This window comes from Salmo trutta, chromosome 21 (genome assembly GCF_901001165.1).
Source record: "Salmo trutta chromosome 21, fSalTru1.1, whole genome shotgun sequence".
Classification (NCBI taxonomy): domain Eukaryota; kingdom Metazoa; phylum Chordata; class Actinopteri; order Salmoniformes; family Salmonidae; genus Salmo; species Salmo trutta.
The window spans coordinates 25,456,206-25,528,294 of record NC_042977.1 but is presented as its reverse complement, the minus strand read 5'-3'; the positions used below and the strand labels follow the sequence as shown (position 1 = coordinate 25,528,294).

The following is a 72,089-nucleotide window of genomic DNA, read 5'->3' as shown; positions in this document are numbered from 1 at the left end:
GTGGTCGACACCTAAATAGCCCAAAAGTTCCTAAAGTAATTGACTGATAATAATCAATGAAAGACATGTGCTACCACTCAACAGTAATAGTGATATCATGAGGGTTAAAAGGACCATCTGGGTACATGAGAACTTTGACCACTGGCCTCCTTCTGATATACTCTGTATCGTTCTTTCCACTTAGATATGTAACCTTCGTCTTACAAAGAATTATCCTCTTTATTCAACTACAAAACATTTTATTTCTCAGCATCAGACACTCAGAGGGTTCTAAATAGTGAATTTGCTCCGACACTTTTTCAAACATATTTCTTGTAAATGGACATGGGAACATAGTCACTGGCCTCCTTCTATGTATTCCTATTACTCGTCCCCTTCGATGTGTAACCTTCCTCTTACAAATAATTCTCCTCTTTCTCTGGCTATTAAATGTCTTCTCTCTCAGTATCAGAGACTTACAGAGGTTTGTGTACTCCAGACAATTTCTCCCTGACCTTCTTTGTAATATATAGATATAGAAGAAATAGTCATTTTAGTCCTACACCTTTGAATTTTCTCATATATTTCATAGTTCTGTATGAAATGATGACTTGATGTAAAAAATTAAATGAACAAATTAAATGTCCTATTACTGCTATCCAAATCTGCATTTTGTAATACTATTATCTCAAAGCCATTACTTTACGGCACCCCTGATAAATGAATTGAAGACTATTCTAAGTAGAGAGGCTGTAAAAAGTGTATTCTTTGTGCTACTGTATGAGCATACCAAAGACTACAACGGAGAGAAATACAGATTTCAGTTCATTGTTTATGGATGTCAATTTATATTAGATGTCTGATTCAACAAATCTCATCCACATCTGAAGCTATTATTCATGCATCAGGGATTCAATATGAATATGTCTACATTGGTCAGGGGAATACAGCTGCCTTGGATTGATATCAAGATGGTTACTTTCAGTTGTTGTTATACTACCATATTAATCATGCACCTAAATACATATGTTAGCTAAGTCTGATAAATCGACATGTGGTTGGTCTAAAAATGAAACTTATTTTACCTTCTTTACAATCCAATTTGATGTTAAAAATGTATTCATATATATATATTTATAATCCTAATAACCATCTGATTTAGATACCTGTTTGCTTTGAAATCCACAGCTCTCTGCTCTAATGAAATACATCGAAAGCAATATCATCCATGATCAGTCATTTAAAATAGTTAGTCATATGTGTTATCATGAGTGAGTACATTTTATTTGGAAAATTCCTAGACCATAGAGTAATTGTAATCAGACAACGGCACTGCAGGGACAGAGACAGGGAAATAGAAAGCAAGAAGCTGAAATTGATCAACATGCCCTTCTGTGAATGTTGAAGCAGGTCTGCTGTACAGCAGCACAAACAGTCTAGGGTTGTTTTTGATTAACATTTTATAAAAAAGTATGGATTTCAGCAAACAAAGAAAGGCACGCAACAACAGAGGAAAAACATAGGTACACCGTGAGTTGTTTAAGTATTTTCATTTTTTAAGTATCAATTGCATAGCGACTCAAAGGAGTAGGAAGTTCACTTAAAAAAAACTCTAGTTTGCGCTCAACTCCTTGGATGAAATCATCGTGGAGTTGAGATACTTGGCAAACATGTACCGTAACATCCATCATCTGTACTACTTTTACTTCTGCTAGGTGAACCATCTGTCTAGTCCAGCTGTGCATTCAGGTCAGGACATTTGTAAAAGTTTTGAATGTATATCTCAAGGATAACTACTTTATTTCCAATTTGACAAACGAGTTAGGAAAACTCATCCCAAGAGTCAGGTCATAATGTTTTACGAAAAAAAAAGTGAAACATAATAAATCTTTCACATACACATACGCTACATGATCAAAAGTATGTGGACACCTGCTCGTCGAACATCTCATTCCAAAATCATGGGCATTAATATGGAGTTGGTCCCCCCTTTGCTGCTATAACAACATACACTCTTTTGGGAAGCCTTTCTACTAGATGTTGGAACATTTCTGTGGGGATTTGCTTCCATTCAGCCACAAGAGCATTAGTGAGGTCAGGCACTGATGTTGGGTGATTAGGCCTGGCTCGCAGTCGGCGGCATTCCAATTCATCCCATAGGTGTTCGATGGAGTTGTGGTCAGGACACTGTGCAGGACAGTCAAGTTCTTCCACACCGATCTAGACAAACCATTTCTGCATAGACCTCACTTTGTACACAGGGGAATTGTCATGTTGAAACAGGAAAGGGCTTTCCCCAAACTGTTGCCACAAAGTTGGAAGCACGGAATCATCAATAATGTCATTGTATGCTGTAGCGTTAAGATTTCCCTTAACTGGAACTAGCCCAAACCATGAAAAACAGCCCCAGACCATTATTCCTCCTCCACCAAACTTTACAGTTGGCACTATGCATTGGGGTAGGTAGAATTCTCCTGGCATCTGCCAAAACCAGATTCATCCGTTGGACTCCCAGATAGTGGAGCTTTATTCCACTCTCTAGAGAATGCGTTTCCACTGCTCCAGAGTCCAATTGCGGCGAGCTTTAAACCACTCCAGCCGACTTTTGGCATTACGCATGGTGATCTTAGGCTTGTGAAGCTCCCAATGAAAAAGTTATTGTGCTGACGTTGCTTCCAGAAGCAGTTTGGAACTCAATAGTGAGTGTTGCAACCCCAGAACAGACCATTTTTACAAGCTACTTGGCGGTCCTGTTCTGTGAGCTTATGTGGCCTACCACTTCGCGGCTGAGCCGTTGTTACTCCTAGATGTTTCCAGGGCAGAAATTTGACGAACTGACTCATTGGAAATGTTGCATCCTATGACAGTGCCACATTGAAAGTCACTGAGCTCTTCAGTAAGGCCATTCTACTGCCAATGTTTCTCTATGGAGATTGCAAGCTGTGTGCTCGATTTTATATACCTGTCAGCAATGGGTGTGGCTGAAATTATCAGGTATGAAGGTGAGACCCAGATGCAGACAACGTCAAATTAATAATGGTTTAATAATCCAACAGGGCCAGGCAAAAGACAGGTCAAGGCAGGCAGGGGTAAGTAAGCCAGAGGTTGTGCAACGATACCGGACAGCAGGCAGGCTCAGGGTCAGGTTAGGCAGAGGTCAATAATCCAGAGGTGGGGCAAAGGTACAGGTCAGCAGGCAGGCTCAGGGGCAGGCAGAGTGGCCAGGCAGGAGGGCTCAGAGTCAGGACAGGCAAGGGTCAAAACCAGGAGGGCGAGAAAAAGAGAGACTGGGAAAAGCAGGAGCTGAGACACAAAAATGTTGGTTGGCTTGACAAACAAGATAAACTGGCAACAGAGAACAGAGGTATAAATACACAGTGGATAATAGGGAAGATGGGTGACACCTGGAGGGGGGTGGAGACAATCACAAAGAGGTGAAACAGATCAGGGTGTGACAGAAATAGCAGAAAACACTATTTTGAAGGGGTGTCCACATACTTTTGTATATATAGTATTTTTTTTTGCATACAGTTGTGACAAAATGTATCATGGCATCAATGATTTATCAATATTACAGCCATTGTATTGACTATTGAGTCACAGGAGTCCCCTAATGTGACTGACCAGACTGACTGTCTTGGAGTGTGTCTTAGAGAACACTAGCATGTCTCCCCCTCTAGCCCCCAGCTTTATCCAGCCTGCTAACCAGTTGTTAAGGCCCAGTCAGGGGGATGACAGGGTGCTGGGTAATAGGCCCTTCACCCTCCTCTCCTCTCAAAGGACCCCAGGAAGTTATGGTATTAACTTTTGTGTGTTGTCTTCTAAGTCCTACGGTAGTGATTCTCTCCACCTCTCTTTAGTCAGACCAGGCCTCCCCGGAGACCTGGAGGCAGGGTTCTGTCACACCTCTTGGAACATTCTCTGTCTATGTGCTTAGAGGAGAGATGGCCTCCTCTCTATAAGCTACTACTGTCTATGAGTTATTCATTGGGTAATTATATATCTTTCTGACCTCGTTATTTAATTATATCAGTTGTTTTTTGCATTCTTGAAATTCGAAAAAACATCCTCACAAACAAAGACTTTCTAAGACAAGATGCCTGATAATAGCTGACTGGGTCCTGGACTCATAAATTATATTAATTGTAAATGGGGGAGATAAGCTTCAGCAGCTTCAAAACAAATAACATGTCTCTGGTCATCTCAAATTTGGGGTGATAATAAAGAGTACCCACTACTGTTACGCTTGTTGATCGAAGGATTGGACCAAGGTGCAGCGTGGTAGGCGTACATCATAAATGTATTAAATGAACACCAAAAACAAGAAAGATAAACTACACGTAAAGTTTTGTAGCGCTAACACAGCAACTATACAAAATCAAGATCCTACAAACTAAAGGTGGAAAAAAGGCTGCCTAAGTATGATCCCCAATCAGAGACAACGATAGACAGCTGCCTCTGATTGGGAACCATACCCGGCCAACAAAGAAATAGAAAAACTAGAATGCCCACCCAAATCACACCCTGACCTAACCAATTAGAGAAATAAAAAGGCTCTCTAAGTTCAGGGCGTGACAACTACCCTATCCCATCCAGACCTTTCAAGTCCCTTAACAGTTTCACAGCAACGATCTCCTTATCATGGTGACTAAAATCAGAAAGAGGTCAAGGCTATTACACTGCTAATATAATATTATCCTCCTTGAAAACATTAGCAGATTTAAGCTCTAGGCTTTGTACTTTAAACCAGTCCACAAATCAACTGAACAAAAACGCAAAATATTTTTGGTGTGAAACTGAATTCCCTATGCGTTTCTCTGGTAATGTATTGTCCCCCACCCTGGACAATTCTTGAAGAATAAATTGAATAATGACTTATGACATAGTTAATCATAGGGGAATGGTATGAGGAATGTTGCTATATAATCTCCTGAGGAATGTAAGGGTGTTGATTGGTTGGATAGATGGTTGATGCAGAGACATGAACAAGTGTGGAGATGTGTAGCAGCAATTGGTCTTGGGAGGGAGTGTAGCCTCTCTCTCCCCCTTAGAGCATGGTCCTGCAGACAGGCAGCTAGCCATCTGTCAGGCCTGCTGTTAGTTAGTTCATGAAGGTGTGTGGTGGAGAATGCTTATCAGATACCTGTCTGAAGGATAGGGAAGCCTAATTAAAGGATATGGGTGTGTAGATACAATCACACCTATTCCATAAATGCATGAAGGCTCCTCAGAATGTCAGCCCACTTTCTGTTTGTTTGTTGCAGCAGCAACAAATATTTGTGTTAAACGCAAAGAGAGGAGCAGTACATATTTTCGTGAATGTGTTTGTATTGTTGTCGTGTTGTTGCTACTGCACTTTCAAACTCTTAGAGGTAATCTACTGTTGCAAAGTTGTAGTGATTTCCGAAAGCCACCTCTAAGGTAACGGCCTTGAAGATGTCAACCCTTAGAAAAACACTGTTGCCGTGACTTATTGAACAGCACAGGAAGATAATGTGCAGAGTGTAGGCAGGTAGACTATGACAAAAGCAACACAACACACGTATGTAGCGGAGTAGCATCACACATAATAACCTGAATCCCGTTGGTGACCAGACAGGGTTAGCTTCTTCTTCCGTGCATGGGAAATTCCTATTGAATCCCTGAATCCCTAAACCTGAATGCACCTCCTCACACAAACAGCTTATTTTCCCCTGAATGAGCTGCATTTTACGCAGCAATTTGAGGGCATTTGTGGCTGTCACAGGAAGTGGAGCTTTGGAGGGAAGAGAAACAGTGCAGTGCTGAGCTGGTCACTGCTGAGTGAGGAGCGGCGGGCAGGCGTCATGCTGGTCACCGGTGGTAGCCCACGGTACTTCCGTCCCACTGTGACGGTAATGAGACGAAACGACCTGCCGCTGGGAGAGGCTGTAATTACAGAGGCACTGGTCTTCACTCCACCAGCCCCCATTTCCGTCTCTTTTTATTTCATTCTCTCTTTTCCTCTCTTTCGGCAAGCCTTTTCTGTCATTCTCTCGCACACTCACTGTTTCTCTCTCCTATCCCCATCTCTCTCCCTCTATTTCTCTATTTCCGTCCCTCTATCTCCCCCTCTTCTCTCTCCTCTCTCTCTCTCTCCCCCCTCTCTCTCCTCTCCCTCCCTTGATCTCGCCCTCTCTTTTTCTCCCTTCCCCTCCTGAATCCAGCTGACAGTTCTTCAATCTCTATGCATTCACACATGATCAAGTCTTTGGGTTGGTATTTGAGATTTTCAACACCAGTCCTCACAGAAAGGAGCATAGCTTTGTTGTGTGAAAGTTGTCAAAGGGTTTACTTTAACTGCCAGTCAATTAATCTTAATCCAGAATTACAGTAATATAATTATGAATATCATCCTCCTATCACTATCCAATGTTATCGTCATGTTATTTCATAATTGAATTGACAGTAATTAACATGCTATTGGTTTAGTGAGGATATTTCAAGGTATTGTTACTTAATATACCTCCTCTCTAATAGATGCTAGTTTCATAGCTATGGTCTATAGCTGCAAATTCCAATAAGAAGTCAACACTGTTTATGACCATTCTTTCATTTCCTTTTCACACTGTTGATGAGATTCACAGCATCAGATATTTCAAATGCGTATGCATGGAACTTCCACTCACATATCCACATAATATTTTCATAGGAAAAGAAGTTGCTCACAAGGATTATGAAAATATTACTATTGTAAAGTGGGTTTTAGAATTGCTGTGAAAGGCAGATTTGCATTATTGCAGTTACTATTGGCTCTGTGAGGTCTTGAATAGATATGATCCATAACTGAAGAAGCAGAAACATAATCGTTATTCACTTGGCAGGGTTATTCAAAGGGCATTTAATTTTGGGCAACATTTCATGGTCATCTGAATGTACTCTGTAATCATTATTTTTTTGCCACTGCAGACCTTTTGTAATATATTATGACTATTTTACTCTGGGAGAGAAAACCTGGCACTGGCCAGGCAAGCAAAGTAGGCTGCCTCTCTAAGCAGGTTGACCTTCAAATGGACGCCATGGTAACCTAACCTTCACATGGAGCTGCTTCTCTGTTTAGATTTAGAGAGAGAACAGAATGAAATGTTAAACTTTCAACTGTTTTTGAATGTTCAGTTTCCTAATCGATGGGTATTGAAACGTTGTATTTTTGCTTTTTGATCACAGTGGTAGTAAGCGTGAACTTTTCACGATCTGAAAAAGTCATCCAAATGTTCCTCCTCTTAGGGCTCTATTCAATCTGTATATCTGAAGTGTTACAGATTGCGCGATAGAAATGTAAAGGTAATTTCCCATTGAGCCAACATATGCAGTGTTTACCATGAATGCAGTCTACGCTAATGCGGAAACATTGCCTTTAAATTTCAATCATGCTGTAACGCTGAACTTCCGCGATATGGATTGAATAGAGCCTCTATACTCCAGTATCCCTGTGATGGTAAGCTACAAAACACAGATTCTGTCATTCCAAGCCCAAAATGTTTTTGTTTGTGTTTATTCTGCAAAAAAAATAGGCTATTAGATGTGAATTCCCCATTCAACCATTGGCAAAATCCCCACACAATGATCTCAAACTGTTTCTAATACAGAATGAAATTAAAAACAGACTACCCCTTGCTAATCAGGAAACTATTGGGTATGTTGTGGTGTACTATCATTACAATTGTTTGACGGGAACCTGGTAAAATTTGTTTTGTAATGTAGCTAGCCCCTGAATGGCTCTGAATTCACTGTCAGCGTGCAGTCAAAGCTATAACCGCTTTTGGAGCTAACTAGCTCTCAAATCATATCCTGATGTCGACAGCAGATTAGAGTTGTATTCATAACATTGCCAACTCAATTAGCTAACATACACCTTGAGAAAATATGTTATATTTGCTAAGTGGCTAGCTAACTAGCTAGAGTTAGCAGAGTTTTGCCATGAATGAGACTAAGAGCTGAGGCTAAATCAATGGAGGCCAGATAAATTAAAGTGGTGAAAAATCTGGAAAATTGTATTGCCTTTGCAAGAATTAATGCTACTGACTACCTGACAGGCTCACTTTGCCGTTGAACTTGTAAATTTTCTTCTCAAATCTGCAGGACTTAAAACAATATAGAGGGAAGATGCGTATCGAATTTGAGACTTGACAGTATTTTCATATTTTAGAATACACTTTTCATATTGATTTGAAATTCCTTCTCTTTTTCAAAGATTTCTCACAAAAACAAGCGTATTGAAATGTCGACGTAGCACTGAGCGTACGTACCAAATTTTTTATTTTCAAAGCCTTTTCCATTGAATTCCGTTCGTGTCATGCTTTGAAACAACTTTGAAGACGACGACCACAAAATGTAAACTCTTCAAAAGTTTCTCGTAACTCAAAAGTGTCAACAGAGCTTGGTGCTTATTATCGGATGTATTAGGTTATCAAATCCGACTTTTTGGATATAATGTTAAGGATATGTTATAGGAAGACCCCCTTGAATAATTCAGATCATGAGTAAATATATTTGTCTTGTTAAAATGTTTTTATTTACTTAAGGAAGTGAAATGTCATCACCAAAGCACGTATTCACCCGCTCTGGACAGAGTGGGTGGACACCCTACAAAGTAGCAGGTGCTCCGGCTGCACTGTTCAATTATTTAGCAGATTTAATTAAACATTTATTTTTTGAAGAAAAACACTGTTTTTACCCTCACTGGCTTTCATGCTATTTAAATACAAGCTTTTCTGAGGTGTCAGACTCATCGTTGCTATCCATTGGAGCGCTGCGATTGGTTGTCCAAAATTCTGGGTCGGGGCTTAGCAAAGGGTCAATTAGCCACTATGCTGAGGACAACCAGCTATATAAATTGACAATATATATTGAATGATGCTTCTTTGACATTGCAAATTCCACATTGTTGCTTACCTTTTCAAACAGATTCCCTTTCAAACAGACAAGGCTGAAGAAAGACATAGCTCTTTATTAAATCATAAATCATACTTAATCTTCATTTTCAAGGTGTTGACTGCACTTCCCTTCTCAACACACAAAAAATGTAATTCTACATTTCAAAGGGGAAAAAAATATATCCTGTGGGGGATTCGAACCTACGCCACAAGTTGCAGCACTTGTCAGGCACCCAGCACCATACACTTAGCGATTTGTGCAGTCACTTTACCACTTGTGATTTACTTAATTTGCTTATCAAAACGTGCCAGTGGACTTCTGGTAAGGACGCTTTTGTGAAAAAGTGTTGGATCACATTCAACTACGCCAATGATTTGAACTGTCTGATATGGAATATGTTACCATATATAAATGTAGTCGTCCTTAGCATAGTATGGCCCCTTTCTGTTTAGGAAATTCTCTTCGCCATGTTGTGTTGTTTTTCCTGGTTTTGTGCTGCAATAATGTCTAATCTGAGATGCAGGAAATTACCACTCCCATGATAAATCTAGCATCACATACCAGATGTTTCCTGCAGAGAATCGTAGCTGATGCTTCTTTCCAAACTTGCTCAACTTTTCAAACGTTTCTACAGCAGCATATTATCAGAATAATGTCTACTTACACATAAGAAAAAACACGAGCCAACAACATGCAATTTTATTATTAATGCCAATGTAAATGTCATCTGGATTCTATCACACAGTTTACGGAACCAGGTTTTCCCTTTCCACAGTCTAGATAACACAATCATCAAAAACTGTAACAATATTAAAGCACGCACACACACACACGCACACGCACACGCACCCTCACACACACGCACACGCACCCTCACACACATATACACACAAACACACGCACACGCACACGCACGCACACACACACACACACATACACATACACATACACACACACACACACACACACACACACACACACACAAACAATGTCATAGGCATTCAGTGACTACAAACAACTCTTCACTCCATAATCAAGTGTGAAATTGAACTGTCCCTACACAGTGATTGTGCTGTTTTATCCTTGCCAGGAGAAGCAGCTCACATGAAGCGTGATAAACCTCTAGATACACAATACTCCTAACTGACATATTATTATACTGCACCAAATGCCAGTCAGGTCTCAGCCCTCCCATATGCTTGACACATTTACAACATTTACAACCATTTGCTTTTACATAATACTGAAAATGGGATCCAAATATGTAGTTAGGTCACAATGGTCTGTGTGGCAGTATCTTTTGGTTATCCGGGGGTGTCCACTGAAAAGGAGGGAGCACAATAGTGATTGAGAGAATCTTAAGAGAAGCCAATGTGAGCATTGAGAGGTAGTCTGGGCCTGACCTAGTTAAGAAGAGAGCGAAAGAGGTAGGTAGGTGCTGTCATATCTGACAGGGACGGTGGCGTGGTGTGTGGGGCACATTACGCTCTTTGATCCATTGTCCCCTGTGAAATGCATTTTAAGGTGTCATCTGTTATCTGTTTCTTGTGCCACCGTTCTTATTTCATGGGTGAAGTCACCCAGTTTGTCACTGGCTTGTGAATATACCATTGGGCCAAGAGAGAGATGAGGAACATGGATAAATGTCATGGCTGACACAAAACACCATTCAAAAGAGGGTCAAATTCATGCTCTGACAAACACCTTGTTTTGATAATGTTTCATAAATTATCATTATGACGATAGATGATTTAGACAACGTTGATCAGCCTTGCATCATATGTTGCTAACCATGATATAATAACTTGTGTTCTTAGACAGGTAAATGAATCTATCTCTTGTCAGTTTTGTCATGGCGGTAGTTAGAGACAACGAGGGGAAAGACACATGATTATATAATCTCCTGCTAAGCCACCAGGGTGAATGGCACTCTGTGTCTCACTGTAGCTCCAATTTAATTGTGACATTTAAAAGTTCAAGGTAAATAAGATGCTTGCATTAATGAGCCATGGTAGTTCCAACAGTTCCAAGTCGCATCATAACTCTCACTGGAATGCTAGTTACTTGGCTTGCCACTGTGCTCCAGGAAGTATTAGAGGGTGGAGAGCGCTGGCTCTTATAACACTTTTATCACTGTTATAGTTTATATCGTTTTTGAATATAGGTTTTGCTTGTCTGATCTGATGTTCTTTCCCTTGATGCATTTTCAATAAAAGGTATAATGACATTACCAATTAGTTCAATGTTTTTAACATTGTGTCCCTTGATCATTATGATGCCCATAGTCCAGAGCTGTGAACTTTTAAAACAATTCATTATGAGATTAATGTAAAATGTATCAACTATCAAATTAACATCAATCAAGGTTCTCGTCTGACAAACAGTGTTTTAGGACAGATGGGTAAGTAATTACAGTGAATTCTCTTTTGAATTTATTTTGGAAGTCGCATGAAGGTCCACGGTTCATTCCATATGTTTTCAGAGATGGGCCAGTTCAGCAGATCTTGATAAATCAGTAAATCTAGCCAAAACATCCCTGCTATTATTCATGGTGTTCCAGTCATTATGGCTGACACTTCAGACATGCACTACCTACCTGCTCACTTGCTCTGTCGAAAGACTGAATAAAGAATGAAGAGAAGGGTTTTGTGACAAATGGCACCCTATTCCCTATATAGTACATTACCTTTGACCAGGGCTCATATGATACCCTATGTAGGGAATAGGTTGCCATTTGGGATGCAGAAAAGAAAAAGGGTTATCACAAAGTCTTGGCTGAGTCACAGAACACTAAATCAAGATAGCTCATTAGGACCACAGAAATAGAAAATAGGAACCTCTAAGAAACAATGTTGGATTCTGAACCAACTCCAGTGATAATTCACTGATGCATCATGAATAAGTGGCTGAAAACCAAACTTAGGAGCTCTCTCACACTCTTCAGAGCATCATTAGGCATCGATGTTCCTGTTTGAAGAGTGATTGTGCAACCTCAATTATAGTGAGTTACATATTAACCAGAGTCAATTTGCAGATAGATGCAGAGCAGTTAGATGCAGATCCTTTTATATTTACTCTCTGATTGTGTTGAATGAAACCAACTTTATGACGCTGTTTGTTTTTGAAAGGCTGGGCTCTCATTGTTCTGTCATTGAGGTGACAAGATAAGAGGAACAATGCTAATCAGTGGCGGGTCACTAAAAAGTACAAGGTCGATCGGTGGACCTCTGCTGATAATGTCACACACTTCAGACTGGGTGTTTTCACCAGGCTTCTCTTTCCCATAACCCCTACAGTATCTTCTCCTCTGCCCCTGAATGACAGACCAGGGATAACCTATTTTGGCAATGCAGAGCCTGGAGATACTAGTCTGTTTCTGTAATAGTGATGATTAAGAGGAAGGAGAGATGTTCAAGGCAGTTCTATTGATTGTGTACTGTATACATATTCTGTTGGATCTTATTCAGTTAAGTAATTATTTAAAGTGATTGATTAATTAATTAATTAATTAATTAATTAATTAAAGAAATTATCAAATTATTTGATTGGCTCTGTCCCGCAGCACATTGGACTACAATGGGTTGAGCTTGCCTCTGACATGTTCCCATGGAAATATTATAATTTATATTTTGGATACAGGCAATTGAAGTTGAGAGGGTGTCTTTCTTTCAAAGAATACTAGACTGTCACAAAAACCAGTAGAGGGTGTAATGTCTGCCAATGTCTTTGGTTACTCTTGTAAACATTGCCTTAGAAAGCTGCTGGAACGGAATGGGGTTATGATATAGTAGTACTCAAAGTTGTCAATAACCCATCTTTGTTTTGGCTGGGAAAGGTAGAGGATTCCCGGAAGGATGAATGGCAGGCTTGAGTCAGACAGGAAGAGAAGAGAGAGACAGGAAGAAGTAATGGCCTAGTGTCAGACCAAGGAGCAGTGAGTTAGCGTTGAGTCAGTTGTAGAGTGGAGGATGGTATTGTATAGGTAGTCTACAGATGTTTTGTCTGATATTGCTTCAACACTGGGTGAATGCTATCACTGTAATTACATTCTGTGGAGATATGAATTTATCTTACATTCCAAACGTTCACATATTTAAACTTTTGGTGTTATAAACTATTTTTTTGTCTAGTTTATAGTATTCATGTTATCTTTGCACGGTACCATGCATTCTGTCAAGCCGAGCTCAATCATTATAAAAAAAAGTTGTATTCAAGTTAATAAATCTTGAGCTCGCCGCTTGTCAGTACGTTCTAGATACTACAGAGTATGCCTTTATACGCGCCCTTCTACTCATACGTATTTTTATTTAAAAGATAGTTGTTGGCTTTACATCCCCCTAACCTTAGACCATCAATTGAACTCATAATGTTGTATTTAGAGGCTTTCTCCCAGTCCTTGTCCCTCTCATGGTTGTAAACCTCTGTGGTCCTTTGCCATGCCTCATATTGTAGCCTATTATTGCCTGCTTAGTGAGGGGGCCGTTGGGGTGGTCTGTTAAGGGATTAAATGCCATGGATTAGCTTTTACACCCCACCAACACCTTAAGGGACCTAAAAACACTAGTTCTAAAAGGAGGATGTGCCCCAAAAAAAGACATCCTATTTAATAGGGTTTTCCCTCTTGCTATTTTCATTTGACAAGATGTACTGTCTTATTCCATTTTTTGGATGTGTTGACGTGTTGATTTTATATCAGGTCATGGTTTTTACTTCCCGTACGTCATCAAATCCCCAAACCACAGCATTGTGAAAGGGGATTTTCTGACGGGGGCGGGTCGTGAAATATTCTTGTTTTCTCTAAGGAAAATTCATCATCAACTTATTTATGAAATACTTGGCAACTGTGCAGTAAGGCCTATGTGTTAAGTGACAGAACTGTTTGGCTTTTAATAGACTCGTGGCTTAGGAGGAGAATTACATTTTTCGTTCCTCTTGAAATTGTCACTCAATAATCCCGTTGGCAAAGAGTATTGCAGCTAGATTAATGGCAAAACCCCAGATTTCAGAATTATCATCAGAGGGCAAAGTCAAAGACCCTACTAATGTGGTATACAGTGCTGGATGTGCCACAGGCCCACAGCTACAGTACACCCCCTCTTGATTGTGTGTGGGTTCCATTGTAAGGTCTAGTGTGAGTTCTCACAGACAGAGGCTTGGAGACTTGTTGATGACTAGTACAGAAAGACATTGTGAGGATTTAATAACAGTCGGCTGGCATGGCAAAGTCCATCTGTGGCAGCGGAGGGGGGTCTATTAATCCCTGTCTGTTCAGTATGAGGAGAGAAAAGAATGGAGTTTCATAATGCACTAATGGTTTGTTTGATGGCTACAAGAGTATGTTTTAGTCACTCCTGGACAGCCTCTGTCTCTAAAAAACATGAACATGTCACAATTTTGGGCAAGTGGAATGAGCATCTACTTTAAAAGAAAATAAACTGTCTTGAATTTCTCATCAAATGAATATTACCTTGGTTCAAAACAGACTCACTGCTAGGATGGCTGGTCCCAAAATGTCCTGGCACATCCTAAAACAAGGTTTACTTAACCTTGTTCTTCCTTTGTAGAAGGTCTTTCCTTTTACCCTGTTTTACCCGTACATTCTCTTAGTGAATGCAACATGACAAAGTGAATTGAGATGCATGTCTAATACATTTCTCCCCCTGCTGTAGTGATGTTGCCCCGGGTCGCTGCTGGCCATTGCTCTCTTGCTGAGAATGGAAATCCGTTTCTATCTGAGGACCCGGCTGCCGGGTCAGTTCCAGCAATTATCCACGCTCAGCAAGTCCCCCTTGTCACTGAATCCCCCTCGTCACTGAGTCCCCCTTGTCACTGCCTCTTTTTCCTCCATGTCGACTAGCTGGGGGATTCTGGACGGGATACACACAGTCGTAAAAAACAGGGAAAAGTATTTGGCTATAGCCATGGGAGTTGGTCAAATGGTGGTGTAATCTGTTTACTGATATATGAGTATAGGTTTCCATTGACCTACATACAATATAGGATATAGGAAGCATTGACGAACATTAAAATATATAGTATAACATGATGTTACACAAATAAAGTGCTTGTCAAGTTCTGTGCTACTTATTCAGCCTTTTCACACGATATGCTCCTTGACTTGTCTTGGGTGGTAGAGAGCATAAGCCCTGGCCAATATGCCGTTACTGATTCAAGGCGGATTATGGTTTGCTGTCCTAAGCTTAGGGAGAATCCTCTAAAATATTCACGGAGACAGACCTTTGGTTTGAGAAAAGGAACAACAGCCATTTTGACCACGTTATGCAATATCTCTGTGAGCACGCAGTGGTTTGTACATCTTATTAGGTAGTACACCTAATAAGCGGCATTTCACTCATCATTACCGTGTTTTCATTAATGTTTTTATTTATTTATTAAGATGTAAAACATATTCTTGCATGTTTTAACAAGGAAATTCTCAGTGTCAGTCTGATAAAGTCTTGTACAGTTACTGTTGGGTGTAAAGAAATTGTATATATGGATAATGGATCAACAACATTGTAGTTACTCAGCAATACTAACCTAATTGGCAGAGAAAGAAGCCTACACAGAATAAAACATATATATTTTAAATGCATCCTGTTTGCAATAAGGCATGAAGTTAACTCTATATCCTCAATACAAAGTGTTATGTTGGGCCAAATCCAACACAACGATCACTGAGTACCACTCTTCATATTTCCAAGCATGGTGGTGGCTGCATCATGTTATGGGTACTGTATGCTAATCATCGGCAAGGACTATGGAGTTTTTGTTACTAAAAAAAAAGCGTAATAGAGCCAAATACACAGGCTAAATCCTAGAAGAGAACCTGGTTCTGTCTGCTTTCCAACAGACACTGGGAGACAAATTCACCTTTCAGCAGGACAATAACCTAAAACACAAGGCTAAATATACACTGGAGTTGCTTAGCAAGACAACATTGAATGTTCCTAAGTGGCCTGGTTACAGTTTTGACTTAAATTGGCTTGAAAATCTATGGAAATACGTGAAAATGTCATCTAGCAATGATCAACAACCAACTTAACAGAGTTTAAAGAATTTTTAAAAGAATAATGTGCAAATATGGTACAATTCAGGTGTGCAAAGCTCTTATAGACTTACCCCAAAAGACTGACAGCTGTAATCGCTGCCAAAGGTGATTCTAACATGTATTTCACTTTGTCATTATGGGATATTGTGTGTAAATCGGTGAGAAAAAAACTATATTTAATCCATTTTGAATTCAGGATGTAACACAACAAAATGTAGAATAAGTCAAGGGGTATGAATACACTGAAAGCACTGTATGTGTACTATCAAACACTTATCCATTACCACATTTACCATTATCTCCCCATCAGCACAGTAATCTACTTTAAAACCATCAGGCTTTGGTAGTAATAAGTAGGTTGACATGGTGGTCACTTCAAGATACTTAGGCCATTACCTAATAATTATCTGTATAATGTGTATATCCTTAATTAGTCAGGATAATACTGGCTGATGGCTTAATCGAGACAGTAATATGCTGTTTTGTGAATTAATTTATATACATTTGGTAGTGTATGATCTAGAGGTCAACCGATTATGATTTTTCAGCGCCGATGCCGATACCGATTATTGGAGGCCCAAAGGGGTTGATGCCGATTAATCGGCCGATTTTTTTTGTTTATTTGTAATAATGACAATTACAACAATACTGAATGAACACTTATTTTAACTTAATATAATACATCAATAAAATCTATTTAGCCTCAAATAAATAATGAAACATGTTCAATTTGGTTTAAATAATGCAAAAACAAAGTGTTGGAGAAGAAAGTAAAAGTGCAAAATGTGCCATGTAAGAAAGCTAACGTTTAAGTGCCTTGCTCAGAACATGAGAACATATGAAAGCTGGTGGTTCCTTTAACATGAGTCTTCAATATTCCCAGGTAAGAAGTTTTAGGTTGTAGTTATTATAGGAATTATAGGACTATTTCTCTCTATACGATTTGTATTTCATATACCTTTGACTATTGGATGTTCTTATAGGCACTTTAGTATTGCCAGTGTAACAGTATAGATTCTGTCCCTCTCCTTGACTCTACCTGGGCTCGAACCAGGAACACATCGACAACAGCCACCCTCGAGACAGCGTTACCCATGTAGAGGAAGGGGAACAACCACTCCCAAGTCTCAGAGCGAGTGACGTTTGAAACACTATTAGCGCGCACCCGCTAACTAGCTAGCCATTTCACATCAGCTTGTTTTTACAGAATTCACCCGCCACAATGACTTCTTAGATTTAAGAAATTCAACGTCGTCAGCAGCAGTCGAGTGGAATGTGCATCAGGCATGTCAAATAATACGTTTAGGTAATGTCAAGATGAAATAACATACAATAAATCTACTATGTTTAGTTTACTGCTACTGCCATTCTCTGTTATGGCAATAATTGTTTTGAAGAGCCAGTCAGTGGCCCTAGGGGGAGGATCAGTAGGGGTGTGCTCTGACTTCAGACTGTCCATTCAACATTGTAATATATGAGCCTGGGTCTGCTGGAGCCTGTGGTGGGCATCCTAATTAGAAAGACATTGGCTGCCTCCCAAATCACACCCCATTATCTATATAGTGCACTATTTTTGACCCAAGCCCATTGCCTCTGGTCATAAGCAGTGAACTATATAGGGAATAGGGTGCCATTTGGGACTCAGACATTCGGTCAGCTAGCTGGAAGGGAATTGCTATATCAACTGGGTTATGTGTATAATCAATCTGCTACATGATCATTGGATACATGTCTCTGTTGTTGAACCACCTGCATTAACTGGGCAAGGAAACTTATTATTAAAAGTTATCCGGGCATGGTCACTGTGAGGCTGTACCTTCTATCTCTGCATCCACCTCAGATGTCATACTTTTAACATTTTCTCTCAGGTAACACTACATTACATTCTCATACCTGTGTAGTAACACTCTAAAAAGATAAGTAACATCATATTACCCAGTTGTTGATTGTTTGGTGTGTGTATAATGATATATTAATCAAATACTTCAGAGGAAATGTTAATATAAAAATAGGAATGTGTACCTAGGTCACCAGGGGAATCCTTCCTGTTGTCAAATATTAACAAAGTTACAGAGCGTGATACCTCTGCTTGAAACAAGTGATACCCCTCTCTGAAACAATGGCTGTCAAAGCCCAGAGCCCCAGAGCTCACACAGCACACTGATGAGACTTCAGGACATCACGCTGTCAAAGTGAGAAGCACATCCCTATGACCCTTTAGCCATTTTAACCGTCAGACAGTGACAGTGCTCAGGTGCCTTCCTCAACCACCCACCCAGTCTGTCAGAAACACTGACATTTTCCTCTCATTACAAAATGCATCCTGCAGGTTTTCACAACCAACAACCTCTGTGAATGTGGATCAAGACAGCTTGATTTAGGGCAGGTGGAAAATAGTGTCCGTTGTGGGATAGGCCTATGTGACATTTAATTGTCCAAACTCAGTGGTAACAGTTGTAGGCCTATGGCTATAGGCTACATAAGGAACATTTGAAGGACACAAAAGTGTCACCTAGACACAAAAGGGTCTAGGTAGCCAAACCAAGGCAATAACAAATGTCATTATTGAAATGCTCTCATTGTCAAGGCATTGTCACAAACCATCTTTGTAGCTTTAATTGTTTCAGTGTTTGTTGAATATGCAATTCTTTTAAGATGCTAATTAGCTTTGAAAGGCAGGAGAACAATATTATCTTGTAAGAATGGCTCATGAGAAAAATGATGTGCCCCTGTTAGAAATCGCTTGGGAAAACCCCTCATAAATATTGGTGATAAATTAGTCATTTTCAACTCAGCCTGTCCCTTTAATCGTGAACCAGCGCCTGACACCCAATCAGGAGCAGCTAGAGTCCGACTCAACTTCCAGAGTGAGAGAGCAAGGGATGCTCATCATGAACTAAAGAGAGAGAAAGAGAGAGCAAGAGAAGGCAGGCACCAGTCCGCGTTCAGTGAGTCAGTTGCATGCAACGGATTCACACAGACGCGCATTGATTGAACTTTCAGCTACGTCAAACATTGGTAAGTGATGTTTTATTTAGCTGTATATGTTCAAATAGCGCTCATGATATAGTCGTATTACAGTATTTAAAACCACACGCACTTTAAAGGGTTCCTTTTATTTGTATAGCTGTAGGATGATGTTCGATTTTGTGATAAATAGCTTGTAACTTCATCAAAGTTGCTTTCATTGGATAATTTAATGTAGAACGATCTCATGAATTCGTCTCATCAGCCTACAACTTCATTTAAAGGAACTAATCAATGTTTTCTAGAAAATTATAATACACTTCCCGAATTGCTGGATTTGTCATGTACCGGTAGCCTAGGCTGACTGCAAAATGGTTGTGTGTGTAAAAAGCTGCATATTTTCATGTCCCCTGAATAGTATGTCATGATTCAATTAGAGGTCCTAAATTATAATTATAACTTAATTTAATTGACCCTGCTTAAAGTTTTACTGTTTGTTATTTTCAGAGTCTAGTGGCAGTCATGTCTTTAGCGGTAGTGTTGTTTGGTACTGTGGCTTAATAAGGTGTGTGTTCCCGTTTCAATGCGACATGTCAGAGTATTGAATCAAGGCTACCCTGTAAACAATCCTTGTTTTTGAGATAAACATGGATTATGAAGACCATGTTGTTTGTTGAATGGTCATGGAAGGTCTCGTGATATAGTAGCCTACTGTAGGTTAATGTTGATATTGGCATTGTTATTGATAAAGCACTCATAGCCAACAGTGTACACTTTTTGTGTCTTATTAGAAATACTTGATGTGTAGGCCTATTGTTTTATTTATTGTTTAGACACTGGCACTCTATTGCTGTGGAGTGTACTTGCACTCTAATGTGGATGTGGAGTGTACATGCACTCTAATGTGGATGTAGGTGCTACCCTAAATGCAAATCTACCCGTTAGTGCAGTGCTGAGGCAAGTCACCTGTATTTTACCATTCCCAGTCAGCTATGCCCATATGTGCAGAGCGTGCCCCAGGAGTTTGTGAATGAGTAATTATGTCAAAAAAAGAAAATACAGGCAAAACATTGACATTTATTTTCCACAGCAACAAGTGTCTTCTATATAGCCCATGCATTTCAGGTGGTTGTCACCTTTACAAAAAAAGATTGCAGTTTGGAAACTGCAGTAAAAGTGCAGCAACTGCAGTCGACTGTGGTATTTTGGACCCAGTAATTGTAGAACTGCAGTTACACTGCAAATTACTGCAGAAACAAACAGTGTTATTTTGGACACAGTGTTTGCAGCATACTGCAGTTATACTTCACTCTGACTGCACATTTTTCATAAGGGCAAAAAGCATTTTTAAAGACTGAAAATGTAATCTTTTTCATTGTATTAATTCTGTGTTAAAGGAGAATGGAAACACTAGGCTTTAGAACACCATCTAACTGTAACTGTAAATCACCATATTGCCATTGTTGCATCCCAAAAATGGCTGAATCCTAAAATTGTCTGAAAGACCATGAAGTCTGCGTGCATTAATGAGCATTTTACAGCGGGTTGGTCAAAACAAGCATTGTGATTGGTTGAGACGCGTTCTAAGCCAAACTAAAAAACCTGTTTAGCATAGGTAAGCCTATGACGCACAAATGGGAATCTTGTTTTCTGTTCCATCTGACGATACTGTGTTTCTGGCAACCTAACCAATAGAATGAACGGACATATTTTTTCAGCCAGTCGAAATCATGAATCAGAATAATTTTTATGTTCCATCTGACGTAACTGTGTTAGCCATATTTGGCTAGCTAGCAAGGAATAAGACCGTTGTCAGCCAGCATGGCAACGGAACATTTAGAACGAACGACTGGGTTGCATCCATAGATATAGAACAAAAAGACTTCACAACTGGGTCGCGTCTCGGGCAAACTAATCAATCGAATGAACGGACAGGTAAAACAACATGAAATGCAGTTAGTTTGCTGTCTTACCAGCTTCAGTTTGAAGTGATTGCGTTAGCTGTGTAGGTGGCTAGCTCCTCTGAACAGTGTCCTGACAACAGAGCACATTTTCTATGCCAGGAAAAATCACACATCATGAATGTATCCAAAACAGCTTAAACAAACGCAAATGCAGCTACTTTGCTGTTATTCTAGCTGCACTGTTTGACCTGACTGTGTTAGTCGTTGTTGGCTAGCTAGCAAGCAAGGAATAAGAGCATTGCCAGCCAGCATGGCAACGGAACATTTAGAATGAAGGACTGGATTGCATCCATAGATATAGAACAAAAAGACGTCGTGTCTCTGGCAACCTAACCGACAGAATGAACGGCCAGCCGGCTTGGCTAGCAACCAAAGACGTGTCAGGACTAGACCTATATTTTTGTTGAGGGATGAAATAGTTGCCTATGAATACATTTATCTAAATAACATGTTTTATTTAATTGGTAATCAGTTGTAGAAAAGCAATTGTACATTTAAAGTTGTGCGAAATGACTTTTTTAGCATGGCTGTGCTGATCTACAGTACTCGGCTTATGACCACAGCTAAAAAAGTTGTTTAGCACGCCCTCTCGTGTGCAATTGCTTTAGAATTTGCTTGTGTCAAACCATATATGAAAACATTATTCATATTTTGAAAGCTGAGAAACAGTCCTTTCGAAGGATATGACATACAGTTGCACCACATCAATCAAATGGTAATCAGTCAAGTAAAAACACCTGTGAAAATGTGTATATTCTGCGAAAATCAAAGCTTATTTCCCAAACTTCTTTCATTTACACAACTTCCTAATGAAGATAGAGACAAATTTAGAGCATGTTAAGTCCTTATTTTGAAAGGTTTTAAAATCTAAAATCAGAATAGTAATACCTTTTACTGTGAATGGGTTACAGCCGTTTTAGTGAACGGTGGTATTTTTGTAGAATTCTATGGAACGTTCTGTCATCAGACACTTTCTTATCTGGATTGTATATTAACTACATATCTGCACCAAAACATATTACTAATGGCATCTAGTCTTACATATGATAAGGAAAAAAACATAGACAAGTAATATAATATTAATAAATCAATAACTTTATTGAGAGGAATACATAATCTCATTCAAACCTGAAAACAAAGTGCAAGTTACATAAAAAATTGGAATGACAAAATATGATAAGAATAAGGCATATAATAACAATAATTGACGTTTTCTGTACATACATTACATTAGGCCTATAGCCTTATGCACAAAGAGTCCGAATGAGCACAAATTAAAATAATACATGGGAGGCTAAATGACCAGTGATAAACTGAGCTAAGAGTCGCTTTACTAGTGCCTATGTCTGCAGTGAGTCACATTTACTGTAGTAACACAATCTAAAACATTGGTCCCCTACGAGGCATAACTGCTTGGCCTTGCATTCTGGTGCAACACAAACATCCACGTCATATCCTATTTTCTATCCTTCCTGTAACAAAGCCAACAATTTCTAGAGTAATCCTACGGTACGTTGAATTTCACCTAGGCTCAACACTAGGCTGTGAGGGTGAGGGTGTGATTGTCCCTCAGCCCTGTCTGTAGCCTCAGCAGCATGTTGTCCAGTCTCTCCAGCCCCTGTCTGTCCTTGACACCTTAGGGACAGCTTCTACTGACTTCCTGGTGCACAGGTGACATGTCTATAGTGTCATCCTCCTCAGTCCACCAGTGTTCGACAGACAGAGAGAGAGAGAATTTTAAAAAACATAGGCTGAATATACAGTATATAGGCCTAATAGTACATAACAATAATACACCATTGACAGTTACCAGGTAGACCAGGATGATTTAGGATAGTTACCAAACGGACTACCAGCCTGAGCTTTCAGAAATCATAGCTATAGCTAGTCAGAAGGATTAGGTTTTTGGCTTAGGCTACATTCATTCTTGCAATCAACACCCAGCAGGCTTACAAGTTTTTAGGAATCATAGATAAACAGATACCTAATGAGATATCTAGCTATGTAGCTCGTTATCTAGATAGCTAGCTAATAATGATATGGGTATCATACATTTTACTGGTAAAATAGCAATCCTGCAGGAGCCCTCTCTTGTGGCTGGCTAGCTAGCTACTGTAGAATCAGACACCAGCCAGTTAATTTGAGCTCTTAGCTCATACCAATGACAAAGGCTCTTCAAATTAACAATTAGATTTGTTTTAAATGTATAGTTGTCAAAGGTGACATTAACATAAAAAGACAAGATCTAGATCTAGCTAGCTACTGTACCTTGCCTTCTATTGGCTGACAGATTCATTTTATCAAATAGGAAAAATAAAAACGAATACAGTTTCTTACCTTAATATTGTTGTCCTGATCTCAATTGCAAAGCTGACAAAGATGTGAGAACCCTTTCAGAGCCAGTGGAGGCAAGGCGCCTCCTGGTGGCAACATTCGCTTTCAGTCCCCAGCCAAAACGAACAATTTGCTCAACCCTGTCAATGACGTATTGACGTCAGCCGTTTCTATGGCAATTCAAGTTGGCACTACCTATACCTCTAAAAAAAATTTTTCAAATATTTTTGTGGTGTGTGCCCTATGCATGAGCAAGGAAAAGTATTTGTTGTAAATCATAACTGATTATTTCCACACCTTCTTGGGCACATAATTTTCTGTAGCTCAGTTGGTAGAGCATGGTGTTTGCAACACCAGGGTTGTGGGTTCGATTCCCACGGGGGGCCAGCACAGAAAAAAAATGTATGAAATGTATGCATTCACTACTGTAAGTCGCTCTGGATAAGAGCGTCTGCTAAAATGACTAAAATGTAAATGTAAATAATAGTGCATACTGTACCAAGAGAGGCAATGGGTGTAAAACAATTTCTCTGAATGTTAAAAGCCTGAAATACTGTTGGTTGATGATGATAATATTATCTTAGAAATGTCTGTTGTATGGATGTTATAAATATCCCCAAAATTCTGAGTGTCTTCAGTATTCCCAGTACTCCCAGTACTCCCAGTTTCCCACTACCCAACCAGGTCACTGTGACCTTTGGAACAAACTGCTTTCCACTGATTAGCCTACTCCAGTAGAAGAGGATTGATTATCCTGCTGTTTTAAAACTTGATTAAGAATGATGTGACCCTTCACTATAGGGAATTATGATTCATTTCTATGTCAACTAAATGGGGTATTCCGATTGATTCTCATTTGGAAAATTCAAACAGCTTCTTTAATTGTGCCCTCGTGTGGTCACAGTGGAACAGGCACACAGGAATGGATGTTCTTAAATGGGTATATTGATTCACACAGTGACGTTTTACACTCTCATGTGTCTCTTAAACATTTGTTTCTTTACTGCATTCATCTAACATGCCTGAAAGTGTTATTGAGAGTGAATGTGACTAGTACGTACCATCCACTGTATTCTCAGAAGACCTATTCTTTATTCATAACATATCATCCATCAGAAGTTTTATTTTACCATGACGTAATCGTAGTGCACTCACATTTGACAAACAGATCATTATCAAATTGAATTATATGGGGTCTGTATGTAAATGTACCTAGAGTTTGTAAATAGTTTTGAATGTAAATGTGCTTATGTGCTCTGTCACCTCATTTGACAATGGGCCATTGTCCCGTGTGTTTGTCAAGCTAGCGAGGGGTTGGATTGCATTGACTAGCACAGGTGTGTCATCAGTTACCTATATAGGTGTTTTTTATAGATCAGACTCCTGACATTTTGGATCACACCACAAATATTGCTCTTCTTAGAGAACAATGCACTATATCTAAGCCATTGAATAGCATAGGCAGAGTACAATGAATTGCAGAACTGATATCCTCAAATTAACAATTAATTTTGGCAACCAATCGGTTCTCCTGTCTGGAGCATAAGTATTACATTGTCTTTTGAAGACAACTTATGCCCCTTTTCAAAAATGTCTTGCACTGTTTGACAGCCATGGCAATTATAGATTATAGAGGGAGCCTCATTTGCAGTCAGCAGGTCTATAACAAGGCCTAATGTTGTCATTCAATCTCTCTCTGTTTTTTAACGCTACTGTACCTGGAATAACAAGGAAAAATTGCCTAAATAACAATTTACATTCAAATACTGCTATTAGCCCATACAAACGCATTGAATAACAGATAGTCCCCCCCTCCCCAATCTAAATGAAGTTTGTTCTGAAGTGTGTGTCCTATATCAGAGAGATATAAGAAAGATCAGGAAACATTAGTATTTCTTTGTATTTATGTATTTAACCCCTTATTTTTTGGCATCTAAACAGTCTCCATATATACATCCATACATTTTTTCAACTGGTACCGGGGGACCTTCAAACGAGTCTTGTGAGGCAAAACAACCGACATGTACGTGTTCGTGAGAGTCTCATCTTTCCATAGACGGGTCATAATAGTTTTGTAGGCCAAACCGCTCGGACGCTACAGACGATTCTGTGAGAAGACTGATTTTCGCAATGCAAAAAAACCTGATATCTCTAGTTTAAATTAGACCTTAAAAGGTTAATGGGCTGAAAAAAAACTACTGTACAAACTACTGTACATTTAACACCCCAAAATGTAATAATCTGCAAAGATCAGTGAAGGCAAGGGAATGGATGTATTATTCTGATGACCTAGCAGCTATGAAAACAGACCCATCGATTTGTTGTTGTTGATTGAGAAAGTTGCAACCTCTAGTACAAGTGTTATTTGTTATTTATCACAGGCTTTATCTTGTATCATTGGAGGATTGGCTGTAAATATGAGTTTGGGGTTTGAAAAAGAGAGCTCTTTCCCCCCACCCAGAGGCTAACACACCCTGGTGTGACACCCACACACAATCTCTTCTTTCCTTTAGGAATACTAGCTTTATTGGTTTGGTTAATTCTCAAGCTTTGTCAAGCTTAATTGAATTGATTTGAAAAGAGGGCATTGATGTACGGTAGGATAGCTAGTTATAAGCAGAATTGCTAATAGCACCAGTCGCTCTATTAACAAGTGTGGAAAAGAATGAGAATATGTTGGTAGATATGAAAGGCTACTTTTAACTTTTTCCTTTGTGCTGTATATGCTTTTACCCTTGTATCATTCAGCTGTATTTTGTAAGCTGACGCAATACTAGTAGGCCTATTTGTTTGCAGTATCTAATGATGTAATGCTCAAAGGTTGCTCTCCTATTGACCATATGATGATATTAGGCTCTCTATACCATTAACATCAAGCAGTTTATTGACCAAGCCTGTGGCGTAACTCAAGATCACCAGTGCTTCTTCCACATCTTGAACATGATGACACATGTTGACCTCTGAGGGTCATCCAGTGCTTGACCCTGCCCTCCTCCCACTGCACTGCTCTCTGCCAAGGGGATTTGTCTGAATGCTGCTCCCTCCTCTGACATGTGGGTGTTTACTGTGTGGGAACATGGAACAGGGAGTGGAAGGTCAAACATTTTAGACGTGAAATATGAAACGAGGACAGTAGGAGAGGACAGTAGGAGTCAGTTGAAAATGGACAGTGGTTTTAGCCATATAATTATAATTATGTTATACTGAACAAAAATAGAAACGCAATATGTAAAGTGGTTGGTCCCATGTTTCATGGGCTGAAATAAAATATCCCAGAAACTTTCCATATGCATATAAAGCTTATTTCTCTAAGTGATTGTGCACAAATGTGTTTACATCCCTGTTAGTGAGCATTTCTCCTTTGCCAAGATAATCCATCGACCTGACAGGTGTGGCATATCAAGAAGCTGACTAAACAGCATGATCATTACACAGGTGCACCTTGTGCTGGGGACAATAAAAGACAACTAAAAAATGTGCAGTTCTGAAACAGCACAATGCCACAGATGTCTCAAGTTTTGAGGGAGCGTGCAATTGGCAAGCTGACTGCAGGAATGTCCAACAGAGCTGTTTCCAGAGAATTGCATGTTCATTTGTCTACTGTAAGTCGCCTCCAACGTCGTTTTAGAGAATTTGTCAGTATGTCCAACCGGCCTAACCACGCCAGCCCAGGACCTCCACATCTGGCTTCTTCACCTGCGGGATCGTCTGAGACCAGTCAACCGGACAGCTGATGAAACTGTGAGTTTGCACAACCGAAGAATGTATGTACAAACTGGGAAGATAATCAACGTGCCTGTCATCGTCACCAGGGTCTTGGCCTGTCTGCAGTTCGGCATCAACCGACTTCAGTGGGAAAATGCTCACCTTCGCTAGAGAAGTGTGCCGTTCACGGATGAATCAGTGTCATGATTCCTTTATGGTTCATTATCTGATGTGCAAGAAGACCATAGAACAAGGCCAGGTATAGACTAATGACTGGACGAGCTGGTCAGATCCTGAACTGCATTATGGCTAAAAGGGGAGAGAAATTCAATCAATTCTGCCCTACAGCCACTGTCATATGTGGGATGTAGGCTAATGACTAATTGTCTTCCCCCTTTCTCTCTCTCTCTCTCTCTCTCTCTCTCTCTCTCTCTCTCTCTCTCTCTCTCTCTCTCTCTCTCTCTCTCTCTCTCTCTCTCTCTCTCTCTCTCACACTCATAAGGAGTAGCTCCATCAGACGCTGGCACATTTGCATTGTAATAGTGAGGCAGCCACATTCCAGTGCTTGGACACAGTGGTGGAGGGAAAGCTCTGACCTGAACACTCCTGCTAGGTCTTTGCACAAGCAGACCATAAAGCTGCCGTTCTCACGCTTTCGCCTCCTCCAAGGAGGAATCCCAAACAACCACCCACAATACACACACACTATGAGACACTGGGTTACACAGGCAGCCCCATTGACGAAGACGCCATAAATGAAAGACACACACAGTTTAATGGGTTGTCATCTTCTTTAGTATCCAACACCTAAAGCAATGGATCATTGAGGATCCAAAACAGCTTTGGGGGTTCTAAACAGCACAAACACACACACGTATTAATCTGGGAAACTGTTCGCCGACATCTTTCAAGTGTGCTGAATTTATTTATACTCAAAATGCAATCACTTCAGAGGAGCTTCTGTAGGTATGGAACTGACATGCGTCCAGCCATTTGAAGACAATTCTGGAAACAGGGCAATACAGGACAGGTAGATACGTACTGAATCAGATGTGGCACAACGTAACGTACATTGCTTCCAAATCACATTATGCCCCTCTTCCGGTTACGTAATTAAGAGGTCCCATCTGGTATGAGCGCGCCAGCGACGCTCCCTGACAGTAATTGTGTTGGTGCACATGTCAGTCCCATTCAGGGGACTCAACATCTATTATCTCTTCCTGTTAAGATTAGTGCACAAATGTTGCTGGGGAGATTATAGCTGGAGTGGAGGGGGGGACTGGGACCCTTGTAATTGAGAGGAGAGGAGAGGAGAGGAGAGGAGAGGAGAGGAGAGGAGAGGAGAGGAGAGGAGAGGAGAGGAGAGATAGGGATTACCATTCATGTTGTGTGACAGTCTTTTCTACTCAAAGAATTGGCACTATAATGGTTGTACAAGCTCAAATCAGACTGGTCAATGCAAATGTAGTGTGTATGTTTTCAAGTCATTGTTTTGTAAGATCATACAGAGGAGAGGTCTGTCTTTATTGAATAAGATATGTCAGATTATCATTCATCATTTGATTTCACACATTTTTTTGTTTTCAATGGTACAAAACAAAGAAAGAACATATGTTACATGAAATTAGATCTTTATCACCTAGAGCAGACAAGTCAAAGAGACAAGTCAAACAGAGCCAAGCAAGGTGATAAATACTATGGCATCTTGAAGTCTATAGTCCCCCCCCTAAACAGACAGATCAATAGGTATCGACGGCCCATTGGTCCCTGGGGAATGACAGTCAACTGTTTGGCTGCCTATCGCTCTGGGTGGTGGCAACCTGATAGCAGGCCCCCTCTTAACATCCACCACTTAAACACAATTTACCTTCCAGACTTGCCCTTTTTGGGGAGAGAGTTGAAAACTGTAGTATACAGAAAAAACATGCACTGGGGTACTTGTAGTGTTCTTCTAAATGCAAAACGTTGAGTTTATTATTTTATATCAGCCTCTGCTGCTTTAATATACCAAACGCATACATTTTTGTAATACAGTACATGGAACCATATTAAAACTGTTCCAAAGTTAAAGTCAACAGGTGATAGTTCCACCTCCATGCTTTATTCATTAGAAGTCTGCAGACAGCGTGTATGTGTCTGTGACACAGGCAGGCATTAGGTGCCTTTATGAGGCTGCTCTGCCCTGTTGTTGTAACAGGTCTTGTACCTGTCGACCGCCTTCTCCCTCTCCCTCCTCACACAGAAGCAGCCAGGGCTGACATTCTCCTTTCTTCACCTCTAATTGCTCCTGTGGGACTCATCAGGCCCGCTGAGGCTAAGGCTGAGGCTGTCCGCAGGGAGGCCCCCACTACTCTTCAACACCCTAAAGACGTCCTTATGCTTCCCAGCCGAAACAGTTTGGAAGAGTTTGTGCATATCTTATGATGACATTTTGTGAAGTTTTTGTTTGTTTTGGACTTCGGTAAGGTTTTTTTTTCGGTTGTTCGGGCACACAAAAATGTTTCTTAAGGCAAGCCGAAGTTGGTAACCCGAAGTCTACCCCGCTTCGTCAGTGATTGGTCAACAGTAGGGATTCTTCAGTAAAGTCTTTGTTGTCATTCAATGAGAGGCGACTCGTTTTCATGCACATTTAGTCATTTAGAAATACTGCACCAAACATCCTCGACAAAAACGTCAAAATTAATGACAGATTAATCTTAGATTAATTATTTTGAGGATGTGACTATTTTGAGGATGTGTATACTAACTACGGTGTATCAAAATGGACAAACAGTACTATTGCTGATTTTCTTTAGCGTTTTTTCAGCGAAGGTCTTTTAAGACAGAATGAGAGCACTCATTCGGTTCGGCTAGCCACTAGCCGAACTGTAGCATGCTGACGCCTTAAAGTACAGCCCTCCTCCCCTTTAAATTCCTCTGCCATGAAATGCAAGACTTTAAAGGCAGCAGAGTGAGAGAATGAGTGTCGTGTCACCTGAAGGTCATGCTAGATGGTCTAGTAAATTGGTTTGTGTTGTAATGTCATAAGATGGCTTGTTGTCCAAAATGGAAGATAGATTTTTGTATTATGGATTTAATAAAAATCTACATGCTAATGTACAGTATATGGGCTGTATTTGGATCGTTATTGTATGTATCGAATTCAAATTCAGAGTACAGAATGATTATTCAGCTTAATGTTTAATTATTTAGCAGCCATTGGATGGTTTCAATGTGTTATTTTAATGTACAGAGGTAGGCTCCAGTGAGTCTTAACCACTGCTTTGTTCTTTCGTCTCTAGGGCTGTGGCGGTCACGAAGTTTCGTCAGCCGGTGATTGTCAAGCAAATAACTGTCGGTCTCACGGTAATTTACCATTAATTAACATAAACACAATTCGCATCTCCTGGCTTCCACACACAGCCTACAAGCTACTGATGAAGACCTTTGGAACATCTACATTTTAAAAAGTCTAATAAATCCATGTAATATAGCCTACACATTCACAATAAACCCATTATTTATTTTAGACAGGTCTAAACAAGCATGATATGAAGAAAATGTAGCCTATTTCAGAAGAACAGAATAGCATACTCTGAGTTGTCTTTATGTTAGGTCCTGGTGTGGCTATGCTAAATGGCTGTGGGCTACACTAGTTCATTTAGCAGACAAGATTTGCTTGGAATTCCGTGGCATTATTTTATAGTATGAAGAATACAATTGAACAAAGCTCAATAAACTATAAATAGGTGTGCTATTCTGTGTTGAGCGGTTAACAAAGAAATAGGTACTAACTTTAGTTGTTCTACAAACATTGGGCTATATGTTTTGATTATTAATACATTTTAGGCCTGCAGGATGCGACTCTAATGATGATTTGAAAAAAGGAGCTTGAAAGGCATGCGCTCTGCTTTGTTTTTTTGCGCAGGCTGTACACACATCCTTAATCTCTCATTCACAATTTGACAAGCACTTGATAATGCCTCGAATTTCATCCCCTTTGTGGCTGTAATGGACCCCAAAAAAATCCATGCAGCGCACTCCGAAACACTCGGGTTTTTCTCACAGTCTACAAGTGAGGACAGACACATCGGGGACGCAACTGCGCACATCCTTATCTAATTCCGTGTGCATATTGAAGAAATTGGAAGAACTGTCCACATTTACTTTTCGGCAGCCAACAAGATGAGTAGACCTAAGGAACAACAAAAGCACTAGCCTATGTCAATCTACTATCACCTGTAGTATTTTATTTTACATTTTTTTATTTAACCTTTATTTTATGAGGCTAGTCAGTTAAGAACAAATTCATATTTACAATGACAGCCTATAGTACAAAGGTCAACCTATTCTATTCTGTGCGAGAAATAAATATTTCAAATATAGTCTGGGACAGTTGTGGGATGCACTAGATCCCAAATTAATACAACCACAAGCGTAAAAAAATATGTCTTACACAATGTGGCTGACACAACAGATCAGAATTAAAAATGTTGATAAACTACTAGGCTTTATATTCACATTCTAAGCGCAGCAATGCGCACACGGCAGTAGGCTATAAGCGGGAATGTTCCGTTAGCGGGAAAACACCATTATCAAAAGTGATTATGCATGTAATGCTTTTTTATGGGGCATTTTTATGGTGAAAATGATCTTCCCCAAACTTGAAACTCACACGCTGCTTGTGTATGCCAGTTAGGCTCTAAACCCCTGGTAAAGCAGATTAATGTGCTTCATTTTAAGACGTTATTTGGCCACTTTAGTTGTGATACACACCTTATCAAAACATATAGGCATATGGGCTAGGCTACATGAGGTGTGCGACTATGATTAGAGAAAGTCGCAAAAAAAGGCTGTTTCTTATGCTGGGCATCATTAATAATAATATATAAGTGATAGGCTAATATTGTCACCCATCAGACTATTCTTGATTTAATCTTGTCTTTACATATACTAAATCAAATATTTGTGAAATTTGTTTTGATTTAGAATGGACCATTATCATGCACCTGTCTCAAAACAGGGGTAGCGTGAAAAATACATCTATGCACTTAAATAGCGAATGGAGGACGCTTTTCCCATGATTCATTTTTAGGCTACTAATGACCATGAGCAGCATCAGAGCTTGGAGAAGCCTAGTTACCGTGACAAAATGGTCACGTGGAATTTGACTGCCTTCATGACTCGTGACCGCCGGTGTGGCGGTAATACGGTCACTGCAACAGCCCTATTTGTCTCACACATGTTGGTATTCAGTCTGCACTACATGGACCCCAGTCTCTCAGCAGGACCTGTGAATAAATTAGCAAACATTTTGTAGTGGGAATGGATGGGAAGCTGTCTGTGTTCTCTGACATAGTATGTAACAAAACCACTCTAGATCCAGGTGACTTCCCCCAGCAAGACTCTGTCAGGGGATTTAACAGGTCACAGAGCTGAGGGAAATGGCTCCCGGCTAGGCTGGGGCCTTGACTAATGCGTTTCACTAGGCTAGCCCCCATTCTGCTCTGCTGCCTTCTAGGGAAGCCTCACTTCCACACTGATATACAAAGGGATTAGTCCCCTCAACTGAAAATATAGTAAGAGGCAAAGAGCCCCCAGCCCCCTGTGTTCCTTTTAACCTGACTGATTCTGACAGCAAATCAATACGCTTTGGTATCTGTTACCTTATTCAATTAGTCCATTTCATAAAGCAGGCATAATGGCCCTAATGGAGGACATGTTGAGAGGTCAGATGGCAGCAGTAGAAAAACAACGGCGTGATTGCAGGAATCAATTCGCCCATCATAATTATGTCTTTTAACTGATTCATGGCCCCTGCATCCGTCCCTCTCACCATCAGTGAAGCAGTGTTGACCCTTAGCTTTCTATGCTGATGAGTAGATACACATGCACTTAATGTCAGCACAGATGCTGTAAATCGCTAATTGTAGAGGGGGGAGAGAAATGCCCGAAAATACATGTGCACTACCCCTCCCCTTTCCACTGCAATCACATTGGCAATTTCCTTGATAAGTAGTAAAGGGGCCGAGGCATGGCTTGTCGTGTGAACAGGGTAGCTGGTGATGGGTGGAAATGACGTGGTGGCCTGATGCTTCTGTCTGTGTGTGGTTTATACATCATCTGGTCAGGACATGCATGGCATGTTATTAGGCTGTATAACACCAATGTGCTGTATATTGTAAGAGACTGAGAGTATCCTAGATGGGGAAAGGGGTATTGCCGTAAGTGAGCAAATTGCTCTGTAAGTGTTGTGCTCTCTAAAATAGAGCAGTTCATGTGGATTTGGACTATTGATTGATTGATTGATTGGTGTTTTAAGTGCAAATCCTTTTTAGCCTTTTTTTAGTTAAAGGCTAATTGAACACCAACGTTTTTCTTCTTCTTCCTTTTATCTAAATTAAGATAAATTAATGTTGATAGCATGTCATTATTCAATTGTCTGTCTGTTTTTATGTATTGTTTGTTTTATCTGTATTCAGATCATGATACACATTACTTTTCAAAAAAGACGGAAATGTGTCCCTCTAATCGTTCCTCCTCTTCCCCTTGACAGGTTCCAACACAGCCATCAAGGAATAGGACAATGCGGGTGAGGCCCAGCTCCCTTATAGGACGTAAATATCAGGGCAGATAGAGGCTTGGCATTTTGTGCAAACACCACAGTTCCACTATGAGGACTTGCATGCTGGTCCTGCTATGGGCGTCCCTGTCCCTCTACGTGGATACCATGTCTATTACCAGAAGGATTGTGGTGGAGATGGGAGAGATGGAAGGAGAGAAGGAGGAGGACAGAGATGGAGGAAAGGGAGGGAAGCTACTGAAGCGTTTCAAACGAGGATGGATGTGGAACCAGTTCTTTCTACAGGAGGAGTACACTGGGAGTGACAAGCAGTACATTGGCAAGGTATATCCTTTTGTCTTATTGCAGCCGTGCACTTCTGAAAGAGCAGTGTGGGGAAAACCCCACTCCGCTATTGTTGATTTCTGGCCTTGACACAATGACAATATAAATATTGAGAAATCTCCCAGAGCATCAAATGTCAATGTCACTGGCTAGTGGGACCACATCATATCCCCCCACCAGGATTGGGATTTTCTGATGTAACACAACAACATACACTGCATGTTTTAGAGGCTGGAGAGAGGAGAGCAACTGAAGCTACTGAGGCCCTGTACCCTGTAGTACCCTGTAGTACCCTGTAACCCTCCAGGCTCTCACAGCGAGACCCGGCTTCACAGAGAAGCAGGGAGATAATCAAAGATTGAGAGAAAAAGGGCAAAGAGAGAGAGGGGTGGGGGGATGGGGGGGGGTAGAGACAGAGGGAGAGAAAGGCATTCTGGAGCCACCACCATCAGTCTTGCATTAGGTTACTCTGTGGAGCCCTGGGGAGTGAAGCAGCGCTGTGCAGTGGATTATTTCCATATGCCTTGTAGAAAATAATTCACCTTGTCAGGTCCCTCTTTTTTTCTCCACCAAGCCTGCCTGTGTGTTGCCATGCATATAATGAGATGTTATCTGTCACATGTGCTTTTCACTGTTCTGTCCTCTCTGATGGGACTGAACAGCCTTGTTGTGTGTTATAGATGTTTAGGTGGACATTGTTTACCACCAACAGCACTGTTGAAATGCATTTAAGTCTGCTGTAGTGAAGATGGGACACGCTGAGCATGGTAGAGGATAAAACCCAATTCTATGTCCATTGCTCAGAGTTGCATAATGGCTACTTAGAGGCACGGGAATAAGAGATGAGATGAGGCAGGAACATATGTGCTAAAAGGGGAATTGCAGGTATTATGTGTTACATGTTGGATTTAGATGACTGAGACATCTGTGGGAGGCTACAATCATTCATTGTTGATCATGTCAAGGCTTTTATACCATCTTGGCTTTCTTCTTTTTCAAAGACTGTCTCCTTTCTTTTCCCTCGATCATTGTGAACTCCCGTTTCATTCACGTGTGCATGTTCTGAGACTGTCTTGTGCTTTGACATTTAACTAGAAAGGGATTACTGTGTGTTCTCAATGACAGTGATCAGAGGGCATTGAGAGTGCACTCTGATGTTAATTGATTCATTTAGTGGATCTCTGTTTGGAATTTGTAGCAGTGTATCTATATAGACAAAAGTACTTGGAGAGGTAGATATACTGTTTGACAGATTAATTGGAATGTTGTACTAAATACCATAACCTTTACAAACCATGTGGTTTGTCAGCAAAGCAAGCCCATATTATGGAAAGACGGAATGAGTCACTTACCACTCAGAGACCATCAGCACCCTGCCCGTCACCTCCCCTACAGTTGAAGTCAGAAGTTTACATACACCTTAGCCAAATATATTTAAACTCAGTTTTTCACAATTCCTGACATATAATCCTAGTAAAAATTCCCTGTCTTAGGTCAGTTAGGATCACCACTTTATCACATTCCCAGTGGGTCAGAAGTTTACAAACACTTAATTAGTATTTGGTAGCATTGCCTTTAAATTGTTTAACTTGGGTCAAACATTTTGGGTAGGCTTCCACAAGCTTCCCACAATAAGTTGGGTGAATTTTGGCCCATTCCTCCTGACAGAGCTGGTGGAACTGAGTCAGGTTTGTAGGCCTCCTTGCTCGCACACGCTTTTTCAGTTCTGCCCACAAATTGTCTATGGGATTGAGGTAAGGGCTTTGTGATGGCCACGCCAATACCTTGACTTTGTTGTCCTTAAGCCATTTTGCCACAACTTTGGAAGTATGCTTGCGGTCATTGTCCATTTGGAAGACCCATTTGCGACCAAGCTTTAACTTCTTGACTGATGTCTTGAGATGTTGCTTCAATATATCCACATAATTTTCCTGCCTCATGATGCCATCTATTTTGTGAAGTGCACCAGTCCCTCCTGCAGCAAATCACTCCCACAACATGATGCTGCCACCCCCGTGCTTCACGGTTGGGATGGTGTTCTTCGGCTTACAAGCCTCCCCCTTTTTTCTCCAAACGAAACGATGGTCATTATGGCCAAACAGTTCCATTTTTGTTTCATCAGACCAGAGGACATTTCTTCAAAAAGTACAATCTTTGTCCCCATGTGCAATTGCAAACCGTAGTCTAGCTTTTTTTATGGAGGTTTTGGAGCAATGGCTTCTTCCTTGCTGAGCGGCCTTTCAGGTTATGTCGATACAGGACTCGTTTTATATACTTTTGTACCTGTTTCCTCCAGCATCTTCACAATGTCCTTTGCTGTTGTTCTGGGATTGATTTGCACTTTTCGCACCAAACTACGTTCATCTCTAGGAGACAGAACGCGTCTCCTTCCTGGGCGGTATGACGGCTGCGTGGTCCCATGGTGTTTATACTTGCATACTATTGTTTGTACAGTTGAACGTGGTACCTTCAGGCATTTGGAAATTGGTCCCAAGGATGAACCAGACTTGTGGAGGTCTACAATTTTTTTTCTGAGGTCTTGGCCGATTTCTTTTGATTTTCCCATGATGTCAAGCAAAGAGGCACTGAGTTTGAAGGTAGGCCTTGAAATATATCCACGGGTACACTTCCAATTGACTCAAATGTTGTCAGTTAGGCTATCAGAAGCTTCTAAAGTCATGACATTATTTTCTGGAATTTTCCAAGCTGTTTAAAGGCACAGTCAACTTAGTGTATGTAAACTTCTGACCCACTGGAATTGTGATGCAGTGAATTATAAGTGAAATAATCTGTCTGTAAACAATTGTTGGAAAAATGACTTGTGTCATGCACAAAGTAGATGTCCTAACTGATTTGCCAAAATTATAGTTTGTTAACAAGAAATTTGTGGAGTGGCTGAAAAACGAGTTTTAATGACTCCAACCTAAGTGGATGTAAACTTCCGACTTCAACTGTACCTGTCACTCACACTCTACCTCACAGCCCATCTAATACAAACTGTAAATTGGATGTTTCGCTAGCAGGGTTCAATTCCATTTTCATTCCTCTCAGTTAAATTAGATAAGGTCATTTCCATGTAAAAGGACCCATGACCGCCAACATGTGATGTTCATAAGCATGTCAAATTGGAGGTAAAATGTAAGCTAAGAGTCTCTATTTTTTTTTAAACATATGAGCATTTATCTATTTTTCAACCATTTCCATCTTAAAAAAAATGGAATTAGCATAGGCCCCTACCAACTAATATCAACACTTATATTTCATTTTGGATACATTTTTCTGCCTTCCGTAAGTTGAAGAAACATTGCCTTGTGCCTTGATATTCTGTTACCAAACAGCCACATATCTTTAAGATATGTTTTTATTTCTCTCCCTCACAAGGAGGAGGATATTAAAAGTACACAGAAGTAACAAGTAAAGGTAGACTTATCAATTAGTTCCAGTGTTTTTACTCATATAAAGGTTGTGTATTAATTATTAAGTAATTAAAAATCTAAATGTTGTCACAAAATTGGTAACGGAATTTCTGCAATTGATTTGGGAAATGGGAAATCATAGTAGTCACAAAATACAGTTGGGTTCACAAGTTTGGACAGCACAGTGCAGTATAGCACAGTAGAGTACAGTACAGTAAAGAAAAGTAGAGTATAGTTCAGTACAGTAGAGAAGAGTAGAGTTCAGTACAGTGCACAGTAGAGCACACTAGAGTTGAGTACACTATAATGTACTGTATTTCACTGTACTCTACTGTATGGTAAAGAACTCTACATTACTGTACTCTACAGTACTCCGCATGTGCTCTACTGTACTATACTGAAGTGTTACTCTACTCTATTGTACTGTACTGAACTCTGCTCTTCTACTGTTCTGTGTTGTACTCTACTGAACTCCACTGTGCTGTGCTTTGATGTCCAAACTTCTGAAACATAGACATCTATGATTGGTTCAGATTTGATCCGTTCCAGACCAACCACATTTGGTCTTGTTTTGGTGCAGAGCTCACTAAAAGAATAGCCAGTGTGTAGAATAATACCCAAATATGCAAAGTAGGATATTGCATATTTATACCTTTGACTACCTATTTAGGATACATCACCATGAAGAGAATTATATTAATATCTATAATTATGCATTTCTGTGTAGTACAGATCAGGGACCCATGATGAAATTCCGTTACCAAGTGTAAATCCACTTACATTTTACATTTTAGTCATTTAGCAGACGCTCTTATCCAGAGCGACTTACAGTAGTGAATACATTTCATACGTTTTTTTTTCTTCTCCGTACTGGTCCTCCGTGGGAATCGAACCCACAACCCTGGCGTTGCAAACACCATGCTCTACCAACTTAGCCAAAAGGCTTGTTTTCAAAGTAAATGTGTCTTGTCATAGCTGACATCTTGAATCTTAATTCAGAGCAGATATTTAAGAGCAGAGTTTTTGGAAAACGTGGACATATAACAGGAGGGAGATTTTACCTACATTCTGTACACAAACTTTTGCATCTGCACAGTTCATCCAGTAAATGTTTTTTTGTAAAATTGTTTGTGTAATTTGTTAAAAGGTATCCTTGTGCATAGAGTTAGTTGTATGGTTTGTTAAACTATGAAATCAATGGGTCTCAGTACAATTGCGTAGCAGAGGAATTGCCCATAAGGAATTTCCCCATTGGAATACTAGTCCAATCCCTAAATGGACTGTTGAACGCAGTTATTGTATCGTAGATACACTACATACCAAAAGTATATGGACACCTGCTCGTTGAACATCTGATTCCAAAATCATGGGCATTAATATGGAGTTGGTCCCCCCTTTGCTGCTATAACTGCCTCCACTCTTCTGGGAAGGCTTTCCACTAGATGATGGAACATTGCTGCAGGGACTTGCTTCCATCCAGCCACAAGAGCATTAGTGAGGTCGGACACTGAAGTTGGGCGATTAGGCCTGGCCTGCAGATGGTGTTTCAATTCAACCCAAAGGTGTTAGATGGGGTTGAGGTCAGGGCTCTCTGCAGGCTAGTCAAGTTCTTCCACACCGATCTCGACAAAACATTTCTGTATGGACCTCACTTTGTGCAGGGGGGCATTGTCATTCTGAAACAGGAAAAGGCTTTCCTCAAACTGTTGCCACGAAGTTTGAAGGACAGAATCGTCTAGAATGTCATTGTATGCTGTAGCATTAATGTTTCCCTTCACTGGAACTAAGGGGCCTAGCCCGAACAAGGAAAAACAGCCCCCGACCATTAGTTCTCCTCCACCAATCTTTACAGTTGGCATTATGCATTTGGGAGGTAGCGTTCTCCTGGCATCCGCCAAAACCAGATTCGTCCATCCGACTGTGAGATGGTTAAGCGTGATTCATCACTCCAGAGAACACGTTTCCACTGCTCCAGAGTCCAGTGGCTGCAAGCTTTACACCACTCCAGGCAACGCTTGGCATTGCGCATGGTGATCTTAGGGTGGTATACGGCTGCTCGGGCATGGAAACCCATTTCATTAAGCTCCCAACGAACAGTTCTCATGCTGACGTTGCTTCCAGAGGCAGTTTGGAACTCGGTAGTGAGTGTTGTAACCAAGGACAGACAATTTTTATGCGTTACGCGCTTCAGCACTCGGTGGTCCCGTTCTGTGAGCTCGTGTGGCCTACCACTTCGCGGCTGAGCTGTTTTTGCTCCTAGGACTTTCCACTTCACAATAACCACTTACAGTTGACCGGGGCAACTCTAGAAAGGGCAGAAAGTTGACAAACTGACTTGTGGAATCCTATGACGATGCCATGTTGAAAGTCAATGAGATCTTCAGTAAGGCCATTCTACTGCCAATGTTTGTCTACGGAGATTGCATTGCTGTGTGCTCGATTTTATATGCCTGTTAGCCTACGGGTGTGGCTGAAATTCCCGAATCCACTCATTTGCAGGGGTGTCCACATACTTTTGTATATACTGTATAGATCAGTATACATCCAGTATTTGCCTTGCTGTCATCTCTCTGAAGGCCCCATTTCTCACAGGAGACAAATATGTTTTGATTTTCTGTGCCAGCTCCAATCCGATATGGACAGGGGGGATGGAACCCTGAAATACATTCTAAGTGGGGACGGGGCTGGAGACATATTTACCATTGATGAAAACAATGGTGACCTCCATGCCAATAAGAGACTGGACAGAGAGGATAAGGCCTTCTATACCCTCCGAGCCACCGTGGTCAACAAGAACACAGGCATGAAACTGGAGCCTGAGACAGAGTTTATTGTTAAACTCCATGACATCAACGACAACGAGCCAATATTCACTAAGGAGCTTTACACTGTCAGTGTACCAGAGAGGTCCAATATGGGTATGTGCTCTTTAACTTTAATTTGACTTTCGACATTTCAACTTCATGACCCTTCAATTTAACTCCCTTTGATGATAAAAGATCAGCACGATTTCAAGGTCAATGGGAACTTAAAGTGTAAAATACCCTGTATGGTTTTGATCATGTGGATGTAAGTTCGTATTCATCCTCAGCGATTAACAAAGCCTTTTTTATCTTCCATTCTCAGGTACTTCAGTCACCCAGGTGACAGCCACGGACGCAGACGACAGCATGTACGGGAACAGCGCTAAACTACGATACAGCATCAGCCAGGGGCACCCGTACTTCTCTGTGGAACCCGACACAGGTTCGTCTGTCTGCCGGCCGGCCGGCCGGCCTGCCTGCCTTTCTGTCTGTCTGTCTGTCTGTCTGTCTGTCTGTCTGTCTGTCTGTCTGTCTGTCTGTCTGTCTGTCTGAAACAGCAGCAATGCTGTTTAATCCCTCAAAGCAATTATTATTACAATGAAGAGAGAGACGGTAATGCAATGTAATGTTCAGAGTCAGACTTCCAGAGCAATTACTATTCTCTTAGCCCCCTGTGCATTTTCCAAAGTAGACTGAAACATTTAATCATTTCTAATGTGCACTCTGGAACATCTCCCGTTGCTGGTTCTGTGTTTAAACAAAAGGGAAATGGAAACAAAAAAGCCTCCAACTGGCAGATTATTGTGTGGCTTAACAGCGATATGGTTTATCCCTGATGTGACATGGACGATGATGTCCCCGTCACACCAGAGGACGTGAAATCCTACGAACTTTGGAGAAAAAAAAGATGTTTCTAAGGGTTAATCTGAAAACAGTCATATCATAGATTATAGAACCCATTCAAACAAGCCAGGCCGGGCCAGACAGTATTGTGTAGGATGGATGTTGGGTCAGTTGCCATTTTCACTGTCTCATAAAAATAATTAGGTTACAGTTGAAGTCGGAAGTTTACATCCACTTAGGTTGGAGTCATCGCTCCAATATCCAATGATAGGGCGTGGCGCGAAATACAAACTCCTTGAAAATCCGAAAACTTCAATTTTTCAAACATATGACTATTTTACACCATTTTAACGACAAGACTCTCCTTTATCTAACCACACTGTCCGATTTCAAAAAGGCTTTACAACGAAAGCAAAACATTAGATTATGTCAGGAGAGTACCCAGCCAGAAATAATCAGACACCCATTTTTCAAGCTAGCATATAATGTCACAAAAACCAAAACCACAGATAAATGCAGCACTAACCTTTGATGATCTTCATCAGATGACACTCCTAGGACATTATGTTATACAATACATGCATGTTTTGTTCAATCAAGTACATATTTATATCAAAAAACAGCTTTTTACATTAGCATGTGACGTTCAGAACTAGCATTCCCACCGAACACTTCCGGTGAATTTACTAAATTACTCACGATAAACGTTCACAAAAAAAAACATAAAAATTATTTTAAGAATTATAGATACAGAACTCCTTTATGCAATCGCGGTGTCCGATTTTAAAATAGCTTTTCGGTGAAAGCACATTTTGCAATATTCTGAGTAGATAGCCCGGCCATCACAGGCTAACTATTTTGACACCCAGATTTACTATAAGATTTACTATAAGAAAAATTGGATTACCTTTGCTGTTCTTCGTCAGAATGCACTCCAAGGACTTCTACTTCAACAACAAATGTTGGTTTGGTTCCAAATAATCCATAGTTATATCCAAATAGCAGCATTTTGTTCGCGCGTTCAAGACACTATCCGAAGGGTGACGCGCGGACGTGTATCGTGACAAAAAATTTCTAAATATTCCATTACCGTACTTCGAAGCATGTCAAACGCTGTTTAAAATCAATTTTTATGCGATTTTTCTCGTAAAATAGCGATAATATTCCGACCGGGAGTCGTTGTTTTCGTTCAAAGACTGAAAATGTAAAATGGCCTCTTCACGTGCACGCGCGCACCCGTCTCATTGTTCTCAGATCGACCACTATCCAAATGCGCTACTGTTTTTCAGCCAGAGACTGCAGAGTCATCATTCAACGTTCTGGCGCCTTCTGAGAGCCTATGGGAGCCTTAGAAAGTGTCACGTTACAGCAGAGATACTCTGTTTTGGATAGAGATGACAAAGAAGGCCAAGAAATGGTCAGACAGGGTACTTCCTGTACAGAATCTTCTCAGGTTTTGGCCTGCCATTTGAGTTCTGTTATACTCACAGACACCATTCAAACAGTTTTAGAAACTTTGTAGTGTTTTCTATCCAAAGCTACTAATTATATGCATATTCTAGTTTCTGGGCAGGAGTAATAACCAGATCCATAACAAGTTAAAACAAGTTAAAACTCGTTTTTCAACCACTCCACAAATTTCTTGTTAACAAACTATAGTTTTGGCAAGTCAGTTAGGACATCTACTTTGTGCATGACACAAGTAATTTTTCCAACAATTGTTTACAGACAGATTATTTCATTTATAATTCACTGTATCATAATTCCAGTGGGTCAGAAGTTTACATACACTAAGTTGACTGTGCCTTAAACAGCTTGGAAAATTCCAGAAAATTATGTAATGGCTTTAGAAGCTTCTGATAGCCTAATTGACATCATTTGAGTCAATTGGAGGTGTACCTGTGGATGTGTTTCAATGCCTACCAAACTCAGTGCCTCTTTCCTGGACATCATGGGATAATCGAAAGAAATCAGCCAAGATCTCAGAAAAAAAATTGTAGACCTCCACAAGTCTGGTTCATCCTTGGGACCAATTTCCAAACTCCTGAAGGTACCACGTTCATCTGTACAAACAATAGTATGCAAGTATAAACACCATGGGACCACGCAGCCGTCATACCGCCCAGGAAGGAGACACGTTCTGTCTCCTAGAGATGAATGTAGTTTGGTGCAAAAGTGCAAATCAATCCCAGACCAACAGCAAAGGACATTGTGAAGATGCTGGAGGAAACAGGTACAAAAGTATCTAAATCCACAGTAAAACGAGTCCTATATCGACATAACCTGAAAGGCCGCTCAGCAAGGAAGAAGACACTGCTCCAAAACTGCCATAAAAAAGACAGACTACTGTTTGCAACTCACATGGGGACAAAGATTGTACTTTTTGGAGAAATGTCCTCTGGTCTGATGAAACAAAAATGGAACTGTTTGGCCATAATGACCATCGTTATGTTTGGAGGAAAAGGGGGGAGGGGCTTGCAAGCCGAAGAGAACCATCCCAACCGTGAAGCACGGGGGTGACAGTATCATGTTGTGTGGGTGCTTTGCTGCAGGAGGGACTGGTGCACTTCACAAAATAGATGGCATCATGCGGGAGGAAAATTATGTGGATATATTGAAGCAACATCTCAAGACATCAGTCAGGAAGTTAAAGCTTGGTCGCAAATGGGTCTTCCAAATGGACAATGACCCCAAACATACTTCCAAAGTTGTGGCAAAATGGCTTAAGTACAACAAAGTCAAGGTATTCGAGTGGCCATCACAAAGCCCTGACCTCAATCCCATAGAAAATGAGTGGGCACAACTGAAAAAGTGTGTGCGAGCAAGGAGGCCTGCAAACTTGACTCAGTTACACCAGCTCTGTCAGGAGGAATGGGCCAAAATTCACCCAACTTTTTGTGGGAAGCTTGTGGAAGGCTACCCGAAACGTTTGACCCAAGTTAAACAATTTAAAGGCAATGCTGCCAAATACTAATTGAGTGTATGTAAACATCTGACCCACTGGGTATGTGATGAAAAAAATAAGAACTGAAATAAAACATTCTCTCTACTATTATTCTGACATTTCACATTCTTATAATAAAGTGGTGAACCTATCTGACCTAAGACAGGGAATTTTTACTAGGATTAAATGTCAGGAATTGTGAAAATCTGAGTTTAAATGTATTTGGCTAAGGTGTATGTAAACTTACAACTTCAACTGTACATACAGTAGTAAATGTTTCTTGTTAAATCCTACCATGAGCAATGTGAAACTGTTTTTATTTTCTGATGTGGTGACCATTTCTTTGCAGGAGGTGCTTCTGTCTTATACCAGTCATAAACATTAGTTGCATTACTCCCATTGGTAATTATAACTATAATATTTGCTGATACATTAGTTAAATCAAGGACCCCTACGTATATTAGGTCCTTTTCAAACTATACCTTATCACTTAAATCTGTTTGACATGGTGGCTCCATGAGCAATCCCAACAGCCTTACAGGACCAGAGAAATAGAAACGTGCTTAGCCAGCTAATTAGCAATACATCTCATTATACACTGCTCAAAAAAATAAAGGGAACACTTAAACAACACAATGTAACTCCAAGTCAATCACACTTCTGTGGAATCAAACTGTCCACTTAGGAAGCAACACTGATTGACAATAAATTTCACATGCTGTTGTGCAAATGGAATAGACAACAGGTGGAAATTATAGGCAATTAGCAAGACACCCCCAATAAAGGAGTGGTTCTGCAGGTGGGGACCACAGACCACTTCTCAGTTCCTATGCTTCCTGGCTGATGTTTTGGTCACTTTTGAATGCTGGCGGTGCTTTCACTCTAGTGGTAGCATGAGACGGAGTCTACAACCCACACAAGTGGCTCAGGTAGTGCAGCTCATCCAGGATGGCACATCAATGCGAGCTGTGGCAAGAAGGTTTGCTGTGTCTGTCAGCGTAGTGTCCAGAGCATGGAGGCGCTACCAGGAGACAGGCCAGTACATCAGGAGACATGGAGGAGGCCGTAGGAGGGCAACAACCCAGCAGCAGGACCGCTACCTCCGCCTTTGTGCAAGGAGGAGCAGGAGAAGCACTGCCAGAGCCCTGCAAAATGACCTCCAGCAGGCCAGAAATGTGCATGTGTCTGCTCAAACGGTCAGAAACAGACTCCATGAGGGTGGTATGAGGGCCCGACGTCCACAGGTGGGGGTTGTGCTTACAGCCCAACACCGTGCAGGACGTTTGGCATTTGCCAGAGAACACCAAGATTGGCAAATTCGCCACTGGTGCCCTGTGCTCTTCACAGATGAAAGCAGGTTCACACTGAGCACATGACAGACGTGACAGAGTCTGGAGACGCCGTGGAGAACGTTCTGCTGCCTGCAACATCCTCCAGCATGACCGGTTTGGCGGTGGGTCAGTCATGGTGTGGGGTGGCATTTCTTTGGGGGGCCTCCATGTGCTTGCCAGAAGTAGCCTGACTGCCATTAGGTACCGAGATGAGATCCTCAGACCCCTTGTGAGACCATATGCTGGTGCGGTTGGCCCTGGGTTCCTCCTAATGCAAGACAATGCTAGATCTCATGTGGCTGGAGTGTGTCAGCAGTTCCTGCAAGAGGAAGGCATTGATGCTATGGACTGGCCCGCCCGTTCCCCAGACCTAAATCCAATTGAGCACATCTGGGACATCATGTCTCGCTCCATCCACCAACGCCACGTTGCACCACAGACTGTCCAGGAGTTGGCAGATGCTTTAGTCCAGGTCTGGGAGGAGATCCCTCAGGAGACCATCCGCCACCTCATCAGGAGCATGCCCAGGCGTTGTAGGGAGGTTATACAGGCACGTGGAGGCCACACACACTACTGAGCCTCATTTTGACTTGTTTTAAGGACATTACATCAAAGTTGGATCAGCCTGTAGTGTGGTTTTACACTTTCATTTTGAGTGTGACTCCAAATCCAGACGTCCATGGGTTGATAAATTGGATTTCCATTGATTATTTTTGTGTGATTTTGTTGTCAGCACATTCAACTATGTAAAGAAAAAAGTATTTAATAAGATTATTTCTTTCATTCAGATCTAGGATGTGTTGTTTAAGTGTTCCCTTTATTTTTTTGAGCAGTATATTATATGACACATTAATATTGTGTTCCTCTGGTTTGTCCTCAGGCATAATCCGGACAGCCCTGGGGCCTGGAGAGATGGACCGGGAGAAGCGGGAGCACTACCAGGTAGTGATTGAGGCCAAGGACATGGCGGGCCAGAGGGGAGGCTTAACTGGGACCACCACGGTCAATATCACCCTGACAGACGTCAACGACAACCCCCCGCGCTTCTCCCAGAGTGAGTACTGAGTACAGTGACTGGTATTATACGGGTGCTTGAAGTAGTAATTAGTAATGGCATTCATAGTAGTCCTAGTCCTGCTTGAAAAACGAGAAAAAAGCATCAATAGTACCGTTTGTCCATTTTGAGACGCCGTAGCCAGAAATAGTTAATCTAAGATAACTCAAGAAATCTGTCATTCATTTTCACACTTTTGCAGAGTAGATCTTAGTTGCTCAATTTTACATCTGACTACGATGTTTGGTGTAGTATTTCTCCATTTAAAACAAATTATTAAGTTCTGGAGTAAAAATGCGCTTAACAAGTCACATAATATAGTAAGTTGCATGGACTCACTCTATGTGCAATAATGGTGTTTAACATGTTTTTTGAATGACTACCAAAACTCTGTACCCCACACATACAATTATCTGTAAGGTCCCTCAGTCAAGCAGTGAATTTCAAGCACAGATTCAACCACAAAGACCAGGGAGGTTATCCAATGCCTCGCAAAGAAGGGCAGCTATTGGTAAAAAAAGGAAACATTGAATATCCCTTTGAGCATGGTGAAGTTCTTAATTACACTTTGGATCGTGTATCAAAACACACAGTCACTACAAAAATACAGGCGGCCTTCCTAACTCAGTTGAAGGAGAGGAACGAAAATGCTCAGGGATTTCACCATGAAGCCAGTGGTGACTTTATAACAGTTACAGAGTTTAATAGCTGTGATAAGAGAAAATTGAGGATGGATCAACAACATTGTTGGTACTTCACAATACTAACCCAAAGTCACCTTTCAGCAGGACAATAACCTAATGTGCAAGGCAAAATATACACTGGAGTTACTTACCAAGACGACGTTGAATGCTCTTGAGTGGCGTAGTTACAGTTTTGACTTAAATCGGATTGAAAATCTACAGTGCATTCTGAAAGAATTCAGACTCCTTGACTTTTGCCACATTTAGTTACGTTACAGCCTTATTCTAAAATTGATTAAATGATTTTTTCCCTCGTCAATCTACACACAATACCCCATCATGACAAAGCAAAAACAGGTTTTTCGAGAAAAAAAATCAAATTGATAAAAAACAAAAACTGAAATATCACATTGGTATAAGTATTCAGACCCTTTACTCAGTACTTTGTTGAAGCCCCTTTGGTAGCGATTACAGCCTTGAGTCCTCTTGGGTATGATGCTACAAACTTGGTACACCTGTAATTGGGGAGTTTCTCCCATTCTTCTCTGCAGATCTTCTCGGGCTCTGTCTGGTTGGATGGTGAGTGTCCTGGCACAGCTATTTTCAGATCTGTCCAGAGATGTTCCATCAGGTTAAAGTCCAGGCTCTGGCTGGTCCACTCAAGGACATTCAACAACTTGTCCCAAAAACACTCCTGCATTGTCTTGGCTGTGTGCATAGGGTTGTTGTCCTGTTGGAAGGTGAACCTTCACCCCAGTCTGAGGTCCTGAGTGCTCTGGAGCAGGCATCTCATCAAGGATCTCTGTGTACTTTGCTCCGTTCACCTTTCCCTCAATCCTGACTAGACTCCCAGTCCCTGCAGCTGAAAAACATCCCCACAGCATGATTCTGCCACCACCATGCTTCACCGTAGGGATGGTGCCAGGTTTCCTCCAGGCGTGATGCTTGGCATTCAGGCCAAAGAGTTCAATCTTGGTTTCATCAGACCAGAGAGTCTTGTTTCACCTGGTCAGAGTCCTTTAGGTCCTATTTTGGAAAACTCCAAGCGGGCTGTCATGTGCCTTTTACTGAGGAGTGGCTTCCTTCTGGCCACTCTAACATAAAGGCCTGATTGGTGGAGTGCTGCAGAGATGGTTGTCCTTCTGGAAGATTCTCCCATCTCTACAGAGGAACTCTAGAGCTCTGTCAGAGTGACCATTGGGTTCTTGGTCACTTCCCTGACCATGGCCCTTCTCCCCCGATTGCTCAGTTTGGCCGGGCGGCCAGCTCTAAGAAGACAGGTGTGTGCCTTTCCAAATAATGTCCAATCAATTCAAATTACCACAGGTGGACTCCAATCAAGTTCTGGAAACATCTCAAGGATGATCAATGGAAACAGGATGCACCTGAGCTCAATTTTGAGTCTCATGGCAAAGGGTCGGAATACTTATGTAAATAAGGTATTTCTGTTTCTTATTGTTAATCATTTTGCAAAAATTTCTAAAAACCTGTTTTTGCTTTGTCATTATGTGGTATTGTGTGTAGATTGATGAGGGGGGAAATAATTGTATCAATTTTAGAATAAGGCTGTAACGTAACAAAATGTGGAAAAAGTCAAGAAGTCAGAATACTTTCCGAATGCACTGTATGGCAAGACTTGAAAATGGCTGTCAAACAATAATCAACAACCAACTTGGCAGTTCTTGAAGAATTAAAAAAATAATAATGGGCAAATATTGTACAATCCATGTTTGCAAAGCTCTTAGAGACTTACCCAGAAAAATACACAATTGTAATCGCTGCCAAAGGGGATTCTAACATGTATTGACTCAGTGGGTTAAATACTTTTCAAATCAATTTTTTTTTTTGCCATTAATATTTTACTTCCAGTAATTTTTACTTTGATTTCATAGAATATTTTGTGTAGATCGTTGACAAACAAATGACAATTAAATCAATTTCAATCCCACTTTGTAACTCAACAAAATGTGGAAAAAGTCAAGCGGTGTGAATACTTTCTGAAGGCAAATGTGTTAGTGTCAGAAACATAGATGTGTGGATGAGGAGCTGGCACAGTAAATCACTCAGTCTCCATGCCAGAGGAAGACCAACAACCTCTTCTGTTTGTGACAAGCTTATGCAATTCTGTCTCATGGTTCCAGGCCATTCTGGTTCTGTTTCATTAACACACTTTTCTTCTTCTCACCAACATAATTACGGAGGCAATTGGTTTTGAGTGGTGTGAAATCGCAATGAATGTTGCCGATATTCCAATATGAAGTTCTGTAGATCTCAGGTTCCTACAGAACATTCTTGATTTACATGTGTGTCTGTTTATGTTCATGTTCCAGGCATATATCACTTCAGCGTTCCAGAATCCATGAAAGCTGGAACTCCTGTTGGCAGGATCAAAGCAGTGGATAAAGACCTTGGGAAGAATGCAGAGATGTTCTACAACGTTGTCGGCGGGGACGGCTTGGACATGTTCGATGTCATCACAGACAAAGACTCACAGGAAGGCATCATTACTTTTGGAAAGGTAACAGCCATTACTTCTGTAAATTACATCTACTGTATAGTCACCCATAACTATAGTGCTTGCTTTGTAGACCTGAGGTCATCAGACCCTCAGAAACTCTATTACTGTATATGTTATTGTATGATAAGTACATACTTCAAAACATAACAGTACTGCATCAGTGCAGAATATGACTCCCCTACCATGTTCTATTGTCACTGTATCCCTGTCCTTGCAGCCATTGGACTATGAAAAGACCCGATCCTACACACTGGAGATCCAGGTACAGAACACTCAGACCTTGGACACTCGCTTCCTGGGGTACCTACCCACCAAGGACATGGCCACAGTCAGGATCGGTATAGAGGATGTGGATGAGCCTCCTCTGTTTGAGAGAGCCAGCTACGTGATGGAGGTGAAGGAGGATGCAGCCATGGGTACTGCAGTAGGGTCTGTCAGGGCCATGGACCCGGATGGATACAACAGCCCTGTCAGGTTAGTTAGAGCACTGCTTTGCTTTCCCTCTAGCCCGCCCACTAATTTCTACCTACCACCCACAGGTAATGGATTGGTTATAGTCATTTGTATCATGGGTAATTTGATGGATGTTAAAGGTTATGTTACAGTAGTTTTGGAACTGTAGGATGATTAGAGTTGAATAGGTCATCTCATTAATTTGGGAGTCTAGAAGAAGTCGTGTCCATAATAAGCAAAGCACAAGGTGTGTGTTCTGCACCATCTCCACGCACACTCTTTTTAGTGAGTTCTTCTCATGTCCAAAGTCCCTTAATTACCACTCCTCATGGAAATACACTGAAAGGGCATCTAGTATGAACAAATAACAGGATCATTGCGTAATCTGCTGGATGATGAAACTGTTAGGTCTGGTCTGATCAGTGCCGCTGTTCAGAGCTGTTCCCTCTCCAGTACAGGTATTAAAATAGAGTGATATAAGTCCCGCTGTCTGTTTAGGGCAGATCCTCCAGGCGTGCAGTATTCAGAATCAACTGCTGTTATCATACAGAGAGGGCAGAGAATGAGTGGACTGAAAAAGTATTCAACTTATTGAGTGAAAAGGGGGTGTCAAGTACAGTAGGAGATGTTGGTGAGTGGTAGAAAATAGAAGTGTATTGTTTTTAAAGCCTGTAGTAAACCCTCTCAAATATTTGACAAACCTCCATGCTTTCAATCATTGTCTTACATTTTGTGTATCTATCGTACAGGTACTCCATTGATCGTCGCACAGATCTGGACCGGCTTTTTAACGTGCATTCTGGAAATGGGTCCATATTCATCACAAGACCTCTCGACCGAGAAGAAGCTGCCTGGCACAACATTTCTGTTATCGCAACTGAGTTCAGTAAGTCTTTCTCAGGCAACTTTATCATGCACATGAATTCACAATGCAAACAATTCTAAAAAGGTTATGGAGTTAAATTATTATATTCTGCCCTGTTTTGAAACATAAAAAAACAAATATCATATAATTATTTATTAGAGTTATTATTCATAATAGTTTTTTATGTGATGTTTGCTTTACAGACAAACCTCTGCAGACCAGTCGGGTGCCTGTTTATATCCGTCTTCTAGATGTCAACGACAACGCACCAACATTTGCCTCTTTCTACGAGACGTTTGTTTGTGAAAAGACCAAGGCTGGACAGGTACGGAACGCAGATCCTCCACTTAGGTCCTATGATAGATAGTGTTTGACATGAATTCATTATTCTCATTGCTATAATTACTCTATATCATTGTGACATCTAGAGGTTCTACAATAGGCTCTATGCCCAAGAATACCACAAATGAGGATAAAGCATTGATGAGTGCTGTATTCCTCTGGGGAAGTGATTGGTCTCCAGGGTCTACTTTCTGTGGCAGCTGATGAGATGATCTGTCATGGCAGGTGACAGTAGCTGTCACAAATCAAGGACATGTTTCAATAGGTGCCCACCACATGTCTATTCCTCTACTTCTTCTCCATTTATCCCTCCTTCATCCCTCTGTCATTATTCATAATTAATTCAGAGGCCCATCCTTGGTTCTTCTGTGTTTGTGTTTGCTGCCCTCCTGTTTACCATGCAATGTCCCATGAGAGAAGTCAATACAATCATCTACAATGGATCTTCCAAAATTGTTATCTATTTTTTGTCATTATTTAAATAAACATATCAATCTGTTATGTCTATATGCATGGTCTCTAGCCTACAAGTTTAGCCTCCAATTTTCATCAATATCACAAGCCTGGAAAACCAAAGAATACCTTACTATATGAATTGCTATCTGACAGCACACATATTCATTTTAAAATATGAATCCGTGTTTGTTTATCCTGTAAACAGAAGATCCAGATGGTGAGTGCTGTGGATGCAGATGACCCTGCAGGTGGACACAAGTTCTTCTTCAGTCTGGCTACGGAGGGAGCTTACAGAGGCAACTTCACAGTCAGAGACAATGGAGGTGAGTACTGTACTGTAGGATCTCTTTGGGTCTCTATCATACACAGTCAACACCTGATATTATGTTTGGGTGTCTTTCATACACAGTCAACACCTGATATTATGTTTGGGTGTCTTTCATACACAGTCAACACCTGATATTATGTTTGGGTCTCTATCATACACAGTCAACACCTGATATTATGTTTGGGTCTCTATCATACACAATCAACACCTGATATTATGTTTGGGTGTCTTTCATACACAGTCAACACCTGATATTATGTTTGGGTGTCTTTCATACACAGTCAACACCTGATATTATGCTTGGGTCTCTATCATACACAGTCAACACCTGATATTATGTTTGGGTGCCTATCATACACAATCAACACCTGATATTATGCTTGGGTCTCTATCATACACAATCAACACCTGATATTATGTTTGGGTCTCTATCATACACAATCAACACCTGATATTATGTTTGGGTCTCTATCATACATGGTCAACACCTGATATTATGTTTGGGCCTCTATCATACACAGTCAACACCTGATATTATGTTTGGGCCTCTATCATACACAATCAACACCTGATATTATGTTTGGGCCTCTATCATACACAGTCAACACCTGATATTATGTTTGGGTCTCTATCATACACAATCAACACCTGATATTATGTTTGGGTCTCTATCATACACAGTCAACACCTGATATTATGTTTGGGTCTCTATCATACACAGTCAACACCTGATATTATGTTTGGGTGTCTATCATACACAATCAACACCTGATATTATGTTTGGGTCTCTATCATACACAATCAACACCTGATATTATGTTTGGGTCTCTATCATACACAATCAACACCTGATATTACGTTTGGGTCTCTATCATACATGGTCAACACCTGATATTATGTTTGGGTCTCTATCATACACAGTCAACACCTGATATTATGTTTGGGTCTGTATCATACACAGTCAACACCTGATATTATGTTTGGGTCTCTATCATACACAATCAACACCTGATATTATGCTTGGGTCTCTATCATACACAATCAACACCTGATATTATGTTTGGGTGCCTATCATACACAATCAACACCTGATATTATGCTTGGGTCTCTATCATACACAATCAACACCTGATATTATGTTTGGGTCTCTATCATACATGGTCAACACCTGATATTATGTTTGGGCCTCTATCATACACAGTCAACACCTGATATTATGTTTGGGTCTCTATCATACACAATCAACACCTGATATTATGTTTGGGTCTCTATCATACACAGTCAACACCTGATATTATGTTTGGGTGTCTATCATACACAGTCAACACCTGATATTATGTTTGGGTGTTTATCATACACAATCAACACCTGATATTATGTTTGGGTCTCTATCATACACAGTCAACACCTGATATTATGTTTGGGTCTCTATCATACACAATCAACACCTGATATTATGTTTGGGCCTCTATCATACACAGTCAACACCTGATATTATGATTGGGTCTCTATCATACACAATCAACACCTGATATTATGTTTGGGTCTCTATCATACACAGTCAACACCTGATATTATGTTTGGGTCTCTATCATACACAATCAACACCTGATATTAGGTTTGGGTCTCTATCATACATGGTCAACACCTGATATTATGTTTGGGCCTCTATCATACACAGTCAACACCTGATATTATGTTTGGGTCTCTATCATACACAATCAACACCTGATATTATGTTTGGGTCTCTATCATTTACAGTCAACACCTGATATTATGTTTGGGTCTCTATCATACACAGTCAACACCTGATATTATGTTTGGGTGTTTATCATACACAGTCAACACCTGATTATTTATATTTTTTATACTATTTATTTTTTCTATTAAATGTTTTATCTTATCTTTCACTCCGCATTGTTGGAAATGGACCTGTAAGTACCGTAATTTCCGGACTATTGAGCGCACCTGAATATAAGCCGCACCCACTGAATTTAAAAAATATATATTATTTTGAACATAAATAAGCCGCACATGTCTATAAGCCGCAGGTGCCTACCGGTACATTGAAACAAATGAGCTTTACACAGGCTTTAACGAAACACGGCTTGTAACAAAAATAAATAGGCTTTAACGAAACACGGCTTGTAACAAAAATAAATAGGCTTTAACGAAGCACGGCTTGTAACAAAAAATAAAAAATTAGCGGTAAACAGTAGCCTACCAAGAAAGTCATTGGTCACTATCTTCCTCCTCCTGTGCACTGAAACCACTGAAGTCATCTCCTTCGGTGTCGGAGTTGAATAGCCTCAGAATTGCTTCATCCGATATTGGATCGTTTTCATTGTCGCTCTCGTCACTGTTTGACCTTAACCCGTTCGGCAATTTCATTAGTCTAATGAAAGCTTCATGCCGCCAAAAAACTAAGCACGTCACAGAATGTTTTTTATTTATAAAAAAATTTGAAAGCGGGAAAAATCCATATATTATCCGCGTCATTGTTTAAGCCGCGAGGTTCAAAGCATGGGAAAAAAGTTGCGGCTTATAGTCCGGAATTTACAGTAAGCATTTCACTGTTAGTCTAGACCTGTGGTCATACGAAGCATGTGACAAATACAATTTGATTTGACATTATAGTAAATATGTTATAATGCCTAATTGCATACATGATTATGGCACCTTATGGTTATTCCAATGAATCCAATGAACCAGGCTGGAAGGCAATTCTGCAGTCTATGTGCAATCAGTCACCCTTCATAGCCATATAACACACTATAATGTGGCTGTTACATCAGTCTTTAACATGTGTGTTAAATGTATGTTGTTTCCCTGTAGATAACACAGCTGGCGTCCTAACCCGGCGCTCCAGCTACAGCCGACTGCACAAGAGCGTCTATCTTGTTCCTGTGGTGATCACAGACGGGGACTTCCCCATGCAGAGCAGCACGGGGACGCTGACGGTGCGCGTGTGCACCTGCGACCGCGAGGGCAACATGGAGCTGTGCAACGCCGAGGCCCAGACCAGCTCAGCTGGACTCAGCACCGGGGCCCTGGTGGCTATCCTGCTTTGTGTTATTATCCTCCTCAGTGAGTATAGCTGTCTGTTTGTCTATCTGGCTGGCTGTGTGAGTACAGTATATTTATTGAGTCCTCATTGACTATAGCTGTCTGTTTGTCTGTCTGGCTCTGACCATCTCCAGCTCCAGTTTAGTCATTCACATTAATGTACAGTATGTAAAAATATTAAGAAGAAATTCCACAGGTTCTAGTGTAGTTGCTATATTTTAGATGTTCAATTTGACCCTTCTGTATATCACCTGAATGTGTACACATACGAGTACGCACACACACACAGGCACCTCTAAGAATGCCCTAAATTCCCGAGCCTATTTCACTCTTGGCTGTGTACTGTAAACGTGTTATTTATGGAGGATCACAACAAGTCCAATGGGATTCAGATTGTAAACAGGATAGTAGACAGGATAGTAGACAGGCAGTAAAAATAACCCCTGATACACCAGGAGTTACTGTAATGAAAAATAATGTAACGCGATTACCCCAATATATTACTTAAGCACCATTAACTATATCATGGAAAGGTATTTATTAAACGTGGCACCATTTCCTGGTTATGTATAACTTACTAGTTGCAATCTCATTGCGATGTTAAAATTAAAACCTTTTTCAGCATCTCAACTGCAGTCGTTTCTAAATTGTTACTGCGCTGTAGTACTGGGCTGCATGAAGCAGCCCGTGTTCTAATGCAGTGTTCACTGCAGCATGAGCAGCGAGATAAGATGAAATCAACCAGCCCTGAACAGCAAACCTCTTACTAACACTGCCTCTCTCTCTCCATCTCTCTGTCTCTCTCTCTCTCTGTGTCTATCTCTGTCACTCTCTCCCTATCTGTCTCTATCTCCGTCGCTCTCTCTCTTCCTCCCTCTCTCTGTCTCTCTCTCCCTCTCTGTTTCTCAGTGATCGTAGTTCTGTTTGCGGCACTGAAGAAGCAGAAGAAAAAGGAGCCTCTGATCATCTCTAAAGAGGACGTGCGAGACAACGTGGTCAGCTACAACGACGAGGGGGGCGGAGAGGAGGACACCCAAGCCTTCGACATCGGGGCTCTGCGTAACCCCGAGGCCATCGAGGAGAGCAAGCAGAGGCGGGACATAATCCCCTCGGACACTCTGTACCCCCCTCTCAGACGGACAGCCATTCCATCGCGGGACAACGCCGATGTCCGGGACTTCATAAACCAACGGGTGCAGGATAACGACAATAACCCCACCGCCCCCCCTTATGACTCTCTGGCCACATATGCCTACGAGGGAACCGGTTCAGTGGCTGAGTCTCTCAGCTCCCTGGGGTCAGCTTCCTCTGAAGGGGACCAGGACTACAACTACCTCAGTGACTGGGGGCCCCGCTTCAGGAAACTGGCTGACATGTACGGGGCTGAGGACAGCGACTGTGACTCCTAACACACTACCTGACCTGTTTCTGGGGCCGGAGCTAGGAGGATGAACTATGAACTATAACTGACTGTAATCTCTCTTCTGAAAAAATGAGGACAAATGTTGCAGCCTGAGTTTTTTACAAAGTGCCCTTTTATTTCTTCCAACACAACTATAGGCCATAGCTCCTTCTGATGGCCAGACCAGATAGAGACTGTGCAGCTGTGTGGATTATTTTTTTTACTATTTTAGTGCAAGACCAACTTTTCCAGAGAAGGTGAACTTCAGTTAATGATCCTGAGTTCAATGTCAAAATAAACTAGAAATATATACATTTATTTGTATTTTCTGCTTACATCTGTATCTATATGCTGCATTGGAAGGGATTACACATTTCTCTGAATATTTCTGTGTATTCTTGAGAGATATCTCCTATAGTTTCTCTGTACTGTTACTGAAGTGCAGTATGTTGTACTTTGTATATTTCAGTGTTTTAGTGAAATTGAACTTTGCTTTTCCAGGAACAAGGAACTGGAATTGAACATCTCTTTAGGTAATTCTTCGTACCTTACTTTAAAATGGCCAAATACTTTAAATGGAAGGAAAGCCCAGGACCAAAATAAAACATTGCTTCGTGAAAGTTTGGAACTTGGGCAGCCACTTTGTACTAACTCCATTCCCCTATCAAGCCTTCTGATGCGCAGAAAGTTCACTATTCCAATTAGAAGTTGTTTGTTTATTTCGCCAATCATTTATTATGTGATCCATCCATTTTTTGGAATTGTATCCAAGAGGAACTCTCTGAAGACATTATTTGATACAAGGACTGTATGTGTGTATCTCTGCACATGATGAATGAAGAAATGGATGGAGATGAGGTTTGATGCTAAGAGATTTACAGCGAATTTCAGCAACATCTGACAACATCGACATAATCCATCACAAATCAATAATGGTCATATTAGACATGTTTATGGGCGCAGCGATATATACACATATGTCTTACATCAATTCTGCACAAAAAGCCTACAAGGTGAATGGGCATACCACCAGAGAAGGATATTGGCTTAGAAAAACAGACATTTTAACTCTCCATGTTCAAAGTACAGCTTATACTTTACAGAGAGAAAGCATTTACATGAAGAATTACCTAACATCCTTGAAATGAACCAAATCTATAGAAAGCATCTGAAGTAAATATTTCATTCAGCCATGTGTTTGCTAATTGTTCTGTTCTCTCTTTGACAACATTGGATGATAATGCTTTTCACTCTCTGAACTCATATCATACTTAGTAGCTAAGCGAACATAAGCAATCACTCCAAAACAACTTTATCATTAAAGAAGTTGAGACGGGATCCAAAGGATCAATTACAACTGATCTGCGCTTCGACTTTGAAAGTGTTTGTGGATAATGATGTGTTGGGTATTTGGGTACATCATTCTGATTTGACATCAAACTTTTCTCTGTAAAATTGTTTGACTAAATAATGGTATATACTGTGGTTGAAACTGTGCTTTGTGGCAGTGATTTGGGAGCATAGCTGATGTTCATGATGTACTACTTTGCTTTTTATGTTGTGATTTTCTTTGTACCAAATATATATAGGACACATGCTGAATTAATATTGTTGAACACAAGCATCCAACCAATATCGCTGTTTTTGATGTCTTTTGGAGTTCTACAACTAAATGTGGACACTACAGGCTACAGTACATGTCATACTATGATGTATTAACAATTGTCAAATTTTACCATAATAAACTTTTCCAGTAAACCACAAAAGAAATGCTCATCGAATTACATTAAAAGTGAAATTCAGCAACTCTTGGAGGACAGTGGAAGTTCATTAAAAAAAACAGCTTCTGGTCCTCCAAGACCTGCTGAATTTCTTCGATGTAGTTTGCTCCTCAACTCATGCAACTTGGTTGGAGAGCGAGGTAGTCGCAGTGTTCCTTTCGCATTGCGTCTAATTTAATCAACTCAGCTACAATACTACTGTACCATCACACAAACTGATCACTGACATCTTTCTCAGACTGGCTACATTTCAGTACCAATAGTCTACTTTACTGTACACATGCCAAATGACTCACTCTTGTTCTCTCCCAGCATTACCTAATTAGGACAATCTGTGATTGCGATCTGGAGATCTCTCAGGACTGGAAACCTGATTTAGAGAGAGGGGATTCATTTCTAAGTTGATATAGGTTTAGCAGATCAGATGTTAGGCAGATGGTGACATTTAAGACAATGCCTTTGCTAATTGACTCGTACCAGGCTTCTCTCTCCCCGTCTGTAAGTATGTGTGCTAGCATCTCATCTGATGGTGGTGGCTAAGTTTGCCTCATACAATCGTAGATGAGCAGCCAATGCTAAAAATGGTACCTGTGGAAGTTAGCCACCCAGTTCCATTGTTGAAAACATCCCAAGGGATTAAAGGAAACTTGTATTCAACCAATAACCTTATATTAACATTTAGCCTAGCTGCTCATGTTGTAATCATTGTTCTTTGTTGTCATTCATTTGGTTTTTCACCAAAATGACAGAACAGTTGGAGATAACATGACAGGTCAATGGCGTCAGCAATTCTACAAAGAAGCCAACCATTGTCATCATACATGTTGTGTGATGCTTTAATGGACATGTTTTAAACCCCCTTCCCTACAAGTCCATAGAAGCTCCAAGCATTTCCAACACCTGCCAGGAACTAAAAGGAGAGAGAGACTCACGAGTTTCCACCAGCTAAATACCATGCAACACAATGAGCTGGCCAAAAGCACATCAACTCTTGCCAAGATATCACATCAGCAGCAGCATGAGTGCTAAGAGACGTAACTGTCCAGGCCAGGCCAGCTTCCATTAGGCCTAGACATTTCTTCTCTGTTAATCTTTAATGGGACTGTCATGTGAGACTGAACAGCCCTTCCTCTCTCTCATGCCTGATTTGTGACCTGAATGCATTTAATCTCACTGGCATTATAGCTCTATACCTCTTTTTTTATGTAGAGAATCACCTTGGCTATGTTGTATTTATTTCAACGACTAGATATCTATAGATGCAATTAATGCCATATACTTATTTGGGGACAAAATATTTGTCAATAATAGCTGGTGCACAATGTCTATTATTAAGGAAGTCTCGAGGTATTGCTCGCCTGTGGTAGAGTACCTCATGACAAGCTGTAGAATACACTATCTACCAAGAGAGTGTTCATCTATTTTTTAAATTATATTTATCCTAGTGGCCGGGAACTTAAATGCAGGCAAACCTAAATCTGTTTTACCTAATTTCTACCAGCATGTCACATGTGCAACCAGAGGAAAAAAATTCTAGACCACCTTCACCCACACACAGAGACGCATACAAAGCTCTCCCTCGCCCTCCATTTGGCAAATCTGACCATAATTCTATCCTCTTGATTCCTGCATACAAGCAAAAACTAAAGCGGAAGTACCAGTGGCTCGCTCAATACAGAAGTGGGCAGATGACACGGATGCTACACTACAGGTTTGTTTTGCTAGCACAGAATAGAATATGTTCCAGGATTCATGCAATGGCATTGAGGAGTATACCACCTCACTCACCGGCTTCATCAGTAAGTCCCCATGGTGACCGTACGTACATTTCTCAACCAGAAGCCATGGGTTGCAGGCAACATCCTTACCGAACTAAAGGCTAGAGCTGCCGCTTTCAAGGAGCGGAAACATATTCCGGAGCTTATAAGAAATCCCGCTATGCCCTTAGATGAAAGTCCCTGTGCCCAAGAAAGCGAATGTAACCTGCCTAAATGACTACAGCCCTGTAGCACTCACATCGGTAGCCATGAAGTGCTTTGAAAGGCTGGTCATGTCTCACATCAATACCATCATCCCGGAAACCCTAGACACACTCCAATTTGCATACTGCCCCAACAGATCCACAGATGACGCAATCTCAATCGCACTCCACACTGCCCTTTCCTACCTGGACAAAAGGAACACCTACAGTTGAAGTCAGAAGTTTACATACACCTTAGCCAAATACATTTAAACTCAGTTTTTCACAATTCCTGACATTTAATCCAAGTAAAAATTCCCTGTTTTAGGCCAGTTCGGATCACCACTTTCTTTTAAGAATGTGAAATGTCAGAATAATAGTTGAGAGAATAATTTATTTCAGATGTTATTTCTTTCATCACATTACCAGTGGGTCAGAAGTTTACATGCACTCAATTAGTATTTGGTAGCATTGCCTTTAAATTGTTTAACTTGGGTCAAATGTTTCGGGTGACATTCCACAAGCTTCCCACAATAAGTTGGGTGAATATTGGCCCATTCCTCCTGACAGAGCTGGTGTAACTGAGTCAGGTTTGTAGGCCTCCTTGCTCGCACACACTTCTTCAGTTCTGCCCACACAATTTCTATAGGATTGAGGTTAGGGCTTTGTGATGGCCACTCCAATACCTTGACTTTGTTGTCCTTAAGCCATTTTGCCACAACTTTGGAAGTATGCTTGGGGTCATTGTCCATTTGGAAGACCCATTTGCGACCAAGCTTTAACTTTTTGACTGATGTCTTGAGATGTTGCTTCAATATATCCACATAATTTTCCTTGTCATTATGGCCAAACTAGGATTAAATGTCAGGAATTGTGAAAAACTGAGTTTAAATGTTTTTGGTTAAGGTGTATGTAAACTGCCGACTTCAACTGTATCTTCCTCCATCACTCCAGTATCCCTGCACATTTCAAATATGGTATTGGAACTGACCCTGTATATGGTATGCATACTTACTTATTGTGTTCATATTTCTTTTTTCCTGTGGGTTTTTTCCAGTATTACATTGTTATTGATTATTGCATTGTTGGGTTTTGACTATGCAAGAAAGGCATTTCACTGTTCTTGTGCTTGTGACATTAACATTAAACTTGACATGCCAACAACAAACTCTGAACCCTCATATCCATGCATTACGGCCACATAATAAAAGGCAAGCAATGTACATTTGAATTCTGTAAAGAGAGTGTGGAAGAAGTGACAAAAGAATTGCTGTCTATCACTAACTAAGTTTCCATCCACTGTTTTTATGTGAGTAAAGTCAAACCGTATAACAAAAAATCCCTACAGCTGTGATGGAATCTACGGAAGTCCAGAATGGACATTTGAGAAAAAAATATTCCCTCGTTATGTAGAGATCACAACTTATTTTTCTCATGATCGTGAGATAACTAAAGTTGTTTTGTCGAGATCGCAAGGGAAACTCCATAAACAGGAATGGGTGTATTGATGATAGATCGACAGTATGGCTGAGGCTGCAGAGCCTTGGTGGATCAGCTCATATGTTTTTATTGATTACTACTGTACTTTTGCACTGGCTCTATGCACACTCACTGGACTTTACCCACACATTCACACATACTACACTGACACTCCAACACACACACACACACACACACACACACACACACACACACACACACACATGCACACACACACTACATACTCTCACACACAAACACATGCATATTGATGCCACACACACACACACACACACACACTCACACAGACACTCTTTCACATTCTTCGCATACGCTGCTGTTTATTATATATCCTGATTGCCTAGTCACTTTTACCCCTACCTACATGTACAGTACATATTACCTCAATTACAGCAACTACCTCGTACTCCTGCACATTGACTCGGTACCGGTACTCCTTATTGTTACTTTACTGTGTTACTATTCCATTTATTTATTTTGCAAATTGTTCTTACTTTTTAACTCTGCATTGTTGGGAAAGGGCTCGTAAGTAAACGCTTAACAGTAAAGTCTACCTGTTGTATTTGGTGCACGTGAAAAATACTATTTTATTATATTTGACTAAGGGATGGTACGTTTCGTGCTAATATCATGCTTTCATTTGTGTTTGGAGCTCATTATCAGTTTATAAGTTAGAATGTAAGCAAGCTAAATGTCCCTTAACTTGAGCTAAGAACTCGTGGGGCAGCTAAGCCCTGAATGATGCATGACAGACAGCACTGTATCTCAGGCTGTGTGCCACCTCCAAGACCACAGCCAATTGCATGCAAGCAACAATGCAGCTAACTTGGCTAGTCTTGTGAGAGAGTGAGCTAGCTAGCTAGTTAGCTTGCTATCTATGCTGGTTGTCAGCTTGCATAACTGTTATGTATATAATTGTAAGGGACGCTTCATGTTTTATGGATAATATTAACATTTACAGAGTGGGTGAGCTCCATTCCTGACAAGTTGATCAGATTAAATTTCAGCCCCAGAGCTTGATCAGATTCAATAGCAGCCACAGAGGCTGATAAATCAGGATTCTGCCTTGTCGGCTGTTTCATAGGTAAAGCTCCTTGCAGGCAGATTAGCAGTCAGTGCATTATGTATGTGATCAAGAATGGGTGCATGATTTCAACAACAAAAAAGTGTTATGTCGTGATCAAGTGTTATGTTGTGATCACTTCCGTGTTAAGCGAGCAGTGTGTTAAGAAGCAGCGCTCTGTGACTGGTCATGTTTCGGAGGATGCCTATCCCGACCTTCGCCTCTCATTTACATTACATTTACATTTAAGTCATTTAGCAGACGCTCTTATCCAGAGCGACTTACAAATCGGTGCATTCACCTTATGATATCCAGTGGAACAACCACTTTACAATAGTGTATCTAAATCTTTTGGGGGGGGGGGGTTAGAAGGATTACTTTATCCTATCCCAGGTATTCCTTAAAGAGGTGGGGTTTCAGGTGTCTCCGGAAGGTGGTGATTGACTCCGCTGTCCTGGCGTCGTGAGGGAGCTTGTTCCACCATTGGGGTGCCAGAGCAGCGAACAGTTTTGACTGGGCTGAGCGGGAACTGTGCTTCCTCAGAGGTAGGGAGGCGAGCAGGCCAGAGGTGGATGAACGCAGTGCCCTTGTTTGGGTGTAGGGCCTGATCAGAGCCTGAAGGTACGGAGGTGCCGTTCCCCTCACAGCTCCGTAGGCAAGCACCATGGACTTGTAGCGGATGCGAGCTTCAACTGGAAGCCAGTGGAGAGAACGGAGGAGCGGGGTGACGTGAGAGAACTTGGGAAGGTTGAACACCAGACGGGCTGCGGCGTTCTGGATGAGTTGTAGGGGTTTAATGGCACAGGCAGGGAGCCCAGCCAATAGCGAGTTGCAGTAATCCAGACGGGAGATGACTAGTGCCTGGACTAGGACCTGCGCCGCTTCCTGTGTGAGGCAGGGTCGTACTCTGCGAATGTTGTAGAGCATGAACCTACAGGATCGGGTCACCGCCTTGATGTTAGTGGAGAACGACAGGGTGTTGTCCAGGGTCACGCCAAGGTTCTTAGCACTCTGGGAGGAGGACACAATGGAGTTGTCAACCGTGATGGTGAGATCATGGAACGGGCAGTCCTTCCCCGGGAGGAAGAGCAGCTCCGTCTTGCCGAGGTTCAGCTTGAGTTGGTGAGCCGTCATCCACACTGATATGTCTGCCAGACATGCAGAGATGCGATTCGCCACCTGGTTATCAGAGGGGGGAAAGGAGAAGATTAATTGTGTGTCGTCTGCGTAGCAATGATAGGAGAGACCATGTGAGGATATGACCGAGCCAAGTGACTTGGTGTATAGTGAGAATAGGAGAGGGCCTAGAACAGAGCCCTGGGGGACACCAGTGGTGAGAGCACGTGGTGCGGAGACAGATTCTCGCCACGCCACCTGGTAGGAGCGACCTGTCAGGTAGGACGCAATCCAAGCGTGGGCCGCGCCGGAGATGCCCAGCTCGGAGAGGGTGGAGAGGAGGATCTGATGGTTCACAGTATCAAAGGCAGCAGATAGGTCTAGAGGAGAGAGGAGAGAGAGGAGAGAGGAGAGAGAGTTAGCTTTAGCAGTTAGCTTTAGCAGTGCGGAGAGCCTCCGTGACACAGAGAAGCAACTGCTGCAACTCGTGAGCCCGTTGGGGAGTTGCAGCAATGAGACAAGGTCATATCTACCAATCGGATATCACAAAATTCGGGAGAATTTTTTTTACAAAAAAATAAGAAAAAATAACAGCTGACCAAGCAGCCTGCTACCGACCCTTAGTAAAGTTTTTGAAAAAATAGTGTTTGACCAAATACAATGCTATTTCACAGTAAACAAGTGAACAACAGACTTCAGCACACTTATAGGGAAGGGCACTCAACACGTACGGCACTGACACAAATGACTGATGATTGGCTGAAATAAGTAAAGGTCAGTTAAGATCACCACTTTATTTTAAAAATGTTACATGTCAGAATAATTGTAGAGAGAATAATTTATTTCAGCTTTTATTTCTTTCATCACATTCCCAGTGGGTCAGATGTTTACATACACTCAATTAATATTTGGTAGCACTGCCTGTAAATTGTTTAACTTCGGTCAAACATTTCGGGTAGCCTTCCACAAACTTCCCACAATAAGTTGGGTGAATTTTGGCCCATTCCTTCTGACAGAGCTGGTGTAACTGAGTCAGGATTGCAGGCCTCCTTGCTCGCAAATGCTTTTTCAGTTCTGCCCACAAATTTTCTATAGGAGTGAGGTCAGGGCTTTGTGATGGCAATGCCAATACCTTGACTTCGTTCTCCTTAAGCCATTTTGCCACAACTTTGGATATATGCTTGGGGTCATTGTCCATTTGGAAGACCCATTTGCGACCAAGCTTTAACTTCCTGACTGATGTCTTGAGATGTTGCTTCAATATATCCACATAATTTTCCTCCCGCATGATGCCAGCTATTTTGTGAAGTGCACCAGTCCCTCCTGCAGCAAAGCACCCCCACAACATGATGCTGCCACCCCCGTGCTTCACGGTTGGGATGGTGTTCTTCGGCTTACAAGCCTCCCCCTTTTTCCATAACAAAAAAGTGTTACGTCTATTTTTGTTTCATCAGACCAGTGGACATTTCTCCAAAAAGTACAATCTTTGTCCCCATGTGTAACGATTGTCGTCGGGGATAGAGGACCAAAACGCTGCAGGAATGTGGATGCTCATCTTGTTAATTTATTTTAAATCAAGAGAACACCAAAATAACAAAATGAAGAACTCACAAACAACAAAACAGTCTTGTCAGGCACACTCAGCAAAACAAGAAACAATCTCCCACAAACACTACACCAAACAATTACCCATATATAGGACTCTCAATCAGAGGCAACGAGAAACACCTGCCTCCAATTGAGAGTCCAGCACCCAAACCTAAACATAGAAAACCTAAACTAGACAGAATGCAGAAATACAACCTAGAACATACTAACCTAGAACATACACCCAAAAACCAGGAACACATAAATCAAACACCCCTCTACAACACACACAAAACCCCCACCATACAAAACAAACATCCCTCTGCCACGTCCTGACCAAAATACTAAACAACTACTCCCTCTGCTGGTCAGGACGTGACACCATGTGCAGTTGCAAACCGTAGTCTGGCATTTTTTATGGCGGTTTTGGAGCAGTGGCTTTTTCCTTGCTGAGTGGCTTTTTAGGTTATGTTGATATAGGACTCGTTTTACTGTGGATATAGATTATTTTGTACCTGTTTCCTCCAGCATCTTTACAAGACCGTTGCTGTTGCTCTGGGATTGATTTGCACTTTTCGCACCAAAGTATGTTAATCTCTAGGCGACAGTACATGTCGCCTTCCTGAGCAATATGATGGCTGCGGTGTCCCATGGTGTTTATACTTGCGTACTGTTGTTTGTACAGATGAATGTGGTACCTTCAGGCATTTGGAAATTTCTCCCAAGGATGAACCAGACTTGTGGAGGTCTACAATGTTTTTTCTGACGTCTTGGCTGATTTCTTTTGATTTTCCCATGATTTCAAGTAAAGAGGCACTGAGTTTGAAGGTAGGCCTTGAAATACATCCACAGGTACACCTCCAATTGACTAAAGCCATGACATCATTTTCTGGACTTTTCCAAACTGTTTAAAGGCACAGTCAACTTAGTGTATGTAAACTTCTGACCCACTGGAATTGTGATACAGTGAATTATAAGTGAAATAATCTGTCTGTAAACTATTGTTGGAAAAATTACTTGTGTCATGCACAAAGTAGATGTCATAACCGACTTGCCAAAACTATAGTTTGTTAACAAAAAATTTGTGGAGTGGTTGAAAAACAAGTTTTAATGACTCCAGCCTAAGTGTATGTAAACTTCTGACTTCAACTGTATCCTACGTTTCTGACTTGGGGTACAGGGAGAATGTTATAAGAACGGCCCATGTTCTGAATTCTGTCGCTGTACATTTCAAAAGTGCTGAAGAAATAGTTATATCGACTACTCGCTAATTATTGTCTTAAATTACGGCTTGCCTCTTATCCGCTCATCGTTCCCTTACGTGATAGTTTGTACATCTCAATTGTTATATTGCTTGTATACAGTAGGTCTATCTTACTCGTATCTTATTCATCATGGCAGGCAATGTTGAAGTGATTTCCTTGTTTTGCTTACTTTGTGTATTATAATTTACTTGTGCTTTTCTTCACGAGGAGGGGATACTATATGACGTTGTTGGGTTTGTAACCATGTTTGCCAGTGACAGTCTCTTCCCATTCAAATAGTTTTTTTCAACAAAAAGTTCAGCTAATATTGCGAGGTGCGTCCGGTATATTGTCTATAAAAGTGGATCCTCGTATTTTCCTTCCTTTTTAGACCACATAGACCTAATGAAATAATAAAATGTTGTGCAGTGGCTTTGCTGGCATGCATCTATACAAATTGGCTGAATTTGCCCCAACAAGATTTACATGCTAAAATCACCACTAGTGGCTAGTAATAAGCTAGTCCTAAATACACTGAACAAAAATATAAACACAACATGTAAAGTTTAGGTCCCATGTTTCATGAGCTGAAATAAAATATCCCAGAAATGTTCTAAACGCACAAAAAGCTTATTTCTCTCAAATGTTGTGCACAAATTTGTTTACATTCCTGTTAGTGAGCATTTCCCCTTCGCCAAGATAATTCATCCACCTGACATGTGTGGCATATCCAGGGGTGAAAGTAAAGCGGTATGGTCCAGTAACACGTGAGCCTATCACAACTAATACAACATGCCCAAAAACAATAGGTTATTACACTATTATTTAACATTACTGCATGTCAACCACCAGAAAATGTGCAAATTGACTGGAAACCTGGTGGTATATGCTCCAAATTGCCTTGTGGTTTGATGATAACACTTACAATTGTTAAGGCAGAGATAAGTGGCCGAGATGCTCATGGACAACGCAGAGATTGGTGGCAGAGACCGAGGCACGTGTGGACAACAGTGGATGCATCAATTCAGGCTACAAGTGTAGGCCTGATGACAATCGCAGAATTTCATTACACTAAACATTGATGTTTTGTTTTCTCTCTTTCCATTCATCTAATTGCGGGTGGTTTGGATGCTGAAATTATTTTGTAAGTGAACAAATGTGTGCGGGTAGCCAACAAGACCGCCTTTGTTAAGTGCTTGTTATATAGCCTTATTTGTTATATAGCCTTATTAGCTTACTCCTGTCTATACAGAAATTAATAAACATCATTCAAAATAGGCTACTACACCAGAAAGCATGATTTGGCCACAGAGGATCATTAGCTTCTTTAAAAAAAGCTGGATTGTTTTAAATCGCATAGCCTACAGTCAGAACGTCCCGCAATTTGTGGAGCGAGCTGAAAATACCAAATATATGATTGTTTAGTTGCGACTGTCAGTGAAAGCAGAGAGACCCATCCAGGCATATTGTAATATTAAAAGTACAATCGTGGAAAAAGTGTTTGGAAAGCAAATGGCTATTGCTGTAAGGACAAGTGTCACATCTGCTCCTGCCACGCCGTCTAGTGCTCATCCTGTGTCTCCTTGACCTGCCTCTACTCCCCCAGTGCTCTCTCCTTCTCTTTCTCTCTGTGTGTGTGTGTGTGTGATTGTGTGGGCAGAGACAGGTATGCTGGAGTCAGAGCAGATTCCCACCAGCTGCAACCTGTTCCATAATCAAGGCCTTTACAAATACTCAGTCCTGCCATTTCCACACTGCCAGATCGTAATATCTGCCCAGTCAGTCCATGTTTCTAGCCATTTGTTCCTGTTGTCCTGTTGTGCCTGTTTTCCCTTGCCTGACGCTGTTTTCCTCTCCGCTACAGTTCTGCCCGCTCTGACTCTGGTCCCTGTCTCCAGTCCAACTTCTCATCAGTCCTGCTACTCTACCCTGGATTCCCCACTCTACGCTCCCTTGGATTCCCCTCCAAACCTGCTTACCTTGTCCCAACACCTCTCACTCCAGCCTCAGCCCCCGCACCTGGTTTCCGGCAACCCGCCCGAGCTTCCCCTGTCCTGCACTCAATCTTCCCCCCGTGTTTCAATAAATACCTTGGTTACCTCATCCCAGTCTCCTCGTCTGAGTTTACTCTTGGGCTCACCCGTTACCGCTCCGCGTGACAGAAAAGACTCCAATCTGTCTTTTCGTTATTAAAACTTAATTGAGCGAACAGTGGCCTATTGGCACCAGCGGACCACAGCGGGGAGTGTGCATATTCACTTTATTTATAATTGTGTCAGTGCCACTTTTGTTTGTTTTCCTCCTCCAGGTTAGATACTATTTGTGTCTCTCCTTTTCGTAGGCCGATTATATGGATCAGACAACATGATTTTATTGATCTGTTTGTCAGTGTCAGCAGACACTGCTACTCTGTAATTTTTGTAGTATAAAAACCATTGTGTTTGTGTGCACACGTGTGTGTCCCGTACCGGTAAGAAATTAAATCTCTTTTCACCCCTGAATAAACAGCATGATCATTACAGAGGTAAAAAAGCAGTTTTGTCACACAACACAATGCCACATGTCTCAAGTTTTGAGGGAGCATGCAATTGGCATGCTGACTGCAGGAATGTCAACCAAAGCTGTTGCCAGAGGATTGAATGTTAATTTCTCTACCATAACCCGCCTCCAACATCGTTTTAGAGAATGTCACAGTACATCCAACCAGCCTCACAACCGTGTGTGGCATTGTGTGGGCGTGCGGTTTGCTGATGTCAATGTTGTGAACAGAGTGCGCTATGGTGGCAGTGGGGTTGTAGGTTATGCCTGCCCATACTATGTCCAACACAATTGCATTTTATCAATGACAATTTTAATGCACAGAGATACCGTGACGAGTTCCTGAACCCCATTGTTGTGCCATTCATCGGCCGCCATTAACTCTTACCTGTGGCAATTGAGCAAGTTGAGGAGACTAAACTGCTCGTTGTAACCCTAGATTAACATGGTCAAAACATATTGATGCAATGGTTGCTAAGACGGGGAGAGGTCTGTTCATGATCAAGCGATGCTCTGCTTTCTTGACATCATGATCAACCAAACAAGTCTTACAGGCCCTAGTTTTATCCCACCTGGACTGCTGCTCAGTTATATGGTCAAGTGCGGCAAAGAAAGACATAGGCAAATTACAATTGGCCTAGAACAGAGCAGCACGGCTGGCCTTAAATGTACACGGAGGCTTATATCAAAAACATGCATGTCAATCTCTCCTGGCTCAAAGTATAGGACAGATTGAATGCGTCACTACTTGTCTGTGTGAGAGGTATTGACGTGTTTAAAGCACCAAACTGTCTGCTCAAACAGATAAAAAACATCAAACATCTCCTTACGGCACAACACAGACTGTGAAGAGACACATACTGTACACTGTCACGTCCTGACCAGTATAAGGGGTTATTTGTTATTGTAGTTTGGTCAGGACGTGGCAGGGGTGTGTTTGTTTTGTGTTGTCGGGGTTTTTGGGTTGTGTTCTATGTTTTGTATTTCTATGTTCTATTTTCAATTTTTTTTCTATTTCTATGTCTAGTTCATTGTTTTGACCTTCAATTGGAGGCAGCTGTTCCTCGTCGCCTCTAATTGAAGGTCCTATTTAGTAGGGGTGTTTTTATATGGGTTTTGTGGGTAGTTGTTCCTTGTTTAGCTGTGTGCCTGACAGGACTGTTTTTCGTCGTTCTTTTTGTTCAGTGTTCATTTATTTTTAATAAAGAAGATAAGGAGCATTCACGTTCCCGCTGCGTTTTGGTCTAATCGTTACGACGACCGTGACATACACGCACACATATAATCTCTATCACACGCATACACTCTAACACACACACTTTACACACACCCACACATTGTAATATTGCATTGTTGTAATATCGTACATTTTATATTGTACATTTTTATAGTGCACAATGTCTTGTGTGAATTGTTCTATTTATGACTATTGTTTCGTTGTGATGTATTGTTTTGTTACTGTTCGGACCACAGGAAGAGTAGCGGCTGCTTTGGCAGAAGCTAATGGGGATCCTAATTAAATACTAAATGCCATGTTAATATTTTGGCTTTGTTAGGGAGACAGCCATTTAAAAAAGCAGAGTTCTGTTTTGCATTCATAACACGTCTAGTTTACATTCAATTGACAGGATGAGCAGGCCAAAGAAAGCTGCAGATGTTTTGGTGTTCACTCTCATCCAATTGAGGCCTCAGACTAAGCCACACGTGACTAGTTTAGCTTTTAAACAACTCACAATGAAAATCATTATGCATTGTATTGTCTCAGCTGCAAAAGAATGATGTGACTTTGCAAAGATAAATAGAAATAGGACTCAGGGAGAGGAGAGTCGATCATTTAAATTCTATGACAAACACAGTTATCACTCACCAGGAACTTATGGATGGAAGCTCATAAAAAGAGAGGGATGGTTAGGCACTGTCATGTTTGCTACATTTGATGCATTATTTTAATTAATATTGCTTATGCCTTTCTCTCTCTAAAACACCACTGTCTCAACACTCTTTTTCCTCAATTTCACAGAGCTTTTTATTTCACTCAGCTTTGAAATTAGATGAAATCAAATTTGTCCATGCATTCTGATGAAATGAAGCCAGTAAGGCTTGGTAATTACACCAAATTGAAGAAAGGGATGACATGTCACGTTTGATAAAGGATTGGGTCTCCAAAGGTGTTACTGAATTTCTCGAAACATTTAAAGTAGTTATGAAAGATATAGTAGGCTACTTTATTTAGAGATGTATGACCTTAATTGTATCACTCCATTGTTGATGAGAAGTTTATTGCACAGCAGGAAATGCTAACTTGTAGAGTATTCGAGGTTTAAAAAGTATTCTAAAGTTTGTAATTTCCACTTTAAAATGTTAGACTTAATTGGCCCTAATGAAAAAATGTCCATTAATTATAATCCACATAAAAATGCAAATTTCCTGTTGCTGCAGGACTATTTTACAACTGTAGCAAACTGGCTCAAATTAAGATCTGTATACAAAACAGCTTTGGATGGTATGAATGTCCCTTGTGTTTTTGGCAAACATAACATACTGATTTAATTCCAAATAGACTAGACTAGAGCCATGGTAAAATCTTATCTTCTTGACATTTAGACTGTCAAACATTGACATAAAGTCAATCATAGGGAAGGTGGATTAAGGTTTCTGAGACCCAAGACTATGTGGAATAAGATAATCAACTCCCACATATGAGCCAGGGTTGGATGTATGTCTTTAGGCGCTCAACATCATGTGTGAAAAAGGTTTCGGCATGACGTCATTGGTTGATTGAGCTTGCTGTCTGATCTACAAATGAATAGAGTCATGTTTTGTAGCAATTACTGTGGCCTATGTGTTTTGCCGATTGCGTGATCACGCTAGCAGCGAGTAGATATGGTTGTCCTTGTTCAGAGCCATTGGACTTGTCTCAACAATATTCTTATCTGCCAAGACATTGCAGGATATCTAGGTTGACTTGTTTTCCCTGGCTTTGTAAAGACTACTGTAAGGATTGACGCAGGAGA

General features: G+C 41.0%; 1 protein-coding gene across 2 annotated transcripts; it reads left to right on the top strand.

Moving 5' to 3' along the window:
• Positions 1-18,766: 18,766 nt before the first annotated feature.
• Positions 18,767-58,052, top strand: cdh6 (cadherin 6). 2 transcript variants are annotated; one of them, XM_029704909.1, is made up of 12 exons: positions 18,767-18,943; positions 33,431-33,781; positions 39,821-40,115; positions 40,324-40,443; positions 46,000-46,173; positions 49,187-49,374; positions 49,592-49,848; positions 50,577-50,713; positions 50,896-51,017; positions 51,696-51,813; positions 54,654-54,905; positions 55,794-58,052. In XM_029704909.1, exons 2-12 carry the CDS (start codon positions 33,548-33,550, stop codon positions 56,291-56,293), a joined length of 2,397 nt encoding a protein of 798 aa, XP_029560769.1. In that variant the 5' UTR covers positions 18,767-18,943; positions 33,431-33,547; the 3' UTR covers positions 56,294-58,052. The 2 variants fall into 2 exon arrangements, with proteins under 2 accessions (XP_029560769.1, XP_029560767.1); XM_029704907.1 differs by lacking the exon at positions 18,767-18,943 and adding an exon at positions 30,202-30,240.
• The last annotated feature ends 14,037 nt before the right edge of the window (positions 58,053-72,089 follow it).

Excerpts from the sequence above, each read along its gene's own strand:
- cdh6 (XM_029704909.1), top strand. The coding sequence starts at position 33,548 with ATGAGGACTTGCATGCTGGTCCTGCTATGGGCGTCCCTGTCCCTCTAC. Across the intron at positions 40,116-40,323 it reads ACCAGAGAGGTCCAATATGG|GTACTTCAGTCACCCAGGTG; the intron begins GTATGTGCTCTT and ends TTCCATTCTCAG. Across the intron at positions 51,814-54,653 it reads CACAGTCAGAGACAATGGAG|ATAACACAGCTGGCGTCCTA; the intron begins GTGAGTACTGTA and ends GTTTCCCTGTAG.